The 71,610-nt window shown below is 41.2% G+C and overlaps 3 protein-coding genes and 2 long non-coding RNA genes across 13 annotated transcripts in view; 3 read left to right on the forward strand and 2 right to left on the reverse strand.

The window, feature by feature from the left end:
- Window positions 1-5,055: 5,055 nt before the first annotated feature.
- LOC101012144 (zinc finger and BTB domain-containing protein 25) lies at window positions 5,056-27,709 on the reverse strand. 7 transcript variants are annotated; one of them, XM_009211725.4, is made up of 3 exons: window positions 27,612-27,709; window positions 12,176-12,355; window positions 5,056-6,714 (listed from the first exon to the last, which is right to left on the reverse strand). In XM_009211725.4, the coding sequence occupies exons 2-3, from the start codon at window positions 12,346-12,348 to the stop codon at window positions 5,580-5,582; spliced, it is 1,308 nt and encodes a 435-aa protein (XP_009209989.2). In that variant the 5' UTR covers window positions 12,349-12,355; window positions 27,612-27,709; the 3' UTR covers window positions 5,056-5,579. The 7 variants fall into 7 exon arrangements, with proteins under 7 accessions (XP_009209989.2, XP_003901970.2, XP_017816729.2 ...); XM_003901921.3 differs by lacking the exon at window positions 27,612-27,709 and adding an exon at window positions 26,794-26,973; XM_017961240.3 differs by lacking the exon at window positions 27,612-27,709 and adding an exon at window positions 26,613-26,784.
- LOC101012723 (zinc finger and BTB domain-containing protein 1) lies at window positions 27,701-54,296 on the forward strand. 3 transcript variants are annotated; one of them, XM_017961239.3, is made up of 3 exons: window positions 27,701-28,073; window positions 43,230-45,145; window positions 53,946-54,296. In XM_017961239.3, the coding sequence occupies exons 2-3, from the start codon at window positions 43,248-43,250 to the stop codon at window positions 53,980-53,982; spliced, it is 1,935 nt and encodes a 644-aa protein (XP_017816728.1). In that variant the 5' UTR covers window positions 27,701-28,073; window positions 43,230-43,247; the 3' UTR covers window positions 53,983-54,296. The 3 variants fall into 3 exon arrangements, with proteins under 3 accessions (XP_017816728.1, XP_021796993.1, XP_021796994.1); XM_021941302.2 differs by lacking the exon at window positions 53,946-54,296 and adding an exon at window positions 38,858-38,913 and having other exon boundaries at window positions 27,802-28,073; window positions 43,230-46,702; XM_021941301.2 differs by lacking the exon at window positions 53,946-54,296 and having other exon boundaries at window positions 43,230-46,702.
- Window positions 37,104-40,390, reverse strand: LOC116272907. The gene is made up of 2 exons (XR_004181435.1): window positions 40,129-40,390; window positions 37,104-37,499 (listed from the first exon to the last, which is right to left on the reverse strand). It is a non-coding gene; the product is annotated as an uncharacterized LOC116272907 (long non-coding RNA).
- An 8,500-nt stretch (window positions 54,297-62,796) lies between the features above and the next one.
- Window positions 62,797-65,581, forward strand: LOC116272903 (heat shock-related 70 kDa protein 2). Its single transcript, XM_031661797.1, has one exon. The coding sequence runs from the start codon at window positions 63,178-63,180 to the stop codon at window positions 65,095-65,097; it is 1,920 nt and encodes a 639-aa protein (XP_031517657.1). The 5' UTR covers window positions 62,797-63,177; the 3' UTR covers window positions 65,098-65,581.
- Window positions 65,582-70,051: 4,470 nt separating this feature from the next.
- Window positions 70,052-71,610, forward strand: part of LOC116272908 — a 4,767-nt gene continuing 3,208 nt past the window's right edge. Inside the window, exon 1 of the long non-coding RNA XR_004181436.1 lies at window positions 70,052-71,610. This exon is cut by the window's right edge and continues 298 nt beyond it. This is a non-coding gene — a long non-coding RNA (uncharacterized LOC116272908).

Consider the following 71,610-nt stretch of genomic DNA (forward strand, 5'->3'; position numbering starts at 1 on the left):
TGAGCCACCATGCCCGGCTGATACACAACTTTCTAAAAGTATGTTTCTAAAGCAAATTCACAGTATATTAGGTGGATGAGTTTAGCCACACAATGTATTGTTGATTTTGGTCTCCTGTATTTGCTATGTTACATGTACTTTGAAGATTTTTTCAGTGGGTCTTTTCTATTGAACAAGTTTTTATAATCTAAGTTTATTTTAAAGTTTATATTTGATCCATTCTGACTAAATGACTTTATTTAGCACAAAATAGAGGAGCTGATGCCAGTTAATATCAATTGCACCAGAGCAATACTTACTAATTAATCAAGTGCAGTACAAATACATACTGAAGCACAATGAATTCTTCCACGTCTTCAAGACAAAAATCACAGTTTGTAATTCCTTGTATTTAAGACATCCAGGTTTGGGATTGTGTAATCTCACCAGTTTTCAAAATGTCTAACCATACAAACACAGAAGTACAGCAGAGAATAATCATTTACAGACTTCACTCTTAAGAAATTAAAAATTAACAATTTAAGTGCCACAGATCTATATGTAGTTCAAAACATATAAAGACACAAATTACATTATGAAAATTCTTCGCATGGCCCATTTTTACATCAATTACTACAAAAAATGGACATTTATCAAGTATCTGACTCACAACATCAAGAATGTGCCTGCACAAACAAACGTTAATGAAATTACACATTTTTCACACTATCTTTTTCCATGATTAATATGTATTTCCTTCAGTTTTCAGTGAAGACTTTTCTAATAATACTATGTTATTACCTTCAACCCATTTCCTGTCCTCATCTACTATTTAGATCACCTACATTAAAGAAATAAAAATGGGCTGGGCCTGGTGGCTCACACCTGCAATCCCAGCACTTTGGGAGGCTGAGGTGGGTGGATCACAAGGTCAGGAGTTCAAAACTAGCCTGGCCAACATGGTGAAACCCCGTCTCCATTAAAACTACAAAAATTAGCTGGGTGTGGTGGCGTGCGCCTATAGTCCCAGCTAATCGGGACGCTGAGGCAGAAGAATCGCTTAAACTTGGGAGGTGGAGGTTGCAGAGAACCAAGATCGTGCCACTGCATTCCAGCCTGGGCAACAGAGCGAGACTCCATCTCAAAAAAAAATAAAATAAATAAACATATTTCTTTATTGTTTTTGTTCCTTTTCCTTTGTGTAAACAATATATTTGGGAGAACTTTCAATAAAGCTGAAATTGACAAAGTTTTATTCCCAATAATGCCAAAGAACTAATATCCTCCTTACTGAAGGCTAAAAAGAAACAGTGATGATTAAATTACAGTAGAATAGGAATTCTAGCAACAGTATTGTTTCTAGAGTTATTTGTAAAAAATAACAATAAGAGTTCTGTCAATTAGTCATTGAATATTAGATAGTACATTACTGCTTTTAAGAACGTTCTAGAATTTATAGGCTGAAATACTAAAGTTAATACGTCTATCTAAAGAATAAATGTCGTTTATATGGTTGGTTTTAATCAATAATACTGAGAGAACTTAACACATTTAATATAAATCCTCACAACACCCCTGTGAGGTAGGTATTGCTTACACTCACTTTACAGATGAGAAATCAGGAAGAGCAAGAATTAACAATCTCAAGAGTTATAAATAAAAAAAATTCTTATTTTCTTATAAGGCAGACTGTGCTGAGTTCTGATGATATGCTAATAAGAACAAATACTAAAACAGTCTCTATTTTTCTCCAGAAAACAACTGTGTAAGATTTTGAAAGAAGGAAAAATTTTAAGCTGACTCACAGGGAAAATGTTTGTTTAGTATCTGCCTGATACACAGATGAAAGTGCATACGATATTTCCAGTTTCAAGCTTGGTAATCGTTATGCAAACTGCACCATATTATTAGGATACTGGCTAACCATATAGCTCCATTTTGTGGAGATGTAGTCAAAAATAAAGGTTTTAGCTGGAAGAACTTTTTTTTTTTTTTTTTTTTTGAGATGGAGTCTCGGCTCTGTCACCCAGGCTGGAGTGCAGTGGTGCAATCTCAGCTCACTGCAACCTCCGCCTCCTGGGTTCAAGCTATTCCCCTGCCTCAGCCTCCCGAGTAGCTGGGATTACAGGTGCCCACCACCACGTCCGGCTAATTTTTTGTATTTACTAGGGTTTCACTGTGTTAGCCAGGATGGTCTTGATCTCCTGACCTCATGATCCACCCGCCTCGGCCTCCCAAAAGTGCTGGGATTACAGGCGTGAGCCACCACGCCTGGCCTAGGTGGAAGAACTTCTAAAATACAAAGCAAATTTTCTCAGTGAGCAATCACATCTTTAAAAAATAATACTCAGGGCACAGTGTTAGGCATATGACAGTTACTTTAAAAGATGCCTGCAGAGACAGGCGACAGTGGCTCATGCCTGTAATCTGAGGCCAAGGTGGGCGGATCACGAGGTCAGGAGCTCAAGACCATCCTGGCCAACATGGCGAAACCCTGTCTCTACTAAAAATATAAAAATTAGCTGGGCGTGGTGGCATGTGCTCAGGATGCTGAGGCAAAAGAATTGCTTGGATCCAGGAGGCGGAGGTTGCAGTGAGCCGAGATAGCACCACTGCACTCCAACCTGGCGACATAGTGAGACTCCATCTCAAAAAAAAAAAAAAAAAAAAACAACCCTGCAGCATAAATGAAAACAACAACAACAAAAACTGGGGGTCAGTCCCACACCATTTACTACATCTCTGGAATTCAGCTTTTGGGACTTTTTTTCTATAAAATGAAGTTGATATTTTCCCACTTCTTAAACAGAATGAATGTTATAAGGAACAAGGAAAGAGCATTTGCTTTGAATTCCTAATATTAAAAGGAACTGTAAGAATAGAAATAGTTAACAACTATTTTCTTAACTCTCAACAAACAGATATATTTCTGCTTTAAATCAGTGTCGTCTATCACGGCCAATCAGCTGCTAACAAACTCTTACCATTTCTCCACACTCTGCCCTGACATGCTTGCTGTCTTATCCCATCATCCATATACAACTCTACCTCCACCCTTTAGCTATATACAAGGATTTCCTGCGTCAAAGAATAACGAGTGGGCTGGGCACGGTGGCTCACACCCGTAATCCCAGCACTTTGGGAGGCCGAGGCTGGTGGATCACCTGAGGTCAGGAGTTCCAGACCAGCCTGATCAAGATGGTGAAACCCCATCTCTGCTAAAAATACAAAATTAGCTGGGTGTGGTGGTGCATGTCTGTAATCCCAGCTACTTGGGAGGCTAAGACAGGAGAATCGCTTGAACCCAGGTGGCAGTGGTTGCAGTGAGACGAGATTGCACCATTGCACTCCAGCCTGGGCAACAAGGGCGAAACTCCTTAAAAAAAATAATAATAATAAATAATAATAATGAGTGGGCAAATGGGGAAGAATACAGAGAAGAAAAATTAAGGCTAGGAAATATATCCTAACTAGCCTAAAATACAAAAAATAAATGTTAATACTTGTGTTCTTCCAATGAGATGAAATCTTTGAGGGCAGTACAAATTTGAATAGTTGCCTAAGTGAATTGGTAGGAAAAAGTTTAAGATTAGATGAAGTTCTGAGTTCTGACCCCAAAGAGCAATACATTTGTTTTAATTACTCCCAATACAATTGATCTTATAAATAGTTAGATTTGTTCTCAACACACATCAATCTTGACCATAGGAGCCTTTACTCACTTGTCTAAGGCAGAAACTCAATTGCCTGACACAATATCCAGTAGTTTTTTCTTCATTCAATCCTCAAGAAAAACTTACCACTTTGTAATTTACCTAAACTGTTTATCTAGAGAAAACCTTTGTGTCCTTAGAATTAGGTGGATTACTCTTTGAGCTCCCTCCTGACTGAACGCTGATGCTGTTGAATGTGTCAGGAAATATCCTCGGAAGTGGAGGGAGCTCAAGAGTTTTGTAAGTGGTTAAATTCTAAGGCTCACAAACCAAATTTTTTAGATGTATTCAAATGCCTATGAAGCTTAGAATTTAACAAGAGGGCAAAAAAATATGTCTGTTTTATTATCCTTGACTATGCGGTGTTTGAAATTTAAACATTTCAGAAACAATTTAGATGTATCCTTTGTGGTGAAGCTTAACCAGCTATTTCCCAGGTATATAGAGCCAGGGAATCTGTAATTTATTCCATCAACTTTAACTCTCCTGGGGTTTTAGCTTTGTAAGTGTCACCATTATAAAAGAGGGTTAAGTTGATTTATAGAGGGAAAGCTAACATCATGGATTTTAAATGCAGTTACAGAACACTGAATGTATCCACTTTGCTGGCTTTATGGATCAGGAAAAAAGTAAAAACTGTGCCACTGAAAAACTACTTTTTCAAGTGGTTTTTAGAAAATTAGTATCAACCCAGGAAGCCCCAAAAATCCTCTGACATTGAGGGTAGAAAGATGATTTATATTTTATCATCTTTCTCTTTCAACTCATGTAAACCTCTGGTCATAAAAATCTCAAATTGCTTTTTAAGCTGTCTAAGAAAACACTATACACCAAGGTAACAACCCTGGGGTTTTTAGTCAATGTAGTTCTAGCTCAGTCTCTGTCTCTGCATGTTTATCTATGTGTGTATATCTTACTGTTTCTTAAAGATTTTTTAATTTCTCTCTGACTCTTCTCCCTTTCTTTTAACTGTTTCTTATTAAAAATGAGGTATACCATGCCTGTAATCCCAGCACTTTGGGAGGCCGAGGCGGGCGGATCACGAGGTCAAGAGATCAAGACCATCCTGGCTAACACGGTGAAACCCCGTCTCTATTAAAAAAATACAAAAAAGTTAGCTGGGCATGGTGGTAGGCGCCTGTAGTCCCAGCTACTCAGGAGGCTGAGGCAGAATGGCGTGCACCCGGAGGTGGAGCTTGCAGTGAGCCGAGATCACGTCACTGCACTCCAGCCTGGGCGTCAGAGGGAGACTGTCTCAAAAAAAAAAAAAAAAAATGAGGTATACTCAATGTTAAAAAGTAAAGAGAAGCCATGTAGGTAAGATGTTGTAGAGCTAGTTGTTAAAAAATAAAACTACTCATGATTTGGTATATCTTAAAATAAATTTTTATACATTATAACATATGTATAACATATAGTTATGCACTAAAATAAGTATTAATTTCCTATATGGAAGAAAATATTTAAAAATAATTCTTGTAGGAGTGAATTCATGTGAAATGTAGGCAGAAGTGATAGTTTAGAATATGCTTTAAAACAGATTTCATTTACTTTATATTCAATCTGATTTTACTGGTTCTGTAACTGGAAAAACTTAGAAATTCTATAAATAACTATTTAAAGTTTCCATATTTCTACATTGATTTCTGATTTCTAAATTGTAATTTCATTTGTGAAAAGTTCACAGTAGTAATTGAATGTTACATTTTAATAGCCACATATTAATATGTCTTATGAGAAGATCTAATATATACAACCTTAAAACCATGGATAAGCTGTGAAGAAAAAAAGTCAACCAAACTTGAGGAGGAAAATAATTTATGAATAAAAAATGCCATGCGAATTTTCTTTTTCAGAATTGGTATAAAAATTCTGAAAGAGAAGCTGCTACTCAACTAGGATAGCATCCACATTTTCTTGTGTAAGCTCTGACTCTAAGGCACAAGGCAAGTCTAAGTGTTCTTGTGACAAGCGAGAACTTTTCAGGGAGACATGAGACCAGTTGTCACAGTATGGCTGAAATCTCTGGGCCAATGCATTACCAAACCTTTGGCATCGGTTATATCTGTAAGATTTACCTTTGTGTGTATACATGTGTTCCAACAATTGGCTCTTTCGAGGGAATTTATGACCACAGATGGTACAGCTCATTTTTCTTTTCCTTGAAAAAGAAAAATTACAGTTTAATTCTACTGGCTCTGCGTCTTTGGAGATCAAAGATACTTGACTGATCTGCAAAGGCTCTGTGGTATCCCGGTTGGTGTGGTCTGGCTGCTGTTCATTCTCCTTAACAATGAAGGAGCTGAGCCTGTGGCATTCAAGGGCCTTGCTGTTTTCATTAAGGGGATGCACTTCACCAAGGTCATTGCTTTCCAGAATGGAAGCAGGAACACCGAATGGCAGGGATCCAGACACATGTGTATGGAGATGTTGCCTTAGCTTACCACGGGAATCAAAACGTTCCCCACAGTAATGGCATAAGTGTATTTTGATACTGTTTTCAGTAGAAGTGGGGCCTGTCACCTCTGATGAGGGTGAGGGGTGGCTCTGGGAGATCACAGATTCTGGGTCACATCTCTCCTGCTTGATGGAAACTGGGGGCTTCTGGTGCTCCTCCAGCGCCTGGGTGACAGGATGGGCCCTCTGCTGGTCTGCAGTGCCATCATCCAGACCAATAGCAAGAGACAGCTGTAACTGGGGGTGGTCACCCTGGACAGCAGCTCTGTTTCCACTGTTACTAGAAGGAGCTTCTTTGACCTCCAGTCCTTGTTTCACAACTGTTTTTTGGGTTGTTGAGATCTGAATGCCATATAAATTTGAGGACTGCACAGTCTCCAGTGAGAACACTTGATTCATTTCAGTTGCAATGTGAGAAAGGTAGTCGGCGTGAAGAAATCGAATCCCTTCCTCCAAACGACTATGATCCACAATCTGCTTTGGCCCTTTCCCCGTGTACATAATATGCAACAAATAGCTGAATATGTCAGGTTGGATGTCAGTTGGCTGTATTTTTATGCATTCACTGTTAAAAACAAAAACAGACCCACAAGAAATGAAACACAACCTAGTTGGCCTTTCAGCTAACAGCATAGTCTGAGACTAAAGCAATTTCTTCCTAAGAAGTTCAAACTTAGCAATCTGCCTTATAAAACATGGCAACACTTAAACTTTCATTTTATACCAACTTTATGGCCTACCAAAAAGTCTTCCTGTATTCAATCTACTGCCTAAAGTTAGGAAACATAGACACATTCCGATTAGTTCAACGTTAATCGAATGACTCCTAAGTGATATGCACTATACTAGATGCCAGGGGTAGAAAATTGATGAATAAAATAGGTACCCTGCTCTTAAGGAATTTAACAGTCTGTCGAGTAAACAATCAAAAGAACTAAAAACAGGGACTCAAAACAGATACCTGTATGCCAATGTTCACTGCAACATTACTACAGTAGCCAAAAGGTAGAAAGAAGCTGAGTGTCCACCAAAAGATGAGTGGATAAACACAAGATGGCTTACACATACAATGGAATATTATTCAACCATAAAAGAAGGAAGTTCTGATACCTGCTACAACGTAGAGAACCCCGAAAATATCATGCTAAGTAAAATAAGACAGACACAAAAGGATGAGTATTGTATAAAATATCTAGAATAGGGAAAGTCATAGAGATAGAAAGTAAATTAGCGGTTTCCAGGGGTTGAGAGGGTGAGATGGGGCATTATTGCTTAACGGGTACAAAGTTTCTGTTTGGGGTGATAAAAAAGTTTTGGAAATAGATAGTAATAATGGTTGTACAACATTGTGAATGTGATTATCACCACTGCATTGTATAATTAAAAATAGTTAAAATGGCAAATTTTACATGTTTATAGCCACAACAAAAATATCTTAAAACTGTTGAAAGAATCTATTGAAATCGGCCAGGTGCAGTGGCTCACGCCTGTAATTCCAGCACTTTGGGAGGCCAAGGCAGGTGGATCATCTGAGTTCAAGACAAGCCTGACCAACATGGTGAAACCCCGTCTCTACTAAAATTACAAAAAACTAGCCGGGTATGGTGGCACACGCCTGTGGTCCTAGCTACTAGGGAGGCTGAAGCAGGAAAATTGCTTGAACCTGGGAGGCAGAGGTTGCAGTGAGCTGAGATCACACCACCACACTTCAGCCTGGGCAACAGAAAGAGACTCTGTCTCAAAAAAAAAAAAAAAAAAAAAAAAAAGAATCCATTGAAATTGATAATATTTAAAATCCAAATGCTAATCTTATTTTGGCTTCCCAAATATATTCATATATGTGTTCTTTAAACCACAAATGAGAGGCCAGGCATGGTGGTTTATGCCTGTAATCCCAGCACTTTGGGAGGCTGAGGCAGGTGGATCACTTGAGCTCAGGAGTTCAAGATCAACCTGGGCAACACAGCAAAATCCTGTCTCTACAAAAATACAAAACAAACAAACAAAAAATTAGCCAGTCGTGGTGGCATGCACCTATAGTCCAAGCTACTCGGGAGGCTGACATGGCAGGAACACTTGAGTCCGGGAAGCAGAAGTTGCAGTGACCTAGGATCGTGCCACTGCACTCCAGCCTGCGCAACAGAGCCAGACTCTGTCTCAAATAATTAAAAATAAAAATAAATAAATAAATCACAATGAATACAGGTATAATTTTGAAAAGCTTAAAAATAATCCCAAATTTCAATTTTTACATATGAATCTAGAATTCAAGTAATAGATGGAAATAAGTATGTAAGAAATCAGACATATCCCTGCAAAATTAGAATAGAGACAACCTGAAGGAAATGTTGCTATCAAGGAACAATGAAATCAGTGAATGGACTTACCTTCCCTGAAGCATAAGTTTATATCAGTGCATCAGATTGCTCTGGGTGGCAGTATGCTGACAATCCATTGCTTTAGTCTTGATACCTTAGGACTTCCCTCTTCCTCTACTGGGTTCCACTCTTAGCTCTAACCCACCCACTAACATGGTTTGTGGCAGGGCTTTTAAAAATATCAGTTCAGGGTTCTAATAACATGATTTTTAGTTGCTCAATACAGAGATACCACATAGCAGGCCTACCTTTGTATCACCTGGGTTCAGTTTAGCAAGCACATAACAGGTGCACTGAGAGCTGAACCAGCTCACAGCTCTCAAGAGACTGCTCTGAAGGTGGCGTTTCCAATATAGTGAGAGTAATCTACACTGACACTTAGGTCAGATAAGAAACTCCTTCATTTGCCAGAAAAAGTTGCCCATTACTTGTCCCCACTCCAATCTCCTCTCCACTTTGTGCCGTATGTTTCAACCATTCCGATCTATTCTGTGGTCTGAATGAGCTGGCCTGGTTCATATATCTGTATATGTTTTCATGCCATTTTTTCCCTCTGCCTATGATGCACATTCTTGAGTCCTTCTACAACATCTGAAAAACTCCTTCTGATTCTTCATGATCCAGGATCTCTGTAAAGCCCGTTCCAACCTTCTCAAAATAGGGCCACTGAAACCTTACTCTATCTTGTATACACTTCTATGACAGACTTAAGGCATTATTATTAACAGTAACAGTAGCTAACAGTGCAAAACTTTATTCTAAGCATTTCAATACTATTAATCCATTTAATCTTCTCAGTACCCATGGGGTGAGTATACTATTCAAACATTTTATAGATAAGGAAATGGAGGCACAGAAGGGTCAATTACAGCACAACTATTTGCTTTATACACATTACTTATTAGACTATGAATTGCTCAAAGACAGAGATTATAACTTACCTGTTATTGGGTGATATGGTTTGACCCATATCACCCAACTCTCATCTTCAATCGTAATTCCCATAATTCCCATAATTCCCATGTGTGGTGGGAGGGACCTGATAGGAGGTAACTGAATCATGGGGTGGTGCCTCCATGCTATTCTCATGATAGTAAGTTCTCACGAGATCTGATGGTTTTATAAGGGGCTTCCCCCTTCACCTGGCTCTCATTCTTCCTCTTCCTGACACCATGTGAAGAAGGAAGTGTTTGCTTCCTCTCCTGCCATGATTGTAAGTTTCCTGAGGCCTATCAAGCCCTGAGGAATTGTGAGTCAATTAAATCACTTTCCTTTTTAAACTACCTAGTCTCGGGCCAGGTGCAATGGCTCATGCCTGTAATCCCAGCACTTTGGGAGGCTGAAGCAGGTGGATCACCTGAGGTCAGTAGTTCAAGACCAGCCTGGGCAATGTGATGAAACCCTGTCTCTACAAAAAATACAAAAATTAGTTGGGTGTGGTGGTACACACCTGTAATCCCAGCTATTTGGAGGCTCACAAGAATCACCTGAACCTAGGAGTTGGAGCTTGTAGTGAGCCGAAATCACACCATTACACTCCAGCCTGGGGGACAGAGTGAGACTCTGTATCAAAAAAAAAATTTAAAAAAACCCCCCAGTTTCAGGTACGTCCTTACAGCAGCATGAGAACGGATTAATACACTGAGGTATAGCACAGAGCCTTACATATTGAATACTTATTCAATAAATATTTGAATGAATAAACAATTAAGGCCGGGCATGGTGACTCACGTCTATAATCCCAGCACTTTGGGAGGCCGAGGCGGGTGGATCACCTGAGGTCGGGAGTTCTAGATCAGCCTGACCAACATGGAGAAACCCCGTCTCTACTAAAACCACAAAATTATCAGGGCGTGGTGGTGCATGCCTGTAATCCCAGTTAACTCAGGAGGCTGAGGCAGGAGAATCACTTGAACCCAGGAGGTGGAGGTTACAGTGAGCCGAGATTGCACCATTGTACTCCAGCCTGGGCAACAAGAGTGAAACTCTGTCTTCAAAAAAAACAAAAACAAAAACAATTACAATGTATAATTGAGGCTGAACTCCTATTTCAAGTAAGGTTATTTAAAAAAACATAGAGTGTTCCGTCACTTTCAATCTAGGATGGAATAAAACTACTCTACCAAAAGGTTAGAATCTGAATACCACTTTCCTTCCCCCTCCCTATATACCTAATATGTTGGATTAACCCAAATTTGAAAAAGCAAAGTAATTTTGAAAAAATATTTGAAACAAGTGACCCTTAAACTATAATACAGACCATATGGCAGGTAGAATTAGGATACTGAAACTTTGCTATGAAAGTGTTATATGAGCCCGGGTGCAGTGGCTCACGCCTGTAATCCCAGCAATTTGGAAGACCAATGCGGGCAGATCACCTGATGTCAAGAGTTCGAGTTCAGCCTGGCCAACATAGTGAAACCCCATCCTTACTAAAAAATACAAAAATTAGCCAGGCGTGGCGGCACACACCTATAGTCCCAGCTACTTGGAAGGCTAAGGCAAGAGAACTGCTTGAACCTGGGTGGTGGAGGTTGCAGTGTACTGAGATCGCACCACTGCACTCCAGCCTGGGCAACAGAGCTAGACTCCATCTCAAAAAAAATAAAAAATAATAAAACAAAAGTGTTACATGAAATAAAAATTAACAGCTTAGTGACTAAAAGCATAGACATAGCTTCAGACAAATCTGTATCAAACTTATTGGCTATATAATCCTGCATGGGCAAGTTACTTAACTCAGTCTCAGTTTTCCTTTCCCTAAAATAGGGAGGGCAGTAGAATTTACACTACAGGGCAAATACTTAGTGCTTTGGTATGGGATAAGCCTTCAGTAAATTTTAGCTATTTTTTTTTTTTTGAGACAGAGTCTTGCTCCGTCACCCAGGCTGGAATGCAGTGGCATGATCTCGGCTCACTGCAACCTCCACCTCCCAGGTACAAGTGATTCTCCTGCCTTAGCCTCCCGAGTAGCTGGGACTACAGCTGTCCACCATGCCTGGCTAATTTTTGTATTTTTAGTAGAGACGGGGTTTCACCATATTGGCCAGGCTGGTCTCGAACTCCTGACCTTGTGATCCGCCTACCTTGGCCTCCCAAAGTGCTGGGATTACAGATGTGAGCCACGGCAACTGGCCAATTTTAGCTATTCTTAGTTTCATTCTTATTTTCCACTATGGAGCCTACCCACTGAGTATAATTACTAATGTATAAAAAATTATTATAATTTAGCCAGGCACAGTGGCTCACGCCTGCAATCCCAACACTTTGGGAGGCTGAGGCAGGCAAATCACCTGAGGTCAGGAGTTCGAGATCAGCCTGACCAACATGGTGAAACCCTACCTCTACTAAAAATACAAAAATTAGCCAGGCGTGGTGGCACGCGCCCATAATCCCAGGTACTCAGGAGGCTGAGGCATGAAAATCGCTTGAACCTGGGCAGTGGAAGTTACAGTGAGCCGACATTGCGCCATTGCACTTCAGCCTGGGTGACAGAGCAAGACTCCATCTCCAAAAAAAAAAAAAGAAAAAATTATAACTTTACTTCTTAGGGTGACTCTGTAACAAAGAATTTCCAAAATGATATTATAATAAGGCTTATATAAATCACAATATTAAAAATTCTTATTTACAAAAACACATCCTTACCTTGTTTGGTGAATAAATATCATCTTGAAATAGTTAGAAAAAGCAGCAAGCACCGCTCTGTGGGCTTTGAAGTAAACATCTCCAATTGCAACTGTGCAATCACACAGAAAACCAAATTCTCGCTGCATGTTCAGTTGTTGGAGAAGAACAAGGCTATGGCTGGCAGTGTCCATTGTGGTTCTGAAAAAACGACAAGATAAATATATATAGGTGTGTATTTATATACGCATTACTTTTTATTAACATAAAATTGTCTACAGTTCACACAAACCTACAAAGTAACAAGGAAACCTAAATTTAAATGAAATTATTCAAGTTTTCCATCCTATTACTTTCACTGCAAACACGGCTAACACTAAATTCCTCCATTATGCCAACTGATATAAACTCTGCTGAACCATAAAATATGACCCTTTTTCCTCTGATAAGAAGATAGCTTGGTATGAGTGACACACGAAGACAGACCTGTCCTTTTCCATCTATGTGAACACAATGTTTCTAATCTTGTTTCCTCATTAGAAAAATGAAAATGAGATACTGATTCCTGCCTCAGAGTTAAATGAGATAACTTATGTGAAAACCATGTTGTAATGGAAACTGCTACTTGATGTCAGCTATATGTTAATAACATAACAGGGTATCCTGGCTGAGCTAGAGATGTCACTCCTCCTCACGGATCCTCTGGTACTCAGGGGATACTGGCCTCCCACCTCTCATCAAATGTTTAGGGGACTTATCAGTCACAGTAGCTCAGGAACCCTTAAAATAGATGTCAAGCCACATCCCCAATTTAATTGTGGCCCAAGAGCCTCATGAGAAAGAACTTAAGCCGGTGCAGTGGCTCATGCCTGTAATCCCAGCACCTTGGGAAGATGAGGCTTGAGCCCAGGTATTCGAGACCAGCCTGAGCAATATAGTGAAACCTCATCTCCACAAAAAATAAAACAATTAGCTGGGTATGGTGGCATGCACCTGTACTCCCAGCTACTTGGGGGGCTGAGGCAGGAGGATCACTTAAGCCTGGGAGGTCAAGGCTGCAGTGAGCTGTGATCACACAACTGCACTCCAGCCTGGGCAACAGTGAAACTGTCTCAAAAAAACAAAACAAAACAAAAAACCAAAAAAAAAAAACCACAAACAAAAAAGAAAGAACTTAAACCCTGATCTCATCTGGATTCAGATGCACATTAGAATGTAGGTTCCCAAAGGAAGTAGAAGGCAAGGTGGAACAACTGTCGGGGGAGCCTATATGAGGAAGAATATGCAGAATTCTGGCCGAGAAGCCGAGTATAAGCAGCAAAGACATTCAGAAGTGCCCTGGTTTCAGGCAGGTGCGAGACTATCTCATCTTCTCTACCCTACTGTGGAGAGAGCCCTGGTAGCTGTAGTATAAAGGGCATCACTGGGTGGCCAGGAGAACATCCTTTGAAAGAGCAGACACTGAAAAAAAGAATGAGGTTTCCACACCAGCCAGTTAGACCAAGGTCTAAGGAGGTCAGTGATGGAATGCGGGGTTAGCCGTCTGGAGACAGGCAGTGGCTTGGGCAGCAGACAGCTAAGTGATCAGTAATATAATAAATATAGCTAACATTTTATAGTGCTTCCTATGTGTCAAAAATTAGCCAGGCATGGTGGTGCATGCCTTAGTCCCAGCTACTTGGGTGGCTGAGTCAGGAGGACATCTTGAGCCAGGAAGATCGAGGCTACAGCGAGCCATGATCATGCCACTGCACTTCAGCCTGGGTGGCAGAGCGAGACCCTGTCTCAAAAAAAAAAAAAAAAGCCGGGTACGGTGGCTCACGCCTGTAATCCCAGCACTTTGGGAGCCCGAGGCGGGCGGATCACGAGGTCAGGAGATCGAGATCATTCTGGCTAACACAGTGAAACCCCATCTCTACTAAAAATGCAAAAAATTAGCTGGGCATGGTGGCGGGTGCCTGTAGTCCCAGCTACTTGGGAGGCTGAGGCAGGAGAATGGCGTGAACCCAGGAGGCAGAGCTTGCAGTGAGCCAAGATCGCGCCACTGTACTCTAGCCTGGATGATAGAGCGTGACTCCGTCTCAAAAAGAAAAAAAAAAGGTAGAATCTATTAAAACTACATATTTAATGTACTGATGTGGAATAATCCCCAAATTTTATTATTATTATTATTATTAGAGATGAAGTTTTGATCTTGTTGACCAGGCTGGAGTGCAATGGCTCCATCTCAGCTCACTGCAACCTCCGCCTCCCAGGTTTAAGTGAGTCTCCTGCCTAGCCTCCCAAGTAGCTGGCATTACAGGTGCCCGCCACCATGTCCAGCTAATTTTTGTATTTTTAATAGAGATGTGATTTCACCATGTTGGCCACGCTGGTCTCAAACTCCTGACCTCAGGTGATCTGCCCACCTCGGCCTCCTAAAGTGCTAGCATTACAGGCATGAGCCACTGTGCTGAGCCTAACAAAATAAAAATCTATATTGACAATTTCAGCATGTGAAAAACGTGTCTTAGAATCAATGAAATGATTATTTTTTGAATAATAATCAATTTTTTGAAAAAACTGAAGTATCTTAAATTAGCCTGATAAATTGTCTCAAAAAACAAAAACAAAAACAAAAAAACACCAAACCCTCAGATCATAAACATTTTCACCAGTTCTTCCCATTATGTAGTACAATGAACTACTGAACCACAGGGAAATGAGACATAGCACACTAATAAGCCACCCATATGGGAATCTTATGGTTAATGGTCTATGGGTAATAGTTAAATTCTTCACTTATTCAACAGATTTTTTGAAGAGCAATTTAATAAAGAAAAAATATGTAAAAGCGTGCATTGTACAAGGCATGGAGACAGAAAAAAATGACAGATGTTACACTCAAGATTACAGGCTCACAGGAAAGATAAAACATCAAACCATAATTATAATATGAAATAAATGCATTTAGTAGCATAGAGCAGTTAGAGAACATGCTATCAGAGGGAGACAAACACAGGCAACTCAATGGGAAAGAAGGCCAGGCAGAAAAAAAATAAAATGAATAAAATTACTGGGAAGAATATGAATATTTAGGTAACAGAAGGATTCAGTCTGGCATAGAAAAAAAACCAAAGTAACAGAAATAATGAGATGTGGTCAGCTCACAAAGGATACTGAATATAAGACTGAAAAGTAGTATAGTGTTTGAAATCAACTATCTAAGACGTTTGAGTAAGAACAGCATGATCAGTTACCTTACTCTGTGGGAGGGAGAACAGAGTGTGGTAGTTAAAGCTTGAACTAAAATCAGACAGCTTAAAATTTTAGCTCTGCCATTTACTAGCTGCATGGTCTTGGCAAGATACTTAACTCTCTGGGCCTCCATTTCACTTATAAAATATGGATAATGACAGTATCTAACTTAAAAGTTATTTGAATTTAATGATATAATGCACTTAGAAATAGTGGGCCCATAGTAAGTGCTTAATAAATACGAGGCATTATCATCATCACCATCATTAGGCATGAATCAAGACTGCTCTAATAGCAACATATAAAAAATATTAGCAAGGGAAAAGGCATGGAGAAAGAAAAGACTGGCTAGAAGCCTACTATGATATCAAAGTAATTGTGGTGGGAATGGAGGAAGGAATACAAGAGATACATTAGACACAAAACTGACATGACTTGGCAACAGATTGGATGTGGTCACCACAGAGATCAAATCAAAGGTGAGTCTCAGAATTCCAGCTTGGGTAAATAGAAGAATTCATCCATTCCTTCAGATCACATTTTCAGAGTAACTGCCACGTGCTAGGTGTTGATATAAAGGCAGAGTCCCAGAACATTAGAGAAGTAGTACAGAAACTGGCTTGATAAGAGGCTCCCACCTCAAAAAAAAAAAAAAAAAAAAAAAAAAAAGGCCAGGTGCGGTGGCTCACACCTGTAATCCCAGCACTTTGGGAGGCCGAGGCGGGCGGATCACCTGAGGTCAGGAGTTCGAGACCACCCATGGTCAACATGGTGAAACCCCGTCTCTACTAAAAATACAAAAAATTAGCCAGACGTGATGGCGGGTGCCTGTAATCCCAGCTACTCAGGAGGCTGAGGCAGGAGAACCGCTTGAGCCCGAGAAGCAGAGGTTGCAGTGAGCCAAGATCACGCCATTGCACTCCAGCCTGGGCAACAAGAGCGAGTTCCGCCTCAAAAAAAAAAAAAAAAAAAGAAGAAGAAGAAGAATAGAGGTTTCACCTCAGACACCCTGAGCTCCAAATGTCTACCAGATACCTAAGTAGAAATGTTATGTTTAGTGATCAGCAGAGACAAGAAGCAGGACTGGGCTCTAGAGAGAGCAGAGCCGGGGAGGGAGAAGAGGCCTCTAAAATGACAAGGCTGAAGTAACCAAGTATGAAAATAATAAAGTAGACTAAAAAGTAGAATGAAATAAGAGGGAAAAAAGCTAAGAATGAATCTTTGGAAAACAGAAAAGACACAATAAGACAGAGAAGGAGAAATAAGAAAACATCGTCATTGAGGAAAAGCAATGACCTTGCAGAAAGGAGGTGGCAATGGTGCAAAATAACTGACGAGAAACATGGGGGTGAGGCCCATTACAAACATGTCGAGTGTAATGACCAAAAGATTCCTGGTGACCTCTGACAATAGCACAGGAAAGCAGCAAGGGCCAAATATTTGACTGCAGGGGATATTAGAAACCAGAGGCTAGGCCAAGCGCAGTGGCCCACGCCTGTAATCCCAGCACTTTAGGAGGACAAGGTGAGTGGACTACTTGAGGCCAGGAGTTTGAGACCAGCCTGGACAACATGGTGAGACCCCGCCTCTACTCAAAATACAAAAATTAGCCGGGTGTGGGAGCATATGCCTGTAATCCCAGCTACTTGGGACGTTGAGGCCGAAGAATCACTTGAACCCAGGAGGCAGAGGTTGCAGTGAGCTGAGATCCATTGCACTCCAGCCTAGGCAACACAGCGAGATTCTGTCTCAAAAAAATAAAAATAAAAATAAAGAAACCAGAGGGCATAAAGCCTAGACACAGACATGACAGGACAAGACAATAAGGGAGCTTCAGATCAGAAGAAGACCCAAATGCACCTCTTCCCTTTACATATGAAAGAAACCTGGAGTAATAAACTCTGAAACTTACATAGAGCACTGAAGTTTACACAGAACTTTCATATACAATAATTTATCTACTTCAGATTAGATAATTTCTATTAATCTATCCTCAAATTAAATGACTTATCTCTTCTATCTGCTCTGTTAAATCTATTCAAGATTTTTGTTTCAAATACTGTATTTTCAGATATAAAATTTTCATTTCGTTCTTTTTTAAAGTTTCTAGTTCTCTGCTGAGATTTCCTATTTGTTCACATATACAACATTATTTTGCTTTACATCCTTGAGCATAGTTATAATAGCTGCTTTAAATCTTCTCTGCTAAATCCAACCTTTGGCTCATTGTGGGGTCAGTCTCCACTGATTAGGGTGATGGTTTCTGGATTATAGCCTAGATATTGTGATTAATACAAATGACTCTAGATTCTGTAATATTCTTCCAAAGAGTGTTTATGTTTTTGTTTTTGTAGACAATTACCTCAGCTAGACTTAAACTCCAAGTTCTGCCTCCCCTGTGGTGGACAGTAGCTAAAATCTCTGCTCCTCTAGCCTTAAGTGTGCTGTTTGGAGGCTGCTCCACACATGTACAGTTCAGGGGTTTGCAAGAAATTCAAGCAGAGTTTATAAACAGTGTTTGGGGTTCTGCCACTCCAACATTCTTTCTAGGATTTTCTCCTGCACTTTCCAGCTGCGTGATCACTGTGAGCTCTGTCCCCATTTCTTCTAGAGAGATTACAGGTTGTTATTACAGTTGTAGCCACCTCTTCATATCACCAGCTGGGACCTATGCCAGTCTAAAAGCCATAAAAACAGAAGCTTATTCACTGCTGTTCTCCTCTTCCAATTGCAGACCTCAATCTAGTTTCTGTAATTCTCAAATGTCACCTAGTCATTTTTAAAACTTTCATCAGCTGGGCACAGTGGCTCACGCCTGTAATCCCAGCACTTTGGGAGGCAGAGGTGGGCAGATCACCTGAGGTCGGGAGTTCGAGACCAGCCTGATCAACATGGAGAAACTCCGTCTCTACTAAAAATACAAAATTAGCCGGGTGTGGTGGCACATGCCTGTAATACCAGCTACTCCAGAGGCTGAGGCAGCTGAGTTGCTTGAACCCGGGAGGCGGAGGTTGCGGTAAGCCGAGATCGTGCCACTGCACTCCAGCCTGGGCAACAAGAGCGAAACTCCATCTCAAAAGGGGAAAAAAAAAATTTATCAAGTTTATATTTATCTGCAGGAAATTGTCCTGATAGGAACTATTCAACCATTGCCCCCTCCTCCAACATTTTGTGTTTTTTTTTTTTTAAATGAAAGCAATTTATTAGAAAATAAATAAAAGAATGGCTACTCCATAGGCAGAGCAGCCCTACTCAACCATTACTGTTTATCAGCAGTTCTAAAAACCTGTGGTCTCATGATCCATTTACACTTTTTAAAAAAAGTATTACAGGCTGGGTGCGGTGGCTCACACCTGTAATCCCAGCACTTTGGGAGACCAAGGTGGGCAGATCACAAGGTCAGGAGTTCAAGACCTGCCTGGCAACTTGGTGAAACCCACCTCTACTAAAAATAAAAATAAAAATAAAAATAAAAAAATAGCTGGGCATGGTGGCATGTGCCTGTAATCCCAGCTACTTGGGAGGCTGAGGCAGGAAAACTGCTTGAACCGGGACCTGGGAGGAGGAAGATGCAGTGAGCCGAGATCACACCACTGCATTCCAGCCTGGGCTACAGAGCGAGACTCTGTCTCAAAAAACAAGTATTACAGATTATGAAGAGCTGCTGTTTATATAGATTATATTTATCAATATTTACTATATTCAAAATTAAAAGACTTTAAAATATTTATTTAAAATAGCAATAAACCCATTACATACTAACATATTTTTTCCTTAAAAAACTTTCAAAAACAAGTGAGAGGAGTGGTATTAATTTACATTTTGCAATCCTCTTTAATACCTGGCTTTAACAGATGCAGCTGGACTCTCTTATCTGATTCTGCATTCAATCTGTTGTCATATGTTGTTTTGGTTCGAGTATATTGAGAATCTGTTCTTACATAAGGGAGATCCTTATTGACCCATGAAACCTTCAGTGGCTCCTTGGACCACACTGAGAACCACTGCCCTACACTATCTTTTTTTCTTTCTTTTTTTTTTTCTTTTAAATCTTGTGAGGTAGTAGAGCAGGTACTATCAGTTCCATTTTATGGCTGGGAACCACAGGCTCAGAGAAGGCAGGAAACATACCTGAAGTCAAACAACTAGCAATTAAATGGTGCTGGTAATACCTCAAGACTGACTTTAAACCCAGGGCCCTTTCTTTAAAACCCCATCTAGAACTTTCAACATTTATACTGTTGGCAGATTTTGCAAATATGTTGAATCAAATAAGGGAGTAAACTTTTCAAGTGTATAAAATGAAACAAAATCTATTAAAAAAAAAACACCAAGTACACATGAGATGCGTTCAAACTTGTTTTGCATAATAGACCTTTGATGTTGTAATATATCAGATTACTTCAAATCAATAGCCCCATTCCAGTGCAAAGTTATTAGAACATTTTCTAATACAACCTACTTTGCAAACTATTAGCTAGACTTTTTGTATAGCCTTTGCTCATCATTCTTTGACTGTCTATTTTATTTTCTCTAGTATGTGAAAAAGCTAAAGTTTCCCATGAATACAGAAAGAGCTTAGAAGTTACATTTGAGACTTTCTGATGAGAATTTTAAGATGTGAGAGAAATTACGGAAAAATAATGTATCATTTTATTATACTTATAAATACTAGAATCAAAATGTAAGAGTGCTACCTTTTTAGAAGTTTTATCTGTCATCAAAGTGATACATTATCATAATATGTTTAGCATTGATATTTAAGAGATTACAAAAACCTTCTTTACCTTCTAGATTGTAGTAACTCTGGATTACTTCAAATTAAGATGGAACAACTTTATACTAGTATCTATGTTTGTTTAAAGCTGGCTTGATAATCAATATATATCTTTGATTCTTATGTATTTAGAAAAATCTACTGTACTAGACTGGACTCTCAGATCTATGGTAGCCAGACTGATATCCTGGACTACACAGCTCTTCATTCTCTCAGGCTGTAAGAATCTTTAATAAAAAAGGAACAAAAAGAGCAAGATGACTGTTTCTGTAGGAAAACAGTCTTAGATATTTTCTCTGTCAATGCTTACCACTGAGACTTTATGATGAATTATCATTCAGACAAGGAGACAGGAAAGTTGGCAGAGGAATATGTACAGCTTTTTTGAGCTACTTACTCACGGCTATAAATACAAAGGCAAAAGCAAAATATTTCAAGTGCCATATGATAAAAGACTTTATATAGCGACTAACTTTTTTAATGGAACTTTCACATGACTGTAGAGGTGTGACATTTTATTACCTAGAGAATGAAAAAATGTTTGTAGAAATCATTTTATCCTGAAACAGAGGTTCTTATTGCTGACTATACTGTAAAACCTTCTATGAAGAGCTGTATTGATGTCTGAGTCCCAACCCAGGCTTAGCCCAAACAGAACTGAATTCCTAGGGGTGAGGCACAGACTGTTTTTTTTTTCTTTTTTAATACAGAGTGTCGCTCTGTCACCCAGGCTGGAGTGCAGTGGCGTGACCTCAGCTCAATGTAACTTCCGCCTCCTGGATTCAAGTGCTTCTCTCTGCCTCAGCCTCCGGAGTAGCTGGGACTACAGGCGCCCACCACCACATCTGGCTAATTTTTGTATTTTTGTGGAGACAGGGTTTTGCCACGTTGGCCAGGCTGGTCTCGAACTCCTGACCTCAGGTGATCCACCTGCCTTGGTCTCCCAAAGTGCTGGGATTACAGGCGTGGGCCACTGTTCTCGGCCAGATTCTTTTTTTAAAAAGCTTCCCAGGTGATTCTAACATGACACCTCAGTTAAGAACCACTGCTGGCCGGGTGCAGTGGCTCACGCTTGTAATCCCAGCACTTTGGGAGGCCGAGGTGGACGGATCACGAGGTCAGGAGATCGAGACCACAGTGAAACCCTGTCTCTACTAAAAATACAAAAAATTAGCCGGGCATGGTGGTGGGCGCCTGTAGTCCCAGCTACTCAGGAGGCTGAGGCAAGAGAACGGCGTGAACCCGGGAGGCAGAGCTTGCAGTGAGCCGAGGTCCAGATCGCGCCACTGCACTCCAGCCTGGGCTACAGAGCGAGACTCTGTCTCAAAAAAAAAAAAAAAAAAAAAAAAAAACCACTGCCTCAGAGGAACAGGGGACCAAGGAAACCCAAGAAATTATTTCACACTCTACAATTACAGTGATATTTAAGAGACTATAAAAAAAAACCTTCTTTACTTTCTAGATTGTAGTAACTCTGGATTAGTTCCAACTAAGTAAGATAGAACAACTTTATACTAGTCTCTATAAATAAACAATTCCTTAAGAGCATTCAAAGTGTGGAAATTATGTTGACTACATTAAATGAACAAATATCAACAACTGTAATTCTAATTGTAACCTTAAAATATTGGCCAGATTGGCCGGGCGCGGTGGCTCATGTCTGTAATCCCAGCACTTTGGGAGGCCGAGGCGGGCAGATAACGAGGTCATGACCATCCTGGCTAACGCAGTGAAATCCCAATTCTACCAAAAATATTTTAAAAAGTAGCCGGGCATGGTGGCGGGCACCTGTAGTCCCAGCTACTTGGGAGGCTGAGGCAGGAGAATGGCATGAACCCAGGAGGCGGAGCTTGCAGTGAGCCGAGATCACACCACTGCACTCCAGCCTGGGCGACAGAGCGAGACTCTGCCTCCACTGGCCAGATTAAGAAACAAAAGTGCTCCATGGCCGGGCACAGTGCCTCACTCCCAGCACTTTGGGAGGCTGAGGCAGGTGGATTATCTGAGGTCGGGAGTTCGAGACCAGCCTGACCAACATGAAGAAACCCTGTCTCTACTAAAAATACAAAATTAGTCAGGTGTGGTGGCACATGCCTGTAATCCCACTGCTTGGGAGGCTGAGGCGGGAGAATCGCTTGAACCCAGGAGGCGGAGGTTGCGGTGAGCCGAGATCACACCACTGCACTCCACTCTGGGCAACAAAAGTGAAACTCTGTCTCAAAAAAAAAAAAAAGAAAGAAAAAAAAGAAACAAAAGTGCTCCTAAACTGGCAACCCGGCATGGGTGGGGAGGCAGAGGAACACACTATTTTCAGCCTTCTTTTCAAATAGTACTTAGGAAAAAGAAATATTTACTCTCTTACTCCATTACACCTAGATTGGAATTCATAACATCTAAAAGTGATATAGAAATTCCAAATCTGAAAATACTGTTTGAGGTAAAATCTGCTATAATTCCAGACATCTGCTTATTAAGATATACTGAGAATGTTAGCAAAGAGGGTACGAGGTGGAGGTGGTAGATGATACAGGAAGAGTAGTTATGCTCTAGAAACCTTAAATGGAACTGGGAAACATTAGTTTGGGGCCTCCTGCCTGTTGGCAGACATAGGCAACCTCCAAGCACTTCTAACTCCCATCTAACCAACATGACATTGTAGGATGCCTGATAAAGCCAAGCACACAAGAAAACTAACAACAGTGAGCACAAATTGTTAACAGACCTTTAAAAAAAAATCAGAACCCGGAGAAAGAAAGGAAAAGATTCTTCTTAGTCCATTAAAGACAGACCAAATTTCTAAAAGAAAAAATAAGGTACTCGAAGGACAGGAGAAAGCTGGAAAATTACAATGCTAGTACAGACCTAGACAGTACAGACAAGAGTAACTAAAACTTCTGGATACAGGTAAACTAATATTTCTTTCGCAATGGAACGGTACTCCCATGAACCCATTACTCAAGTGGGCTAATAAAACCCTTTGCTTAAAGTGCCTGGAGATTTCAGGAAAAACAAAACATCCATGCATGACTGATTTGTAACCAGAGAAGAAATGAATTAGAAAAATATCAAAAATAACTGAAAACTCTTAAGTACTTTTTCTCCCAATAAAGCGCACACACACACACAAAAGAGAAAAAATTCCTGTTAGCAAAGGGAAAGTAGAAGTGTAAATAAAAGCCTGTAATCCCAGCACTTTAGGAGGCCAAGGAGGGCGGATCACCTGAGGTCAGAGTTCAAGACCAGCCTGACCAATATGGTGAAACCCTGTCTCTACTAAACATACAAAAATTAGTTGGGCATGGCGGCAGACACCTGTAATCCCAGCTACTTGGGAGGCTGAGGCAGAAGAGCTGCCAATAAGGGGGAAAAACTCAAATGTCCACGGATAATCAAATGGATAAAGAAAATATGGGACAGGCACAGTGGCTCACACCTGTAATCCCAGCACTTTGGAAGGCCAAGGTGGGCGGATCACTTGAGGTCAGGAGTTCAAGACCAGCCTGGCCAACATGGCTAAACCCCGTCTCTACTAAAAATACAAAAATTAGCCAGGTGTGGTGGCAGGCGCCTGTAATCCCAGCTACTTGGGAGGCTGAGGCCAGAGAATCACTTGAACGCAGGAAGCGGAGGCAGCAGTGAGCCGAAATTACGCCGCTGCACTCCAGCCTGGGTGACAGAGGTAGACTCTGTCTAAAATAAATAAACCAGAAGTATAAATAAATTTAATAAATAATCCTGAAACTGGTGTTTCTTCTTCCTCCTCTATCCCTAAGCAGGTTCAAATAGCAGTATCTTTCCTTTCTTAAGGAGAATACTACTATTCTGGTTATTTTCAAAACCTATTATTATAATAAATACTATATGCAAGGCCTTGTGCTAAGTGCTGTATATACATTATCTCTTAAAATCCTCACTGTGATGACTAATGTATTATTTTCATTTCCATTTTACAAATGAGGAAAAATCCTATGCTTAGGACACACAATCAACAAATGGTATAAAGCGGAGATAAAAAGCCAGGTCTGTCTCCATAGCCTGTGCTAATAAACTGGAGCAGTATTTTCTTAGCTTTCTCTCCTTAAAAGACTGAAGTTCACATGCTATTTGGAATAAATATGCAGAAAAGGGGCACAGGAAGTGGTGTAGAAAGAAGCACTTTATAACTTATCAAGATAAGAGCACCTGCACTGCTTGTTTAAAACAAGGAAAAACCCTGCAATAACATAAAACCCCCAACTCTTTTCTGGCCCTGTTATTGCTAAAACCGACAAGTTGGTCAGGCACCACCTACGAACCATAGTAAATAAATCACTTTGGTTCAGTAGTGGGGAGGGCATTATGCAACACTTCCCAGCACAGTCCTGGCCAGGATATTTTACGGCCAAGGCACTTGGGCCCCTCCTCCCCAGCTAGACAGCCTGGCTCCTTCACATTCCCCTCAGGAGATAGGGTGGAAGCTCACAGCTCCATTTTGTAAGGCATAGAGGGCAGCTGAAAGTCCTGCTTGGCCTCTCTGGGCAACCACAGGCGCCAATAAATCAGCCACAGGCGATTCTCTCATTCCCTTCCTGGCTGAAGCAGGAGCAAGACATAATGCAAAAGAGCACTGATTGGACTTGAGAGATAAGCAATCTAGGCTTAAATTCTACTGCAAATGACTATATCACCACAGCCCAGGTAATGGCCTGTTTCCTCAGGCTTGTAACATGAAGACAGTACCATCTCCTTTTTGGTAAAGATACAAAGTTCATCTATGAAAGCAGCTAGTATGATACTTCCCCCACTGCAAGTATTCAGTAAACAGCGGCCAACTTGAGCAGAATCCATCTCTAATACATGCAAATAAGACATTCAAGGTAGGACTGGACAAAAAAGGTGTAGCAGGTTATGTGGGTTCCTCTCTGCTTTCTTCCTGACCATACCTTGATACTTCATTGATTGCCAGCTCTCAGAACTAATCTATTCCATGTCCTGTCCCATCAGTGTTCTGTTCCCTGTTAAGGAGCTGATGTCCGATAACGGATTCATGATTTGCCCTTAACTAAAATATATGAAGATTGTTAAAGAAGACTTTGATGCCTTAACATAAGCAACCAACCAATGCTGCAAATAATGGTTATTCTTGAAGAGAACAGCAATGAAATTTTCAAGGGTGGCTGAGGGGTGAAGCCTTTTAGTTCCAAAAATACACCATAGCTGGCCTACCTCACCTAGAAATACTATCAAACCCACACAGTGGCCATGCCTGACTTCTCCATAATCTGAATCAAGCCAAGTATAATGACCTCCGCCGGATACATTCTCTACAGGTGAGTGGGGTAAACTGGCACTGCGGTCCTGGCATAGTGGAGAGTGCAATCACCAAGGTGTCTGGAGCCTTGGAGTCTTAGCTATCAAGAGGTGTAGCTAGCTCCAGTTACATCACGCTCTTTAGGCCTGGTGTCTTCTCTGTGATGATCAACAGATTTTCTGTAAGGCACCGCTCAGCTCTAAAATTTGAGATTCCAAAGTGTACTCTACACACTTGATAGTCTTGTGAGAGGATCAACAGCTGTGCCAGACGAACTTGAGTTTCAAGAGAAAGAATGCCAAATTTAATCCCTTGGGGAGACCCGGGCGCTGACTGTTGAAACATGCTAGGTGCTGTCAGGTTCTAGGTACTACGCTGTGCTATGCGCTGCCTCCGCAACTGATAACACCTGATTACTCCAAATAATGAGTGCCAGAGAAGGCGGTGATGGGTCAAGCTTCAAAAAGAAAAACTGGGCCGGGCGCGGTGGCTCAAGCCTGTAATCCCAGCACTTTGGGAGGCCGAGATGGGCGGATCACGAGGTCAGGAGATCGAGACCATGCTGGCTAACACGGTGAAACCCCGTCTCTACTAAAAAATACAAAAAATTAGCCGGGCGAGGTGGCGGGCGCCTGTGGTCCCAGCTACTCGGGAGGCTGAGGCGGGAGAATGGCGTGAACCCGGGAGGCGGAGCTTGCAGTGAGCTGAGATCCGGCCACTGCACTCCAGCCTGGGCGACAGAGCGAGACTCCGTCTCAAAAAAACAAAACAAAACAAAACAAAACAAAACAAAACAAAAAGAAAAACTGGATTTGCTTAGAACAAGATAAACATTTGAAGATAGAAAATAAATTATGAGGGCGCGGGGGAAGTCTTCTTGCCCTAGAAACTAGGTAATCACAAGCTGGGAGTGGAAACACTAGCCGCAGCGTCCTCGCAGCATCTGGAAAGTCGCCCGCTCCTAAGAGCGGTGGGCGCCAAGCGGGGGAGGCCGCAGGCCTATTGGGGTTTCCTGCTAGGGGTCGCACCCGGACCCGCAGTACGGACGGCTCCGCAACCTCGCGGCACCCCGTGTGCCACCCTGAATCAGGCCCCGGCGGCCGCTCCTAGGAGCAGCAAAGGGTGGTTCTGGGTATTGTTGGCCCAGCGCTCACTTGCGGATGTATTTTCCTCCTGTGCCCTGCCTGACATCTCAATGGGACCAAAAACACCCCTCTCCCCAGCTACTTGCATCTCTCCCGTGACCGGTGCAGCTGCAGGCCGCCGCCCTGGGCGGCTCGCGGCGGGAGGGACTGAGACCGGGGCAGCCCACAAGGGCTGGGCCGCGTCGCTTACCCAGATGCCGCCGCGGCGGCAAGCCGACTCCTCCGTGCAGGAGGGGCGGGCTCCCAAGCCGCGCACAGCAAGCGGTGGAGCCGGCTCACGCACCCCGCGGCTGGCTCTCGCGCGGCTTCCCGCGCCGGCAGCCCGCGATGGCCCCACGTGACCGCGTGTCTGGTAGCAGGGGAACGAGGGGCGCCAAGGCCAGGGTGTGCGTGCGTGCGTGCGTGCGTACGTGCGCGCCCTCCCGCCCGCAGCCGGGCGGGGGTCGGCCCGCGCTCTGAGCGCTGCCGCTACAGTTCGCAGTCGTGACTCTGTAGGCGGAAGCACAGGGACGAGCCTGAGCGTCACAGGCTCCCCACAAAAAACCGCGTGACCCGGGGACTTTCCCCAGGGTGTGCAAAAGCACAGGCACCCCCTCAGTTCTGGGGTGAAGGTGGGGGTGGGGAAGGATGCGCCCGCGTGTTCGCTGGGGAAGGGATGAGGGCGCGGGGCCAGGGAGGCCGAGCCGCGGGAGCCTGGGTGGAGAGGCGGACTGGGCGAGGTGGGGCAAGGCGAGGGAAGTGACTCAGGGCCAGAGGCGGACAGGCCCACGGAAGGTGGGGTGGGGGGAGCGCGGGGACTAGGCGACCCTGACCCGACGGGACAGAGCGAGGTTGCTGAAGCACTCGAGGCGGACCGCGAGGGACGGCCCAGCTGCTGGGCCCAACGGGGCAGGGGTCTGACATCTGGACAGAGTGGGAAAACAGCCGCGCATACTGCCCTGGGGAGTCGGGAGGAGCCCAGTCACATCCAGCTGTGCAAACAGGAGGAGGAGGAGGTCCCAAGCCTACCCTTGAGAGAGGGGCGAGAGGGGTGGTCAAGCCGCCGCTGCCGCGACGGCCCCCGCGGTGCGGGTTGCGCCAGCCTCCTCGGAGCCCGACGCAGAAACTTGTTGCAACAAACAGGCGACCGCGGGTGCCCCTAGCAGCCAGCGGCAGAGTGGGTGGGCGGGCGAGAGGGAGGGGAAGGCTGGCGGACGCCGCAGCGAACTGGTGGGCAGACCCGGAGTCGCCGCGTAAGCGGGGCCGGCTCAGTGCGGTGCGGCAGGCGCGGCTGTGCGGCAGCGGAAGTCCTTTGTTGCAGCACAGTCCCTGGCAGAGCCAGAGCCTCTCCGCGCAGCCCAACCCGAGCGCCGAGCGCCGCGCGCCGCCGCCACTGCAGCTCGCGGCCCCTTCGCCTCCGCCCGCCTTTGCCGTGGCTGATTTGCCTTAAACTCCCTAAAATCTCCGCAGCTCTGGTTCCTGCTGCGGCCGGTAAGTATTTGCCAGTTGTGGGGCTATTTGCGCAACTTTCGCCCGGGCCGGAGGGCGACGGGCCGCGGGCCTGGCGGAGTGCGGGGCCGGAGCGGCGCCGACCCGTGCGGGGAGCCGGAGCGCGGCGGACGCGTTGCAAGGACCCGGTGACGGGCGGCTGCCAGGCCGCCTGCTTGTTGCCGGCGCGTCAGGTCCCGGGCGTGCGGCCTCCCTGAGTCGGAGGCAAAGCCCTTACGGAGACTAGTTCCCAAATTAGTTACCTTCTTTTCTTTCTTTCTCTGCCTTTATTTTTTTCGAGGGGGGAGGGGAGGTGTAGACGGGAGGCGGGAGAACCCGGTTGATTGACGTGCCTGGAGCCCGCTTCTCTCAACTTACAGCTGCGGCTCCGCGGCGGGTGGGAGGGGAAGTGTCCCGGAGCCCGAGGCTGCAGACTTGGGCGCGCTCCGAGGGAGGAGGCGTAAGAGCCGTGCAAATTCTTGCTACGCTGTTTCCCACCCCCTCTCGCCGGCACACACGCTTTTTGTTCAGTAAAAAGTGGAAGGTCTGAGTTTGGGAATTTTAAGTGGAAAAGATCTGTTTCCTGGGAAGGAAGTGCTTTCGCTTGCAGCGGTGGGCGCTTACTTAGAAGTTCGGTAAATATGTTGGATGCAGATCGGGAGTCGTTTACTACTAAAGTATGTAGGCAAGGTCTGAGCTCAGCCACCCCACCCAGTCTCCCTTTCTACCTAAGCAACGCGTGTACATGATCTGAAGGGTTGACATGACATTTTCTAAATTGGGCGCATCAGGAAGAGTTGATGAAAATCCTTGACGTTTTCCGGGGATAGGACATTTGTATGTGTGTGATAATGTTCTTAAATCGAGTTTCAGTGTGGCGGTGCACGCAGATTCTTCATTGGTGTTAGTGTATTTCCATACGGTATGTATCACTACAAGAACAGTGTTCCCTTTGACACTCGAACCCAAGGAATGGTCCGAGGCTTTTTGAGGCAACCTAGGATCAATGTCTTGAGTTGAAGTTGGAGGCACTCTGAAGCAGATTTGGTGAAGGATGCAGTTCTTGTAATTTACAGAGCAATCACAGTCTTCTTTGAAACGGAGAAATTAGATTCCATGAAATTTTATCAGTGCAGATAGATATGATGTGGAGAAACGGGGAAAATTGAGTACAAAAAGATGAGGCTTGAATGATGGCTGGCCATCATTTGCTCAGAACCTCAAAACTTTGCTTTTGAATCACTTGCTGGATATCTAATAAAGTCTCAATAATAACTGGATGACTTTGGGAGCTAGAAAGGGGCTTACTCCTCTTAAAGAAACAGGAAACTGGGCCGGGCGCAGTGGCGCACGCCTGAAATCCCAAATGCCGAGGCGGGTGGATCACCCGAGGTCAGGAGTTCAAGACCAGCCTGGCCAACATGGCGAAACCCCATTTCTTCTAAAAGTACAAAAATTAGCCTGGCGTGGTGGCGGGCACCTGTAATCCCAGCTACTGAGAAGGCGGACGCAGGAGAATCGCTTGAACCCGGGAGGCGGAGGTTGCAGTGAGCCGAGATCGCGCCACTGTACTCCAATCTGGGCAACAAGAGTGACACTCCGTCTCCAAAAAACAAACAACAACAACAAAAACCAGGAAACTGAAGCATAGTGGAGGTGAAATGCTTTTACAAAGGTTAGTAGACACAACGTCTACAGTAGAGCCTTCAGTTAACCTCTTACATTCATTTTATGAGCAGTCTTTCTCCATTAATACCACATTTTCATGGTACTGAATAACTCGGGTAGAGCAGTCTTTCCTGAAGCCTTTCTATTCTTCCCACTCCTAATATGATGGCCTACTTTTTCGAGTTTTTTGTGGGGAAGGGACTGGTGTATCATTGTCAGAGAAAAGAGAAACCATATTTAACCAGGGCCTTAGCAGGGCATGAGCGCAGACACAGCCACTTGCTCTTGACCTTGTGCTTTGATCTCACTTTAACACTTCTAAATTTTTGTACTGCTTCCTCATTCTCCTCTTTTGCCAGGCTCTGGGGAAGATACAGTTCATGGACCTTTTTAAGAGTATCTCGTTTTATTTGTAGCCTCATTTCCCTTTCTAATGTGCAGGAGAAAAGAAGTACCTGCTTTCAGACTTGCCCTCTAGCCAGGAAAAGCACTAAGCCTTTGCTCTTCACCTTCTGGTGCAAAGGAGAGGAAACTGTTGATACAGAAATACAGAAAAATTCCCGTAGATTTTTGTTAATAAGCTGCAATCTGTTGTCTTCCCAAAAAATTGAGATATATTTGAGAAACATCTTCTTGAGAGGTCACTTTGGTCTCTACAGAATGTTTTCTCCTGACATTTTCTTCTGTGCTAGTATCTCATGCTAAAACGGAAATTGTTTTTTCTCATATTCTTATGTGAACCAAATTAAGGGTTATTCATGTCTTTTTCCTCAAAATGTCTAAGTAATTTTTTATTATAAAATCCATGCTCTTTGTAAAAATTCAGCCTGTACTGAAGTATATAAAATACAAAAATGAAAGTCATTTTGACTCCCACTTCCCAGAGATAATCACTGTGTACAGTCAATTCCTTGTTTAAAACCTGGTTACAGCTGTGCTGCTGTGTGTGCCTCACTCTGCCTGGGGATGGCCTGTGGTGATTCATGGACTCATGTTCTCTATTCACGTTACTCAGGTTGGTAAGAATTGCCAAGTAAAGGAAAGGGGAGTGTTTTGCATTGGGCTGATTTAAAATTATTTGATTAAGTAACTGGGCTGCTATTTTAGGTTTGTCCTTATTAAATACTTACCGTATCATGGTGGACTATTTTTCATACTTTGTTTATGTTAATGTTGTTGCCCAGCCTCTGATGGATTGATTTACAGCAGCCAAACACATCAAAACAAAAGCAAACCCTCAGCTTTATAGTTTCATAATTTATAATTAGGAAGGAGTGGGTATACTTGCCATGAAGACCACTGCCAGTATATCCCTATGCTGATATACGATGGGGTTCCTCTTGATCAGCACCAAAGATTGCATGCTGAACATATGGAAAGGAAATTAGGAGAAAGAAGGGTCAATGACTGCTGTTTTCAGATGTGGCATGGAAGAGACTGATATTGGGGAGGAAGCGGCGGGGACTCACTCCTTAGATGTGTATTTAAGAATGAACTGTGAAGAAGTTGATGATGATCTAAAAACAGAGCCCCAAAATAGTACATAGAAAGTTAATTAGAACATTGGTTATTTGAGGCTGTTGGGGACATGGGTGGTTTTTATACTACTCTCTTTGAATTTAAAATTGTTTTCAAAATAAAATTTGAAGATTAAAGAATTATTAACCAGATTTTCTTTTGTCTATATGAGATGCATGCAGTCCTTTTCAGAGATAACTGAAGAGCTCCATCCCCACTTTGAAGTATTAGAAGAGGCATGCTCTGGTGGACAGTGGGGAGTTAGCAGATGGAAGGGGATTTAGGGAAGGGACAGGACCTTCCTGCAAGATGGGGCAGTGAGAGAATGATGAGAGCTTTTAGATTCGTAAAAAAGGTGACTCAGGGAGGCTTAGAATGTTCCAAAGGGGCACTTCAGCTAATAGTCATATTTAGAAGAGTGTTGTCTGGTTTACACAAACTGAAACTTAGGGCTTTGAATCAAGAGTCTCAGCTTCTACTTAGAAGATAAGCAGTTTCAGGGAAGTCAACCACTGAACCTGTTTCATTTACAAAATGAGGATAATAAAAATACCTATCTCAGGATGGTTATGAGATCAGTTGTATTAATATACGGGAAATGCTTTGTAAATTTTCAACTACTATGTAAAAGTTGCCGTGATTGAAATAAACAAAAAATTGATAAGCAAAATAAAACTTCCGTGTTTAAACATGTATTCATTCAAAAACTCATCAAATATCAACTAAATGTCAGACATTTAGTAATGAATGAGATACTGCCCTGGTGTCAAGGAGCTTACAGTAAAGCAGGGGAGCCAAATAATTGCAATACCTGCCTTAAGTGTGTAATAGAGCATCATAGTTTGGATGATGCATTATTGGTACCATATAGTTGTATGTATAGGCTGTTTTGGCAGCACGGAAGAGAGGCATCTGCCTCACCCTAAGATCAGAAAAAACTTCCCAAAGAGGCCAGGCACAATGACTCTCCCCTGTAATCCCAGCACCTTGGGAAGCCTAGGCAGGCGGATTGTTTGATCTCAGGAGTTTGAGACCAGCGTGGCCAACATGGCGAAACACTGTCTCTACAAACAATACAAAAGTTAGCTGGGCGTGGTGCCGCATGCCTGTAGTCCCAGCTATTCGAGAGACTGAGGTGGGAGGAACGCTTGAGCCTGGGAGGCGGAAGTTGCAGTGAGCCGAAATTGCCCCATTGCACTCCAGCCTGGATGACAGAGCCAGACCCTGTCTCAAAAAAAAAAAGAAAAGAAAAAATACTTCCCAAACAGGGTGAGCTAGACATTGAAAAGGTTTGAAGCAAAGGAACAGCATGTGTGAAATGGCAAGACTTTTGGGGTGTTAGGTTATTTGGGATGAGGGGGAATCTTAAGGCTTAAAAATGGAGTTAAGTTTCTTAGAATGAACATACATTTTATGATACTTTTTATTGGTTTCATTTTGTTGAAGTTTAATTATATGATTGTGATGTTTTCAGGATTTTGGTTTGAATTAAAACTGGTGCCACAAAATTGGAAACAATACAATTTTTTAAAAAATGTGTAGGATCTGGCTGGGTGTGGTGGCTCACGCCTGTAATCCCAGCACTTTGGGAGGCTGAGACAGGCGGATCACAAGGTCAGGAGATGGAGACCAACCTGGCCAGCATGGTGAAACCCCCGTCTCTACTAAAAATACAGAAAAAAATTAGCCAGGTGTGGTCATAGTGGTGGGTGCCTGTAGTCCCAGCTGCTCGGGAGGCTGAGGCAAGAGAATGGTGTGAACCCGGGAGGCGGAGCTTGCAGTGAACTGAGATTGCACCACTGCACTCCAGCCTAGGTGACAGAGCGAGACTTTGTCTCAAGAAAAAAAAATGTATAGAATCTGCTCAAAGAAGGAAACTGGGTAATCCCTCCCATCATCATAGAGCTGCCTCACCAGTTATTCGTTTAGTAACATTTACTGAATACTTAATATTCCAGAGAAATGAAAAAGCCAAAGTCCTTGTCTCAGAGTTGTTCACAATCTCATGGGGGAGACCAACACATAATTATAACCAATTCTTATTTAGCATTTACTCCCTGAGAGATACTACTTAACAATAACTCCTAAGAGGTAGAAAGGATTACCATCCCTTCTTAGATGACAGAAGTGAAGCACAAATTGACTAAGCAGCCTACTCAAGGTCACACAATAAGTGGCAGAGCCAGAATTTGAACCCAGGCAGTCTGGTTAGTTTGTGCTTTAATGCTTACTTTATGTAGCTGTTCTGATTATTAAAATACAGTGTAAAAAGTGCAAAATAGAGAAATAATACACAATGAGATCAAAACCTAAAATAGTGGGAGAGGAAGGTGTTACAAAGGCTTTCTGCAGGAGGTGATAAACTGATTTTTAAATGATACGTGGGAGGTTCAGACCTAAAGAACCTATTGGTATGAGTAAAACGGGAGGGGAGGTAAGAAATTCATGAAGCATGCTGGGTGTGTGTGGAGGAGGGTGAAGGTGGTGACGAGCAGTTTTATGTTGCTTGAACATGAAGTTTGGAAGCAGGCACTAGCTAAACATGTAAGACTAGATGAGTGGGCATGGGGGGCTTTGTATGCCTCAATAATGATTTTATACTTTAGCCTGAGGATATGTGAGGGGAACCATGGTAGAATAGTGTGATATGATTTTTCTTCTTCATGAATCATCTTCAAAACGGCATTGCTCTTGGAAGGAAAAAAATTACCTGAGAGTGAAGGATTTGAGGGACTGGTTGAGAAGCCTATTTTAATAACTCAGGAGTGGTAATAGAGGCCTTATGAGAACAGGAAAGGTAGGGATGGAGTAGATGGGCAGATTTGTGAAATATTTAATGGGAAAATTGGCAACACTTAATGGTTGATTATGAGGGAGAGGTTCTAGGCAGCTCCCAGGGAGTCTAGGTGATTGGTACATAGTGGTGGCAGCTGAGACAGAATATGGGGGAGGGGCATTTTTAAGTGGGTTCCAGACAAAATCAGATTCCACAGAATTAGTACTTTCAAATAGAAGTCCTACAAAACGGACCCTAAGAATACTAATGCTATGGGCAATAAGAGATTTCCTGGTGAAGCACATTTGGCTGAAAGAGCCTACTGTTTACACAGTGCCCTCTGGTGGTCAGAAGATGCTGTGCTGCCTCTTTAGCATGAATGGATTAAAATGTACTTTTCCTCCTCTACTTCTGGAGGGAGAGGGGAATATTCCAGAAGCCACTGTGTTCCTTCTGCTTTCTGTGTGGATAAGTTCATTTCTTAGAACTATAATGCAACTGAACTACAGGAACATCTCAGTTATTTGTAAGTTATATGGTTGGCAACCTCAGCTATCCAGTGCTTTGGCCTGATGCAAAAGAGGAAGGAAATTTGATCGCCTGTCAACAAAATTCAGGAATTAAAACTTTACATCTTATGAGCATTTCCCTAGGTCTTCAGAAGATGCTGTGCTCCCTCTTGAGGATGAATGGATATGTAGATTCAATTTTCAATGAGTTTTTGTCTAATTTCACAGCCAAGAAGAGATTGAAATGGTGGGCCACAGAAGATCAGCACACCTTTAGGAAGTGACAGTTGTTGGCTTGCAAGTAAAGAGACAGAAAAATACTAACCAGCCAACAAAGCACAATCTCCAAAAGCATAACAGTCTGATCTGAGGCCATTTTGTGTAGATGCAAACAACCCTTGCAAATTTGAACAACTACTGTATTTCAGCAAAACATAATTGTTTCAAAGGAGAAAACAGCCAGCCAGGTGATGCTATATGTGTAGGCTGCAGTTAGAGTAGTATGAAGAGCCCTAGACCAGGATTGAGGAGACCAAGGTCTTATCCTGACAGCCACTAAAACTAAATGTGACTTTGAACATACCACTTAATCTCTTAGGGCCTCAGTTTGCTTTTTGATCTGTAAAGCAGTGGGTTGAACTTGATCATTTCATAAAATTCTATAAACTATAATTATGACATTAATTTTTTAAAAATTGTACTGTGCTTGGATTGAAAAGGCAAAGGAACATTTGTCATCTCTAATTTATGTAAGAGTCCTGTGAGAAGTATGATTATCCCAATTTTATAGATGAGAAAATGGGCTTAAAGAAGTAAAGAAGTTCCCGCATAGCTAAACCTAGTGGTAGAGTTTGTATTCAAACAAACAGTATATGCTCTCTGGGTTCTTTTTTATTTCCTTCACTTGACAAGCACGTATTAAGTGTCAACTATGTGGGAAGAGTGTGCTAGGCACAAGGAACACAAAGGCCATTAAGCCTTGTCCCTGTCTTTGAGGCTTCAGTACAGTAGGCATTGCTATGTCACACTGCTCCTTGGATCTCTTGTCAGTGCTAATGATACAAGTAATACTACTGCACTGTTAGGCTTAATATACAGCTCCATTATGTCTTTAAGATGTGGGTATAAAACTAAGCCACCATTTATATTATTGTTTCTATGGGAATATGTGTTTCAAGTTCCAAATAAATTAAAAATAAAGTTTTAGGATATAACCCAGTTATAATTGCAGAACTTCCCGTACTAAGTACTGAATTTGGAGTCTAATGCACAGCCACTAGTGCAGATAGTGAATAAAATTTTCTAAACTTGATCATATTTGTCACTTAAGTGCATTGAAATAAAATCTCTTATCTTTGGGAGCCTCTACAACTGGTTATTCTTGGAAGTTTCAAGGAGAAACCAAGAGAATGTAATAGAGATTGGACCCTATACCCTGCAAGATGGTATTCTAGGAAAGAATTTTACCAATGTGACGTTATTTTTATAGATGGCAAAATCTTTAAGGTCATGATCTTGGGCTCTAGAGTCATTGCCTGTGTTCTAATCCCACGAAGTCCTCTCTTTGTGATATTACAAAGGTTATATAACACTGTATGCCTCTGTTGTTTAATCTTGAAAATGTGTCTTATAGCAGCATCTACTTTGTGGGGTTTGTTATGAAGATTAAATGCTAAAATGATTCTTACATATGCATACATATACAAAATGATACCTATATATGCATATATACACATATATGCACATATACACACATACATGTATATATATCCATACGTGTGTATATGCAATATATGTGTGTGAGATATGCACACATATATATTGCATATATCCATATGTATATATGTAATATATGTGTGAGAGATATATACATCTCCCTATACATCTGCCTGGAATAGAGCCTGGCATATAGTAAGAAATAACAAATGTTAGCTATTCACATTATTATTGTATTACAGTTGTCATTTACTCTACTTTGATAACCTTCATCTACCAGTCCAGTAAAGCAAATATACCTTCCCTCCCATTACATTTCCAGCCAAGCTGCTGTGTACCCTTGTCAACTATTTACATACACATCTATATAAATACTTGAAATGCCTCACCCTTGCTTTCTGTTTATCCTACTCATTCATCAAGGCTTTACTCAAATCCTGCATCCTTCCTAAAGCCTACTATTTTGGTATAATTAATGCTTTTCTTCTAAACCTTTGCTGAACTTTATTCAGTATAGTTATTTTTATTTTTATTTTTGAGATGGAGTCTTGCTCTGTTGCCCAGGCTGGAGTGCAGTGGCTCAATCTCAGCTCACTGCAACCTCTGCCTCCCAGGTTCAAGTGATTCTCCTGCCTCGCACCCCCCGAGTAGCTGAGATTCCAGGCATCCGCTATCATGCCCAGCTGATTTTTGTATTTTTGTAAAGACGGGGTTTCACCATGTTGGCCAGGCTGGTCTTGAACTCCTGACCTCAGGTGGTCCACCCACCTCAGCCTCCTGAAGTGCTGGGATTACAGGTACGAGCCACTGCACCCGGCCTCAATATAGTTTATTAAACTCCTCAAATTGTTTCTTGGTTTCAAATTTAATTCCTCATATACAGTTATCTCTATTGTACACCATCCTTCTCCACCCTCCATTTCAATGCTTTATCCAGTGTTAGGAACATTATGAGTATTCAATACATTCTGATATTCTGATGTTAAAATGTAAGAATCCTTTCATTACATTTTAGACTTTTAAAATACTCTGTAATCCTCAAATCCATATGCGTACATACGTTCGACCTATAAGACATAGAAATAGGTAAAAGGAAACATACATAAATCTTCCTTGAGATCCAGAGGTAATTGTAAGTCAGTCAGAGATTGGGGTGCTGAATTGGGACTGTGATGCTAGGCTCTCTAGACTTTCACTGAGACTAAGCAAATCTTCTTCAAATGCCTCATTGGTGCTGCAAGTCTATGACACAATTTAAAGGGTGATTATTTGCCTCACAGAAACACTTTAAAATTCCTTTAAGTTACTTCTTTATTCATCGAATATGCTTGTTTATAGACCCTCAAATTATCATTTACCAAGGCTGGAGCAAGAGAAACTTCCAGCAAAACTGTTATTTCCAATTTAACAGATCTAGCAATGAGGAAACATATTTCTGAAATCTTACTATGTCAGTGAGAAATTTACTGAAATAGCTTACACAGTGTAACTTAGGGAACACATTTATCAAATAAGACTAGATTGACAAGCTCCGCCTCCTGGGTTCCTGCCATTCTCCTGCCTCAGCCTCCTGAGTAGCTGGGACTACAGGCACCCGCCACCACGCCTGACTAATTTTTTGTGCCTTTAGTAGAGATGAGGTTTCACTGTGTTAGCCAGGATGGTCTCGATTTCCTGACCTCGTGATCCACCCGCCTTGACCTCCCAAAGGGATTACAGGTGTGAGCCACTGTGCCTGGCCTCAAAAAATTTTAATGAAAAAATTATCTTCAAGAGATAAGCTAAAAGTCTCACAGGAATTTAGATCCCTCCTCCCCTGCCCCATACGCCTCTACCTCTTTTTGGTGTATTAATCCTTCTTAAAGCCTTTCTGGGCTGGGCACAGTGGCTTATACCTGTAATCCCAGCACTTTGGGAGACTGAGGTGGGAGGATTGCTTGAGCCCAGGAATTCGAGACCAGCCTGGGCAACATAGCAAGACCTCATCTCTACAAAAAATATACAAAAATTAGCCAGTCATGGTGGCGTATGCCTGTAGTGCTAGCTATTCAGAAGGTGCGAGGTGGGAGGATTGCTTGAGCCCAGTGAGCTGTGATGGCATGCCAACCTGGGTAACAGAGTGAGACCCTGTCTCAAAAAAATAATAATAATAATTAAAATTTAAGAAAAAAGAAAAAAGCCTTTCTGAATGAGGTGTAACAAGGACAAAGTTGCTGGTGCTAATGTGTGAATGATTGCTATCATAAGTTACTCTGCCTAAAATCAGTTTTACTCAGAACTTGGACATTTGCATAATAATGTTACTTAAACTACAATTCTAGGTCAGCCTAAAAACTGTTGTGTTAGAATTAAAAATTAGACACAGCATTTGTTCAGCTTTCATTTGTTCAGCTTCCAGCTCTATAGGGGGAACATAGGAGTATAAACATGGAGGCAATGGGATTCACACTGTGATGCCTCTGACCCAGAGCACTTGTTCTTTCTACTACAGCATGATGCCTTCTTCTGTAGAGTGGGCACTTTACAGAATACATGTTGAATGGAATCACTGATTTAGGAAAAGTAAAACTTCCTCAAATGATGTTTCCTTGATATTACAGAAAATTTGTGCTACTGCTGATGATCAATACTTTATACAGTTCCTGGTATGCCAAAGGTACTCAATAAATGTTTGTTGAATGAATAAATGTGCATTAAAATGCTATAAGTGCTCTTATTTGTTTTAGTGCTTTATGTTAATAAAAGAATATGTATTTTTACTCAATTGAATTGTGACTATAGCTATAGATGTGCCTATCATATTGATCTTCTATGTAGTTGTATTAATTTTGGTTGCTGATAATAAAACTGCTGTTCATCTAGATAAGAAAGGGTCCTTGGAACTTCTACGCTCTTTATATCATTATTTCAAGCCTGGACTATTTAATACTTGAAAGTTTTTATAGATTAACTACTGGCTTTCTAATGGACTCTTATTTGGAAGGAAATTTTAAGGTTATCAAGTCAAACTTACCCTGATGCTTAAATAAGCATCGCCACCATTACAACATCCACTGTTACTTTCATTATTACATGCCAAGCACCATACATTTTACACATTGCCTCTGTGAATCCTCATATATGATATTGTATTTGAGGTATTGTTATTCCTATCTTCACAGTTCAGGAAACTTAGGGTCAATGAGGATAAGCAAGTTCCCAAAAGTGGGAAAGCTAGATAAGAAGCCAGGTCTGTCTGATCCCAGGCCCATGCTCTTTTCACTACTCTACTGTCCTCAGTAGCATCCTGTTCCTGCTTTAATATGGGTACTCATTCTCCAAACAAGTTTGTTTCATTCTTGAACTACTCTTATTAATAGAAAGTTTTGGTTTTTTGGAAATAATACCTATCCCTCTGGCTCTTACTCTATGGTTGATTATTAAATGTCTCTCTGAATCCTACAAAAATGACTATAGACATAGAAATTTCATCCTACTTAAAACGGGCTTGGGTCAACATTTTTGTGTATTTTTTTCATCTTTTTCCCCCCACCTTTTGAATAAGGTTGTGGCGTGGATTTGTTTTATATAATTCTAACATAATTTTGTATCTTGTGTTTATTTATTTGGCTCTCCATCTTGAACATTTTCCCACTTTGGTAGTTTCCATTCAGAAATATAATTTTTAATTCACTGCCATGTGACAGTGAATTCTGGGGCATAGATTTACCTTAACAACTCCTTTTTTTACTAGGCATTCAAATTAGAAGTAACGCATTAATGAGTATATTTGTGCATACATTGCTTTTTGTATCTAGATACATGCTGAACATGATTCCTCACAGCTTTTTACAGATACCTGAGTTACAGAGGTTTGAAATATTGTACCTACTTGAAACTTGATCTGGCTTCCAGAAAAGGTGCAGTGGTTGCAATTTTAAGAAGGTAGCAGGTCTCATCATAAGCCATCTTCATTTCACCAGTCCCATATCTCTGGCTATGGAACTTTATGTCTTAGAGGTGGCAGGATGGGCATATAGGTAGTAAAAGGGGTGTGTGACCTATATATGATCTGTGAGGAATGGATAAAAAGCAAGTAGAAGTACGTAAACTTAGATACCCTTAAATTACTACTACAGAGCTTGAAGAGTGAACATTTCTCTGAACAGCTTGTTACGTGTTCTTTTTAAGTTCAGTCAAATTGCATAGGAACTTATTTTTAAGTAGAAGATAGATTCTGAAGCTTTATGTATATGGATTAAAAATTGAGGCTAAAATTTGATCTTATTTTAACTTTATAGTTTGATAGGATTTTGAGTGCTTTTAATATTTCCTCTCCTTTCTTCCTTATCCAAAGCTCCCTACACTAAAAATACTTAAATGCCCACTCATATTAAGTCTAATGTTAAGTGAAGAAAAATAGTTGCAGAGAGGTATATATAGTATGATACCATTTAGGTTAAAAAACACAACAAAAGCAAAACTATTTGCCTGGCATCTCATAGGTACTGTATATGCTAACTATGTACATGTGCATCTCAACAGATCTGAAGGTATATAATCCAGAGTGTTTGAAAGGGTTACCTCTGAAAAGAGGTATGTGACCTGAGGTATGTTTTTAGTCTATATGCTTCTATGTTTGAATTTTTTGCTACTTTTTTTTTTTTTTTTTTTTGAGATGGAGTCTGGTTCTTGTCGCCCAGGCTGGAGTGCAGTGGCATAATCTCTGCTCCCTGCAACCTCCACCTCCTGGGTTCAAGCGATTCTCCCACCTCATTCTCTCAAGTAGCTGAGATTACAGGCACCCACTATCATGCCTGGCTAACTTTTTTTATTTTTAGTAGAGACAGATTTTCACCATGTTGACCTGGCTGGTCTCGAACTCCTGACCTCAGGTGATCTGCCCACCTCAGCCTCCCAAAGTGCTGGGATTACAGGCATGAGCCACCGCACCCAGCCTTACTTTTTTCTTTTAACAATTAAAATATATATATATATATAGAAGAGGTCAGGTGCAGTGGCTTACACCCACAATCCCAGCACTTTGGAAGCCCGAGGCAGGAGGATCGCTTGAACTCAGGAGTTCAAGACCAGCCTGGACAACATAGCAAGACCTTGTCTTTACTAAAAAAATTAAAAAAAAAAAACAAAAACCTGGATGTGGCGGCATGCGCCTATAGTCCCAGCTACTCTGGATGCGGGAGGATTGCTTGAGCATGGGAGATTGAGGCTGCAGTTAGCTATGATCATGCCACTGCACTCCAGCCTAGGTAACAGGGTGAGACCCTGCTTAAAAAAAAAAAGGAAGAAAACTTTACACTCTCAGGATAAATAAAATACCTTCTCAAATAAACCCACGCTTCCTTATACCATGAAAAGCATGTTGAGCAACACGAGACACATTCTAACTCTATAGACCTATTGCTTCTCCGATAATTCAAGAAAAGACAAAGGCACTAATCCAACTTATTTGTTTGGTGCCATTTCTGTATAATCTAATAAGGTTTTTCTGTTTTGTTTTGTTTTTGAGATGGAGTCTCGCTCTGTCTCCCAGGATGGAATGCAGTGGCATGATCTTGGCTCACTGCAAGCTCCACCTCCTGGGTTTACACCATTCTCCCACCTCAGCCTTCTAAGTAGCTGGGAATACAGGTGCCCGCCACCACGCCTGGCTAATTTTTTTTGTATTTTTAGTAGAGACGGGGTTTCACTGTGTTAGCCAGGATGGTCTTGATCTCCTGACCTCGTGATCCACCTGCCTCGGCCTCCCAAAGTGCTGGGATTACAGGTGTGAGCCACCGTGCCTGGCCCTAATAAGGTTTTTTGAATTTTTATTTTTGGGACAGAGTCCTGCTCTGTCACCCAAGCTGGAGTACAGTGGCGTGCAATCATGGCTCACGGCAACCTCAAAATCCTGGGCTCAAGACATCCTCCTGCATCAGTCTCCCCAGTAGTTGGGACTACAGGCGCATCATCAGGCCGGGCAATTTTTTTTTTTTTTTAAGGCGAGGTCTTGCTATGTTGCCCAGGCTTAATAGGGTTTTAAAAATAGATTATTTTAGCAACACATGGCCAATCTTGTATCATCTATTGCTGCCCACACCCACCCCATTTATTTTTAAGCATATATCAGATATATAATTTCATCTGTAAATACTAAAGTATGTATATCCAAAAGATAAGGATTCTTTTTAACACAATGAAAATACCTTTCTCACACTTAAAAAATGAGCAATAGTTCCTTAGTATTAATCATCTAGTAAGTTTTTAATACTTTACAATCTAATTGTTAACTTTCAGTTTAAGTTGCTGTTTTATTTACTTTAATTACTCATATCCTTAAAGAGTTTTTTTTCTTTTCTTCTTTTTTTTTTTTTTGAGACAGAGTCTTGCTCTGTCATCCAGACTGGAGTGCAGTGGCGCGACACAGCTCACTACAGCCTCTACCTGTCAGGCTTAAGTGATCCTCCCACTTTAGCCTCCCAAGTAACTGGGACTACAGGTGATGCCACCACACCTGGTTAATTTTTTAAACTTTTTTGTAGAGATGAGGTCTCACACTATTGCCCAGGCTGGTCTCAAACTCCTGAGCTCAAGCAGTCCTCCTGCCTCAGCCTCCCAAAGTGTTGGGATTACAGGTGTGAGCCACAAACTTGGCCTCCTTCAAGTATTTTTAAATTAATGTCTTTTTTTTTCTGTTCAAATTTAGTGTACATGTTCCCCCCAAGAGTTGTAATGAAACTAAAACTGTCTTTTGCTTTTGATGCCTTTGTTCAATTTGAAAAACCTGAATAAATGGCTGGATGTCTTCATCTTCAGATTTAAATAATGATTCAAGTATATATTGTTGAGTTTTACTATATAAAGAATGGAAAGCTCTTAATTTCTTGATTGTAATAGCAAAGTCATGCAAGTCACAAATCATGATAACAATTACTTTTTTCAAGTGCTTTTCTATATCTTGTCTGACTTTAATATTTTTGTTTTACATAGGTGTCTAATTAATAGAAGATGGCAAAGCCCAGCCACAGCAGCTACGTCCTTCAGCAGCTAAACAACCAAAGAGAATGGGGTTTTCTCTGTGACTGTTGTATTGCAATTGATGACATTTACTTTCAAGCACACAAGGCAGTTCTAGCTGCCTGTAGCTCCTATTTTAGAATGTTTTTCATGAACCATCAACATAGTACTGCACAACTGAATCTCAGCAACATGAAAATTAGTGCAGAATGTTTTGATCTCATTTTGCAATTTATGTATTTAGGAAAAATTATGACAGCTCCCTCCAGTTTTGAGCAGTTTAAAGTGGCAATGAACTACCTACAGCTGTACAATGTTCCTGATTGTTTAGAAGACATCCAAGATGCAGATTGTTCTAGTTCAAAATGTTCCTCTTCTGCTTCCAGCAAACAGAACAGCAAAATGATATTTGGTGTAAGAATGTATGAAGATACTGTGGCTCGAAATGGCAATGAAGCCAACAGGTGGTGTGCAGAGCCAAGTTCAACAGTAAATACACCACATAATAGAGAGCCTGATGAAGAGTCTTTACAATTAGGTAATTTTCCTGAGCCACTATTTGATGTATGTAAAAAAAGTTCCGTGTCCAAATTATCTACTCCAAAAGAACGTGTGTCAAGACGCTTTGGGCGGAGTTTTACCTGTGATAGCTGTGGATTTGGTTTTAGCTGTGAAAAATTATTAGATGAGCATGTGCTGACCTGTACTAACAGACATTTATACCAAAACACAAGATCTTACCATAGAATAGTAGATATTAGAGATGGAAAAGACAGTAACATCAAAGCTGAATTCAGTGAAAAAGATTCTTCTAAAACATTTTCTGTACAGACGGACAAATACAGAGGAGACACAAGCCAGGCTGCTGATGATTCAACTTCAACCACTGGAAGCAGAAAAAGTAGTGCAGTGGAGTCTGAAATAGCCAGCGAAGAGAAAAGCAGAGCTGCTGAGAGGAAAAGGATTATTATTAAGATGGAGCCAGAAGATATTCCTACAGATGAACTGAAAGACTTTAACATTATTAAAGTTACTGATAAAGACTGTAATGAATCCACTGACAATGATGAATTAGAAGATGAACCTGAAGAGCCATTTTATAGATACTATGTTGAAGAAGATGTCAGCATTAAAAAAAGTGGCAGGAAAACTCTAAAACCTCGAATGTCAGTAAGTGCTGATGAAAGAGGTGGTTTAGAGAATATGAGGCCCCCTAACAACAGCAGTCCAGTACAAGAGGATACTGAAAATGCATCCTGTGAGCTGTGTGGACTTACAATAACCGAGGAGGACCTGTCATCTCATTACTTAGCCAAACACATTGAAAATATCTGTGCATGTGGTAAATGTGGACAAATACTTGTAAAGGGTAGGCAGCTTCAGGAACATGCTCAGCGATGTGGTGAGCCCCAAGATCTGACCATGAATGGGTTAGGAAATACTGAGGAGAAAATGGACTTGGAAGAGAATCCTGATGAGCAGTCCGAAATAAGAGATATGTTTGTTGAAATGCTAGATGATTTTAGGGACAGTCATTACCAGATAAACAGTATCCAAAAAAAGCAGTTATTTAAACATTCTGCCTGCCCTTTTCGATGTCCTAATTGTGGCCAGCGTTTTGAAACTGAAAATCTAGTGGTTGAACATATGTCTAGCTGCTTAGATCAAGATATGTTTAAGAGTGCCATCATGGAAGAAAATGAAAGAGATCACAGACGAAAGCATTTTTGTAATCTGTGTGGAAAAGGATTTTATCAGCGGTGTCACTTAAGAGAACACTATACTGTTCATACTAAGGAAAAACAGTTTGTTTGTCAAACATGTGGAAAGCAGTTTTTAAGAGAGCGTCAGTTGCGACTGCACAATGATATGCACAAAGGCATGGCCAGGTATGTCTGTTCCATTTGTGATCAAGGAAACTTCAGAAAACATGACCATGTACGGCATATGATTTCTCATTTATCTGCTGGTGAGACTATATGCCAGGTCTGCTTTCAGATATTCCCAAATAATGAACAGTTGGAGCAGCACATGGATGTTCATCTGTATACATGTGGAATATGTGGAGCAAAATTTAATTTGAGGAAAGATATGAGATCACATTATAATGCCAAGCATTTGAAAAGAACCTAAGTGATTTTCTACTGTACTAATGTTTAGGTGATAGCAGGTAAAACACCAAAGCAAAGGATATGAGCTATTTAGGAATTGATTATATAAGATGATTTGTTAGAAACAAATTTCAAGGCCCTTTTAACTTTAATATTTTTGTTAGGATTTTAAGTATCTACATGTAGGTATTAAATGTTTATCATTTTTGTTGTTTCTTAATAGAATTATTTGTTTTTAGTTTTTCTTAGCTATGATTAAAATTACTTTTTAAATGTAGACTACAAATGGTTGTTACCCATTCAATGACTATTAAACTTTAGTTTTTCATCAATAAGGTGATGACTTCACTATTTCTATGTGGGTTTTTTTTTGTTTTTTTTTTTTTTAAGGTTATGTGAAATTTTAAACCCAGAATCATTGGCCATTTCTGTTTAAATTTTTAAAATTCTTTAAGTAATTACTTGAAACTATCCCATTCACTTCTAGTGAGTTAACTACTCTTTATTCCCCCTTATTAATGAAATTCACATTCTTAAATTGACAAGCTTATTAGGCAAGTTAGGTGCACTGAATCTAACCTTTAAGGTTGACATGGGCTCAAACTTGGCCTAAAAAGATTGATGGACCTGAGGAAATTTTTATAAATGAATATTTCCTATAATTGATAAAATATTATCATTTAATTATCACATTTAAAACTTATATTAAGTGTAAATTCCAATGGCTTTACCTCACTTGAAAAATTAGTGAGGATAAGTCATTTTGTTTTGTGATATTAAATTTAACTATGATAGTTAATTAAAAAGACATATCTTGTATTCATTAAAAATATTTTAATTTAAAATATTCTGATTTCTAAAGTGTGTTAGTTTATCAATTATTTTTGTTTATAAATAGACTTTAATAGCTCTCTAAGAATATGACATCTAAAGGAAAAAATGATTTTTTACAATTACATACTTTTGGAATTTTGAGATTTGAGAAAGCTTCCATGTATATTGATAAATCTAATAAAATAAAGAGATCAATTATAAACCTGGTTGTTCTATAAAAGTAGAGTGCACAAAAAAATGTCTTGTGTTTTATACTGTCTTAAGGTTTGGAGGAAATGTGGCAAATTGCAGTTTATCGCCATTTATTATCATTTTTTTCTGTAAAAGACTATAAAACGAGGATTATAAAATAATCACAGTTTATCAATGGAAACAGTTTATCGTTTTTTTCAGTTAAAGTAGTATTATTGTTAGTTGTTGCTGACACAGGGTCTACATAATTACATGTGAATTAAAACATTGGCAAAACTGACCCACAATAAACACATCTATTGAATAGAATGCCTTTTAATGTGAGTTACTTGCAATGTAGTACCCTTTTCATAATGAAAGGGATTTTAATTAACTCCTAATTTTAAAAATATAAATTTGTGATTCTGAACACTAATTTGACAGCATTGCTCTTTTTGTTCACATCATATTTAAAGTATGCAAATCATATTTTGTATACAATTTACATAAAAGAACAAGTTGCCAAAAGAACTGAGAGACATACTGGCGAGTACAGATTTAGTTGAAAGCATTAGAGCACAATGTGAGCTCAGAGATTTGTGGGGATATGTTGAAGTGTTAAGTAAGGATAGGAACAGCACAGGAACCAAGTGCAGAATTCAAATAATGGGAAATAGGCAGGGGACGGGTAGAATACACACAAAAATTAAAACTTTAACAGCAAAAGCAGGAAAAGTGATTCATCTTACTCTTACTTAGATACAATAGTTTACCAAGTAATTAAATTTGAAATCCAACTTAAAATGAAATGTGGTATGTATATTACTGATAGGAACCAGATAAAAGTTCTCTAACCCAGAGACCATCAGAGAGTAGTATAAAGAGATCAGATAAACCAAGTTTCCAAACTACAGTGTATAGTATCATAATGGACATAATTTTCTTTGAGATCACTTTTTTTGTGACTTCAACATTTTTCTTGCAGTGGCTTTCCCCATCATTAAAGAATAAGGCTTTTTCTAAATACTACCAGTCTTTGAAGAATAATCTATTCCATTAGGAAGGGGGCTTAATTTAGTGTTTTGACATGTACTAACAGCTGACAATTAGCAAGCAAATATATAAACTTTACTGTCTAATTTTACATGACAGATGTTTATAGTTTTAGAAAGCCATACCTCAATTTATTTTTTATTTTGTTTTTATTTTTTTTGAGACGGAGTCTCACTCTGTTGCTCATACTTCTTGGCTCACTGCAACCTTCACCTCCCAGAATCAAGCAGTTCTGTGCCTCAGCCTCTGAGTAGCTGGGATTACAGGCGCACGCCACCACGCCCGGCTAATTTTTGTATTTTTAGTAGAGATGGGGTTTCACTGTCTTGGCCAGGTTGGTCTTGAACTCCTGACCTTGTGATCCACCCACTTCAGCCTCCCAAAGTGCTGGGATTACAGGTGTGAGCCACCTTAATGTTTTTTTTCTGAGTTTCATGTTTCACAGAACATACTTTTTTTGTTTTGGAACTAGCTACAGGGAAGCACAGGCTTCTCTAAAGTAGAATGTACAGTTCTCCTTATCAAGGCAAAAAGTTAACTTAAAGACTACTTGCTTTTTAAAATTAGGGAGAATGAAAAATATCCAGCACTTTTCTCCAGCCCAGTTCTCCAACCCAGTTCCTTCATATCTCCTTCCTCTCCTGGGGCAGAGCTGCAGAGCTGTCATTCCTTGCTGTTGCTTCTTGCCCTCCCTGGGTGTGAAGATAATGAAAGAAGTTTGTAGAAGCTGCCAGATCTTCTGCCTTTGTAACTTAGGTGTTTAGGTTCCAAATATAAAAATGAAAGGAGAATCTACAGAGATAGATAGTGGAATCAAATTCTCTTTCTGTCTCATGAACACTGTGAGACTCTTTTGCTTTGGCCCTTTTATTCTACACAGCAAGAAAACCCAGAGGAATGGTTCGCAAGTTTGCCATCAATTATAGTACAATACAACTTGCATGTTCTACGATTACTTAGTAAACAGGACTAAGAATCTCAGAAATTAGGCCGGGCGCGGTGGCTCAAGCCTGTAATCCCAGCACTTTGGGAGGCCGAGACGGGCAGATCACGAGGTCAGGAGATCGAGACCATCCTGGCTAACACGGTGAAACCCCGTCTCTATTAAGAAATACAAAAAACTAGCCGGGCGAGGTGGCGGGCGCCTGTAGTCCCAGCTACTTGGGAGGCTGAGGCCGGAGAATGGCGTGAACCCGGGAGGCGGAGCTTGCAGTGAGCTGAGATCCGGCCACTGCACTCCAGCCTGGGTGACAGAGCGAGACTCCGTCTCAAAAAAAAAAAAAAAAAGAATCTCAGAAATTAATAAAGCACAACCAAGGCAGCAGTGGGTTAGGACTCAGAAATGTGTCTTTATCTCCCTCATGTTTTTAAGGTAAAAATATTCAGAGAGGCCAGGTGTGGTGGTTTGCATCTGTAGTTCCGGCTACTTAGGAGGCTGAGGCAGGAGGATCACTTGAGTTCAGGAGTTCCAGACCAGCCTGGGCAACATAATAAGACCCTATCTCTACAAAAAAAAATGTTTTTAATTAGCAGGGCATGGTGGCATGCACCTGTAGTCCCCAGCTACTCAGGAGGCTGAGGTGAGAGGACCAGTAGAGCCCAGGAGTTCAAGGCAGCAGTGAGCTATGATCATGCCATTGCACTCCAGCCTGGGTGACAGAGTGAGACTCCATCTCTGAAAAAAATTAGAAATGACGCACATGGGTTAAATGGTATATGGCAAATGTTTAATGTGTAACTAACAGTTTGAGTATGGACAAAAATTCAATTAGAAGAAAGAATTCCAGAGGGGCTAATTATTTTTTTTTAAAAAAAAAAGTTTGCTAGAGCAGTCAAGACACTAATTAAAAGGAAAAGTAGAGGCTGGGCACCAGCACTTTGGGAGGCCAAGGTGGGTGGATCACCTGAGGTCAAGAGTTTGAGACCAGCCTGGTCAACATGGCGAAACCCCATCTCTACTAAAAATATAAAAATTAAGTGAGGCGCAGTGGCTCAAGCCTGTAATCCCAGCGCTTTGGGAGGATGAGGTGGGTGGGTCACGAGGTCAGGAGTTTGAGACCAGCCTGGCCAACACGGTGAAACCCCATGTCTACTAAAAATACAAAAAAATTAGCCGGGCATGCTGGTGCATGCCTGTAATCCCAGTTACTTAGGAGGCTGAGGCAGGAGAATTGCTTGAACCCAGGAGGTGGAGGTTGCCGTGAGCCAAGATCACACCACCGCACTCCAGCCTGAGTGACAGAGCGAGACTCCGTCTCAAAAAAAAAAAAATTGGCTGGGCATGGTGACATGCACCTGTCATCCCAGCTACTTGGGAGGCCAAGGTAGGAGAAACTCTTGAACTTGGGAAGTGGAGGTTGCAGTGAGATGAGATCACGCCACTGCACTCCAGCCTGGGCAACAGAGCAAGACTCCATCTCAAAAAAAAAAATTAATACACATGAAAAATCATGTTTTACTATAGCTAAAAAATATATGAACAGGATATAAGAATTGAATAAAAATCAAACATTTGAAAATTATAGGTGAAATGAGTAGGGATTAAAAATAATATGATTATAATTATAGAATGCCTAATGGAACAATTTTATGAACATGCCAAGGATATGCCTAAATAATTGAGATTTTTGTAAGTGATGAGAGAGGAAAAAATAATTTAGATACTATCTTTTATATTCTAAAAAAGTAGGAAGAGAAGCTGGTGGTTGTTGACAACTTTTTCCCTGGTTAAACAATACTTATTCCTCTAAGTCAGTAGTTAAGGAACTTCGTATTTAATAAATTTCTGGAAAATCTCACCCAAAACCAGTTTAACCGTTGTAGTATTTAAATTAAACATAAAACTTGTGTCACTGTTGTTAACAAAAAGCCAAATCACTACCAAAAGAAAAAAATCTGAGTGTATGTGCACACATGGTTGAAAATAAAGAAATCTGGTATACCTAATTTTAACTGGGTTTTTATCATGAATTAAAAGTGAAAACTTTTTTTTTTTTGACATTCATCTATTTTGATCAGTTCCTCAACTTTCCTTACTACTCCCATCTCCTTTGTAACATATGCTTCTCAGTGACAAATGGCCTGTGCTCTCCAGGCATCCTAGCATCAACAACTTCTAGGATTGCAGGGTACCAAAAAGCTCTGGGGGAACATATGCTTGTAGAATCCCTCCTACATCCTTGATAACCTGAGGTGCACTAAACTGGGGATGATAGCATGAATGCCAGGAAACTAAAGCAAGTAGGGTTATATTTGGTGTTAAGAACTTGAAATTGCATCCCATATTTGGGAACCCATGATCCATCCATCCTAGGGCTGTCAATAACCTCAGCATCCATTTATTTAGCACTCTCTATACTCCGTGAAGTGCTCTACATACATAATTTTAATTAATCCCTACAGCCTTATGAGGTAAGTATCATACTAATTTTCCAGATGGGGGACTGAGGTTCAGAGAGATTATTTTTCCTAAATCACACAGAAACTATATATATTAGAGCTGGAGTTTGAACCTAGGTTTCTGACTTCTACATTCCTGTACTCCACCTACCAAGAAGTATAAAGAAGGGCCTTTCAGCCTAGGAACACATGTGATAAAGCTCCTATGAGACTGTGCTCCTTGTTCATCTGTCAACTGCTGTGCCTGGTAAGGTGGCTAGTAATAGTGGGTACCCAAGTAACATGCTGAATAATGTGAAAACATGTGAGTGGAAAACAAAACTTTATTTAAATGGTTGATTAAGAATGATGTTTTAGAAATAAATAAAAAATGCTGTTATTTTTTGATTTTCCTTCATTTAAAACAGTTAGTGGTACTGTCAGCCATTTTGAGGGGCCCATAGTAGGTGCTCAATTAAAAATTAATTTGAATTCAACTTCCACATTTCTGTGTCTGTGACCTTTTCATCCCTTATTTTCCCTATTCCTGTCCTTTATGTTTTAATCTCCCACCAATCTCCATTTCCTTTTATTGGTTATGAGACTGTTGAGATGAAGGACTCAAATCATTTGAAAATAAATATTCCCAAGAAAAAGCAGGATAACAGAATAACCAGTTTCCTCTTTTTGCCTTAACAGATGATGTGGATAAGAAATTCATCATTTTAGCCAGGCACGGTGGCTCACACCCATAATCCCAGCACTTTGAGAGGCTGAGTTGGGAGGATTGCTTAAGCCCAGGAGTTTGAGACCAACCCTGGCAACACAGCGAAACCCATCTCTACAAAAATTTAAAAATTAGCTGGGCATGGTGGTGCATGCCTGTAGTCCCAGTTACTTGGGAGTCTGTGGTGAGAGAATTGCTTGAGCCTGGGAGGTCGAGGCCACAGTGAGCTGTGGTTGTGTCACTGCAGTCCAGCCTGGGCAACAGAGCGAGACCCTGTCTTAAAAGATAAATAAATTCATCATATCTTTGACTAATAAGCAGAATAACCCCCTCCCCCAGTTACCATATGTGATTGATTTGATTAAGATTTATAGAGCAATCTAAGTTTGCCTAAAAACAAAAGTTAGTTAATCTAGCCACTTATAATTCAATTTCCCAAAATACCTATGGATTTCTAGGGTAAACTTATAGAGACAGTTTTACTCATAAAACAAATGAAAGATAATTTCAGGAAATGACACATAGCTGCATAACCACCCTAACCTAGCAGCAAATTTTTAAAAAGGTTATTTAATGGTTTAAGTGAAACAATCTCCCTCAATTTAATATTATTTTAACTTTATGCATCTATTACCTGATTTCTATACTACTATGTTAAACCTACTGCTTTAATGATCTGGCTACCATCTGCCAAATGTCACTTTTCAAGTAAGAACAGAAGAATGACATGGTGAAGATTCTGTGGACAATGTCTATATAATCATTTAAGCATTAAATATAAACTAAACGATAATAGCAGCTTGTAAATTAATGCCAATTCTGGCCGGAAGCAGTGTCTCAGGTGGCTCACACCTGTAATCCCAGCACTTTGAGAGGGCGAGGCAGGTGAATCACCTGAGTTTAGGAGTTCGAGACCAGCCTGGCTAACCTGATGAAACCCCTCTACTAAAAACACAAAAAATTAGCCGGGAGTGGTGGTGCATGCCTGTAGTCTCACCTACTCTGGAGCCTGAGGCAGGAGAATCGCTTGAACCTGGGAGATGGAAGTTGTACTGAGCTGATATCGTGCCACTGTACTCCAGCCTGGGAGACAGACAGACTCCATCTCAAACAAACAAACAAAAATTTAATGTTAATTTTGAACAAACAATACCACTCACATTTATATGCACACAATTGGTTGAATTTAGCATTAAGAAGTTCAAATCCTACTTAAATTGTTTCCTTATTCAGGAGAACCAAATCACTGTAGTCAATTAGTAGTGTCAAAATTGCTCATTCTTTCCATCAAAATCCACCACAGATCACTAAGGGACAGAAAGCCATTATAATTTCTCATCATCCGTCTCAATTGTTGACCAAAAAAGATAGTATGAAGATTACAATTAAATAGTTGGCTCTGAACTGAACGTATCAATGTACTAATCATTATTGTATTAAGTGAAAACACAGGAATGTCTAGGGCCAAAGGATGACCAAAATTTAAAAGATTATTTCATATCAGAGTCAGGGATATTAATAATTTTATGTGAGAAAATTTGCAGTTTGTTTTCTCCTTTTTGAGGAAGGAACAGTTATACAGCTTACAAAGCCCCCACTTACTTAAAAAGTTAACGTGTTTTTGTTCTCCTTAAACCAACTTTTCATATCAAACACAATCAGGAGAGCTCATTTTTAGATAATAGAAACATTAATTCTAAGCATCCAGATTATGAACCATCTTTTTTTTTTTTTTCAAAAGCTTATGTTCCCTGATGTGAGCAAAACATCTTAAGACAGAATTTATTTTATTAAAAAAAAATTTTTTTTATTAAGGATCTTATTATGAGGGCAAAGCACTGTTGCCAAAAATACGATTTTACTCAGAATCACTAGGGCAGGTTAGGAGGCTTATAAGCCTAGGAATTTGCAGAAAAACCCCTCCTCTTCTTTTGTGTGTGTATTTGTATGTGTGTGTATGCTTCATTTTCATTTGCAGAGTGGCTGAAGACAGTAAAAAGAATATGAACTTTAAAAAAAATTGTTAGATTTATGTTTCAATCAGAGATTTGTCATTAACAAGTTAAAGTACATTGTAAAATTATTTTATTTGAAGGAAAACACTTCTTAACTGCTTCCTTCCTCCCTACTTTCCTCTACTTGTCTGACCCCTATCTTTTTTTATGTTATATATTTATATGTCCTACTGATAGATTAATAAGAACATCTTATATTTGAACGGTACAAGTTACATTCAGGAAGTAATTAATTTAAATTCTAGGGGCTATGCTTGTGTTTCCATGCTCTGTTCTGTTAACAGTGTGTTGGCCTAGTGCCAAAGCCAAGAAATTCTGATCTAAGAATTATGTTGTATCTTGTAGAGCAGTCAACTTGTAATATTATTTTTCTTGAGTTTTGTCTTTTTCTGTGTGGCAGTGGTGAAATAGGGCCTTCTAAACCTGTGGAGAAGTGAAAGATCTGAATTTGGAGAGGACATGGGGAAGAATCAATCTTCAACAGATAATCTTTAAGTGCAGACCCAGGAATATCAGATCTGAAGTGGCACCATCTTTTCTGTCTTCCTGACAAACTTCATCAGCCCAAAAAGTTCCAGTTGCAAAGATCCAAGAAAACTCAGTAAAGATCACTTTGGAATCACTTTGTTGTAACAAAATTGATTCATGGTGACTCTCTAATATTTGTGTAAATCTGCTAAAGAAAAGTAACTAGAAAATTCATACAACATCAGTGGTTACAGCTATACTAAAATAAAACTTTATATGCTAATTATCTTCAAGGGTCTTTCTAAAATAAAAGGGGTTGTTAGGCTACTGCAAATATAAAGAGACATAATCACAAATCTATTTATATAGATATATATAATTCTAAACTTAAAATCACTAGAATTGTAGCTTAAATATTACGAAATGTACTTAGGCAACTTAAAAAGTTACACCAAAAATCTGTAGTTTAGAGTGTAAGAAGTAATGGGTACAGAGAAAAAAATTTAAGATCAATATTTTAACAGGATAATTTGGTTATTACTCACTATAGTAAAACACTTGCCCTTCTTCCTTTTCCACTGTAAATGCCAGTCACAATCTTGATCATTTATATTAATGAAACTCCTTTTTAAATCTGTTAACTTGAAGGAGAATAGAAGTGGTATTACTTCAATAGTAGTAGATTTCCACAAATCAGACACATTATTTTTTTCTGAACTTGGCAGTATAACCTAATAAGGCAGAATTAGTTTCTGTTAAAGTACTTATTCTCAATATTTATGTATAAACTATGCTTCTCAGCTTTCAAATTTCAAGATAAAATTTAAGTATTCAACGAAACGATGGTTAACAGATTTTTAAAAATCTTTAATGGAGAAGTTAAATATTTGGTGAGATTTTAGCTTGGCTATAAATGCTTTGTTTTATACATATATATGCACATATACACATTACTTAACCATATGCATTTTATTTCCTTATTCTGAATATACTTGTAGTTTTACTTCTTTCTGTTTATGTACCCAATTCCTTATGATTTTTCTTTTTTACTTTCTTCTGCTGAACACTTACTTTTTAAAAATTTATTTATTTTTTATTATACTTTAAGTTCTAGGGTGCATGTGCACAACGTGCAGGTTTGTTATGTATGTATACATGTGCCATGTTGGTGTGCTGCACCCATTAACTCGTCATTTACATTAGGTACATCTCCTAATGCTATCCCTCCCCACTCCCCCCACCAATTCCTTATGATTATTTTGTTTCTTCTGCAATATCAAGATGTTATATATTTTGAGAAATGCTTATTTTTATGACTATTTATTCCAATGTTTTAACAAGAAGCACAGAGATTTGCAGTATTCTTAATAGTATGTACAGAAGTTACATAATTTAAAAAACCCTCACTATAAAGTAGGATAACTTGAATATTCATTCTAATAATTATACTAAGTGAAAATCTAAGAGTTAATTGCAATGTGATAGTGGGTAGAAAGAAGAGAAAAACCCACTGAAGTGTTCAAATACATGTGAATTCAACTGCTTTAAGAGAAATAAAACAAATAAGCCTAGGGAAGTGTTAGAGTCTAAAAAACCCTAGAGTTAATCTCTTTTGGGAACATGAGGAGGTGTACAGAACTGCAGACTTCTAAACATAAGTAGGAAAAAGAAAAATAAAAGAATATTACCAATAATTAAAGGTGCCAGATCAAAGGAGTAATAAATCAACAAATAATTTTTGATTGACTGGTGGAATTAGATTTACTAAATAAAAATGGCTTAAATTTTGACTGTACTAACTATAAATGTAATGAATTATAATAATTATAAATGGTATAAATGCATTCTACAATGTGATTATTTTCTGTATTTTAGTATACAGTATAAAATGGAATTATTGGGTTAAAGTACTTTTGTTACATTTTTTAATCCATTGTTTTTACCTAATAAAATTTCCTCCTCTATATTCCAAAGTTAAATTGTCTGTATATTACTTTTATTTATACTGTATTTTTTTCAATCTGGCCATTGAAAAAAATTACTAGTTTTGAAAATTATTAACTCCTTCCATCCTCTAATACCACAATAATAAGTATCTGATATAGCTAAGATGATGTTCTCAGGTAGCTTAAGATGTGCACAAAGAGAATTAACTAAAATTCTTATTGCCAGATCCTGATTTCTTTCAATATAGAAGAATGATCTGTTACTCAGCCTGGAAAGTAGTGGCAAGATTATAGCTCGCTGTAACCTCAGACTCCTGGGTTCAAGGGATCCTCCCACTTTAGCCATCCTAGTAGCTAGGACTATAGATTCCCACCACGATGACTGCTAATTTTTAAAATTTTTTGTCGAGATGGGGTCTCCCTGTGTTGCCCAAGTTGGTCTTGAACTCCTGGGTTCAAGTCATCCTCCTGCCTTGGTCTCCCAAGTGCTGGGATTACAGGTATGAGCCACTGCATCTGGCCTGGGTTTCCTTCTTAATACACAAAGAAATAATTATTTATAAATATCCACTGATAAAGTGTTCAGCTCTTTCGGAGGCTTAATTCATTTTTCAAATAACAAACACAATGTACTGTTCAGAGAAATAACTTATTTGCCAGTATAATTCATTTTTTTTCAGTTTAAGAATTAAATAAGTATTAACAATAATTGCATATTGAATCTGATTCTCCAAGTATAGGACAGCCTCACTTTTTCCAGATTATTTCAGTCTCTTCCACAAGGGTCTATAAGGTTAGCACTAAAAGCTGAAGTAGGTACAATTTGTCTGCTATTGTCATAGATTAACTTCTCTTCTGGAAAAAGCCTTCCAGGTTCAGGTCTCTTACCCTTCCATACCAGGCATAGAAGTGTCTTACCCCAGCCTACTGTGTATCTACAGCTTAACTGTAACTCCAAGACTGAATTTTTTAAGACTTTAAAGAAACAAATGGCAAGTTTTTTCCTGTAGTGATAGGTGAAGAAATATTTTGGGACACAGCACTTTGTAAGAATTATAAAATGGCAGTATTTATAGAGATCTTTAAGATAATCATTAGTTGAACTGCAGTTTGCTCAAGGGCCCTCAAATGAGAGGCTGTTATTCCATCTTTTCTTCAGGCCAACATTATCTCCTCAAGAAAATCTACAACCCTTGTGAAGGTTGTGCCTGTGTAGAGATTGAGAGGATTTTAGGAAAATTCACAAGTTTGGCATTTTTTTCCCTAGTAATTCTGCAAAAATTTATTATTGCTCAGTCTCCTTAGGGCAGGTCTAATACTCAGGCACATAGTTTTAGGCCATATCTTATTCACCTTTGTATCTCTAGTACAAATATTTTCAGATATGACTTTATTTCAACTTTTGGTCTCTGCAGTGTCATTTAGTACAGAAATATAAGAGGTAGGCAGAGTATCTTCCTACTATAAAGAAAAAAATGAAGTTATTATTTTCAGTTTTTTTGTTAAATAATGTGTCTCAGGTCACTTTTAATAGTAAAATACTAAGCTAGTGATTTACTACTGCTTTCCAAGCACTCTTCTGGGTGCTAGGAATTAATTACAGAGGATTTGACATATGTTAAAGCTCTTGTTTTTCCCACCATTTAATCTTGTGGTACCTTAGTCTTTGGATTTAAAAAATACTTTAAAACACCCTAGTATTTATAATCTGCCAAAGAGTGAGTTCACTTGTTGAAAATCAGTAATAATTTCTATGTAAGACTAATAAACTTTGTTTCAACTGTTGATATGGTTTGGCTGTGTCCCCACCCAAATCTCACCTTGAATTGTAGCTCCCATAATTCCCATGTGTTGTGGGAGGGACCTGGTGAAAGATAATTGAATCATGGGGGTGGTTTCTCCCATATTATTCTTGTGGTAGTAAGAGCTGATGGTTTTTATAGGGGAAACCCCTTTCGCTTGGTTCTCATTCTCTCTTGCCTGCTACCATGTAACTGGTGGTAGTGAGTAAGATCTGATTTTTTCTTTTTTTTCAGCATCCAAAATCTTTTTAATAAGAGAGTAGGATCCAAGGTTAGTTTTTGTAGCCTCGGCTGGCCTGTCGGCCTCTGGTGCACTAGAACTTTCACCCCTTGGAGCAGACGTAGGGTTTGGTGTGGCTGTGTGGGGTTCCTGGGCCTTGCTGAAATACTGGTACACCTTTCAGCCCTTGCAAGGACTGGAAAGCAGGACGGTACCACAGCCCTTGGGGGTGTCCAGGGGCAAGATCTGATGGTTTTATAAGGGGAAACCCTTTTGCTTGGTTCTCATTCTCTCTTGCCTGCTGCCATGTAAGATGTGACTTTTGCCTTCTGCCATGATTGTGAGGCCTCCCTAGCCATATGGAACTGTGAGTCCACTAAACCTCTTTTTCCTTTATAAATTACCCAGTCTTGGGTGTCTTTATCAGCAGTGTGAAAATGGACTAATATAGCTGTTAATAGTGAAGTTCTCAAAATCAATTGTAAAAGTACAGTAAGGAAACTTAGAAAAATTACTGATAATTCTACCTTCTAGATAACTAATTTTGATGCATTTTAAATCTATATAAGATTATCCTATATATAAGAAGATACAAGTTTCATATATTTTGTTCACTTAATTATACCAAGAAAATTTTCCCATGTCTTTAAAAATCTTGCAGACCATGTTTATGGCTGCGTAAGAATTCATCATATGCATGCACTAAAATTTAGGTAATCTCTTATTTTTGGATATTTAAACCCTTTCCTTTCTATTATCATTAACATAAATAATACTACCTGCATTTTCTATTATTTCCTTAGAATAAATCCCACGATGAGTAATGCTAAATAAAAGGCATGATCATATTTAATGTAAAGAAAAAATATTGGCCAGGTACGATGGCTCACTACTATAATCCCAGCACTTTGGGAGGCTGAGGCTGGTGGATGGTTTGAGCTCAGGAGTTCGAGGCCAGCCTGACCAACATGGCAAAACCCCATCTCTACAAAAATACAAAAATCAGCTGGGCATGGTGGTGCATGCCTGTAGTCCTAACTACTCCAGAGGCTGAGGTAGGAGGATCGCTTGTGCAAGCTGTGAGCCGCCACTGCATTACAGCCTGGGTGACAGAGAAAGTCCCTGTCTCTTAAAACAAACAAACAAATTAAAAAAAAAAAACCCCAAAATACAAATACAGTGTATTTTTTGGGAAAATCTTAGGATGCCACTTAAACTATGGAACATATGAAACATAAATTAGAGCAGAAAAAAGTCTACACGGCTAATGAAAATGCGGGTATAATTGCTACTGTGGTTTCAGAAAGCTGTGTTAAAGATGAATGCGGTGGTCAGATTGCAAGATGTGTTTGTAATAACTGGGCACAGAGGTAGCACAGTTACTGTGCAAAAGAAACTATTCCTCTGAAGCTCTAATTTTAGTGTTTCTATGTGAGAACCCTGGCCTGCTTGCTCTTTTGCAATCTTGGTTTGCTTGAAGCAAGTGTGTGAGGGCTGACTGAATGCAAGAGATCTAAAGAATTTGTGTTTCTCACATTCTTTTTTCAGTTGTAGCTGAGACTGTATCTCTAAGCATATATCATCAGTTGTACAAAGAATATGCATTGCTTCCAGCCCACTAATTCCCTCTTTTCTAAAAAAGAAAAGAAAAGAGAAAAGAAAAACTCAGGCCTGTAATGCCAGCATGTTGGGAGGTCAAGATGGGCAGACAATTTAAAGTCAGGGGTTCAAGACTAGCCTGGCAAACATAGTGAAACCCTGTCTCTACCGAAAATACAAAAATTAGACAGGTGTGCTGGTGCACATAAGTAACCCAGCTATCTGGGAGGGTGAGGCATGAGAATCTCTTGGACCCAGGAGGCAGAGGTTGCAGTGAGCCACTGCACTCCAGCCTGGGAGACAGAACAAGACTCTGTCTCAAAAAACAAACAAACAAATACCCCCCCACCCCGAAACTACACAAAAGAGAAGAATTTCCAAGAATAAAATCAAGAGATCTGTACTCACAATTCATGACAGTTTCAATTAGAAAAGTCTGGGTTTTATCCTTGTTTTCCTAATATTTTCTTTTCTTTTTTTTTTCTTTTTTTTCTGAGACAGTCTTGCTCTGTTGCCCAGGCTGGAGTGCAGTGGTGTGATCTCAGCTCACTGGAACCTCCACCTCCTGGGTTCAAGCAATTCTCTGCCTCAGCCTCCCAAGTAGCTGGGATTACAGGTGCCCACCACCACGCCTGGCTAATTTTTGTATTTTTAGTAGAGACAGGGTTTCACCATCTTGGCCAGGTTGGTCTTGAACTCCTGACCTCGTGATCCACCCACCTCGGCCTCCCAAAGTGCTGGGATTACAGGCATGAGCCACCGTGCCCGGCCTTCGTAGTATTTTCTTTAAAAGGTCTCCTTTTTCGAAATTTTTTCAAATTCATGGAAAAGAGGATAGGAATTATGGTTAAAACTAGTACTAACTGATGACACTAACCGATTAATAGCAAATTATGTTCTTAAAAACTGGAAATGATATACACCACTACATAAAATAATCTTAAATGTTCATTGACTGACTTTATAGAATTCTGTCAACGTTACTTTTTGGTCACAGATAACTTCTGGGTTGACAAAAGCTTTTCTTGAGCGCCATTTCATACAGCTTTTACATGGCTGCACATCACTAGCCTGCTTTAAAGGATGGTGCTCCCAGCCCAAAGCCTCAGGAAAAAGACCATGGCCCAGAAAGCTCTGAGATGTATCCTATCCACCCGAAGAGCCTATTGCTTGCCTGTATCCCTCCCTTCTAGTGACACTAATCTTCTGTACAGAAATCCTAGTTCCCCAGCAAACACTGCTCTCATCTTCGCCCATACGCAATCTATGTAAAGAATGACTTTCCTACTCTTTGCTGGCGAACTTCAGCTCCTGGCTCAGGCATGCCACCTCTTCCAGGTAGCCCTTAGCAACGCACTTTTCCCTCAGCCTGGTTGTGCTCCCTGTGTTCCCATGGCGCTTTGCTTTCAGTGCTTCTCCTAAATTATGTTTACCGCTTTATTAGACTCTCTACCTCTGAAAACCAGGCCATGTCATTTGGTTTTTACTGCCATGTAGTAGGTACCCGTTCAAGCTTGATGGAAGGACATCCCCAGCCTCCCCACACATATTATGTAAAGTGATCGCTGTCTTTGCATCCACCTGGAGACCATTTATTTTATTTTATTTTTTTGAGACGAAGTCTCGTTCTGTAGCCCAGGCTGGAGTGCAGTGGCGCGATCTCAACTCACCGCCTCCCAAGTATCTGGGACTACAGGGCGCGCGCCACCACGCCCAGCTAATTTTTGTATTTTTAGTAGAAACGGGGTTTCGCCATGTTGGCCAGGCTGGCCTCGGAACTCCTGACCTCGTGATCCACCCGCCGCGGCCTTTCAAAGTGCTGAAACTACAGGCATGAGCCTCCGCGCCCGTCCAGGAGCCTATTTATATGGGAGTCTGCTTCTACAGATTATCACCCGGTACCAGGGTATTTTCCAGATCTGTCCTCACATTCGTGTTAAACAGGAGGAAGTGGATCGCGCTCCTTTTCATCTATCTTCTCGGAGGGTTTATGCCTTCAATAGTAACCTCAGCACAGCCAAAGAAAATCATTCCATTCCATTGAGCGGAGTCAGAAACATGACTAGGTCACGATCACAACCGCGTGTGTGCCAGGGTGACCGAGACTGACTGACTTTATGGTGTTTCAACGTGTGGGTTTTGACTGATTATATTACAGGTTTTCCAGTCAAGAACTCAAAGCAGTGGATAAAGCACTTGCGACCTAAAATAAGCAATGGAATGAACAGGAAGGCGAAACCAGAGTTTAAAGCGGCAGGACAAACAGGAAAAAGAAAGAGTGAGGCAGGAAGCGTTTAAATGTAGGCTCCTCGGAGGACGAGTCGCCGCCACACCCGTCTGCCGTCCCTCCAGCCGCCCTCAGGCGGCGCGGGAAAACGGTCGGCCTCGCCCTGGGCTCAGGTTCTCTCCGCCCGCCAGGCAGTGGGTTTTGTTTGTTTGTTTTGTTGTTGTTGTTTTTGAGACGGAGTCTTGCTCAGTCACCCAGGCTGGAGTGTAGTGGCGCGATCTCGACTCACTGCAACCTCCGCCTCCCGGGTTCAAGCGATTCTCCTGCCTCAGCCTCCCGAGTAGCTGAGACTACAGGCACGTGCCACCACGCCCAGCTAATTTTTGTATTTTCAGTAGAGACGGGTTTCACCTTGTTAGCCAGGATGGTCTCGATCTCTTAACCTTGTGATCCGCGTTAAGCCAAAGGCTGGCATTACAGCCGTGAGCCACCGCGCCCGGCCCCAGACAGGCAGTTTTAATTGAGTGCTCACAACCACTGAGACTCAGCGAAGCACGCACCGTAAAATCCCAGGAGGCCGACCGCTGGTTCAAACTTTGTCTTTTATCCGCGTCCAAGAGATCCGCCCTCACCCCCTACCCCAGCCACGCCAACTCCCTATTCCCTCCCCTTGGACGGCGCGGGGGAAAACAAGCTGCTCGAGCGGTAGTTCTTCGGTGCAACCAACTCAGAATGAGTTCCTCCGCCCCTGCGTGCTCAGCGAGTCCGCACCCTAGCACTGAACTGCATTTAAAGCCTCAGGAATTGAGCTAACCCTCCCGGGGGCTTTCCTCACCCGGCTCCCCTTCCACGCCTCCTCCCCGTGCCACGCCTCAGTCCGCGCTGCTCATTGGTCGCGTGCCCTGCCAATCCGATGCCCATCGGCTAGGGCAAACACCGCGAAAAAGCGCGTACACCTGGCTCTGGGAGCGCGCGCCCAACGCCAGCCAGCAGCAGGAGGCGCGCGAGGCGCCGCGGCCCGGCGGCCGAGAGTCAGGGAGGAACCTTATTTACATAACGGCCGCCCCTCTCTCTCCTGGCGGGGGCCGGAGTCCCGCCCCTCGTCCAACTTGAAATCTGTTGGGCCACGGGCCAGTCACTCCGACCCAGGCAAGCCTGTGGTGGAGCTGGAAGAGTTTGTGAGGGCGGTCCCGGGAGCGGATTGGGTCTGGGAGCTCCCAGAGGCGGCTATAAGAACCGGGAACTGGGCGCGGAGTGCTGAGAGTTGCTGGTAGTGCCCGTGGTGTCTGGTGGGAGGTGACCGTTAGTTGACTCCGCGGAGTTCTTCTCCCTGGTTTCCCCATCCTAACGTCGCTCGCCTTTCAGTCAGGATGTCTGCCCGTGGCCCGGCTATCGGCATCGACCTGGGCACCACCTACTCGTGCGTGGGGGTCTTCCAACATGGCAAGGTGGAGATCATCGCCAACGACCAGGGCAACCGCACCACCCCTAGCTACGTGGCCTTCACGGACACCGAGCGCCTCATCGGCGACGCCGCCAAGAACCAGGTGGCCATGAACCCCACCAACACCATCTTCGACGCCAAGAGGCTTATTGGACGGAAGTTCGAGGATGCCACAGTGCAGTCGGACATGAAACACTGGCCATTCCGGGTGGTGAGTGAGGGAGGCAAGCCCAAAGTGCAAGTGGAGTACAAGGGGGAGACCAAGACCTTCTTCCCGGAGGAGATATCCTCCATGGTCCTCACGAAGATGAAGGAGATCGCAGAAGCCTACCTGGGGGGCAAGGTGCACAGCGCCGTCATAACGGTCCCTGCCTATTTCAACGACTCCCAGCGCCAGGCCACCAAGGACGCTGGCACCATCACGGGGCTCAATGTGCTGCGCATCATCAACGAGCCCACAGCGGCGGCCATCGCCTACGGCCTGGACAAGAAGGGCTGTGCGGGCGGCGAGAAGAACGTGCTCATCTTTGACCTGGGCGGTGGCACCTTCGACGTGTCCATCCTGACCATCGAGGACGGCATCTTCGAGGTGAAGTCCACGGCCGGCGACACTCACCTGGGCGGTGAGGACTTCGACAACCGCATGGTGAGCCACCTGGCGGAGGAGTTCAAGCGCAAGCACAAGAAGGACATTGGGCCTAACAAGCGCGCCGTGAGGCGGCTGCGCACCGCCTGCGAGCGCGCCAAGCGCACCCTGAGCTCGTCCACGCAGGCGAGCATCGAGATCGACTCGCTGTATGAGGGCGTGGACTTCTATACGTCCATCACCCGCGCCCGCTTCGAGGAGCTCAATGCCGACCTCTTTCGCGGGACCCTGGAGCCGGTGGAGAAGGCGCTGCGCGACGCCAAGCTGGACAAGGGCCAGATCCAGGAGATCGTGCTGGTGGGCGGCTCCACTCGTATCCCCAAGATCCAGAAGCTGCTGCAGGATTTCTTCAACGGCAAGGAGCTGAACAAGAGCATCAACCCCGACGAGGCAGTGGCCTATGGCGCCGCGGTGCAGGCGGCCATCCTCATCGGCGACAAATCGGAGAATGTGCAGGACCTGCTGCTACTTGACGTGACCCCGTTGTCGCTGGGCATCGAGACAGCTGGCGGTGTCATGACCCCACTCATCAAGAGGAACACCACGATCCCCACCAAGCAGACGCAGACCTTCACCACCTACTCGGACAATCAGAGCAGCGTGCTGGTGCAGGTATACGAGGGCGAACGGGCCATGACCAAGGACAATAACCTGCTGGGCAAGTTCGACCTGACCGGGATTCCCCCTGCGCCTCGCGGGGTCCCCCAGATCGAGGTCACCTTCGACATTGACGCCAATGGCATCCTTAACGTTACCGCCGCCGACAAGAGCACCGGTAAGGAAAACAAAATCACCATCACCAACGACAAAGGTCGTCTGAGCAAGGACGACATTGACCGAATGGTGCAGGAGGCGGAGCGGTACAAATCGGAAGATGAGGCGAATCGTGACCGAGTCGCGGCCAAAAATGCCCTGGAGTCCTATACCTACAACATCAAGCAGACGGTGGAAGACGAGAAACTGAGGGGCAAGATTAGCGAGCAGGACAAAAACAAGATCCTCGACAAGTGTCAGGAGGTGATCAACTGGCTCGACCGAAACCAGATGGCAGAGAAAGATGAGTATGAACACAAGCAGAAAGAGCTCGAAAGAGTTTGCAACCCCATCATCAGCAAACTTTACCAAGGTGGTCCTGGCGGCGGCAGCGGCGGCGGCGGTTCAGGAGCCTCCGGGGGACCAACTATCGAAGAAGTGGACTAAGCTTGAACTCAAGTCAGCGTAAACCTCTTTGCCTTTCTCTCTCTCTCTCTCTCTCTTTTTTTTTTTTTTTTGGTTTTGTTTCTTTGAAATGTCCTTGTGCCAAGTAGGAGATCTATTGTTGGAAGTCTTTGGTATATGCAAATGAAAGGAGAGGTGCAACAACTTAGTTTAATTATAAAAGGTTAGTTCCAAAGTTTGTTTTTTAAAAACATTATTTGAGGTTTCTCTTTAATGCATTTTGCGTGTTTGCTGACTTGAGCATTTTTGATTAGTTTATGCATGGAGATTCGTTTGAGATGAGAAACCTGAAGTTTGCACACCTGTTCTATAGAAGCTTGGAAACAATAAAATATATAGGAGCTTAAATTGTTTATTTTTATGTACTACTTTAAACTGAACACTGCAGTACTGTTAAGGACAGGTATACTTTTTGCAAACAAATGCATAAATGCAAATGTAAAGTAAAGCTGAAATTGATCTCAAAGTTACTGTCTTGGAGTTTTCAATTTTCCTTCCTTTATATTTTACGCATATTAGTCTTTTAAGATATTAGTATGATGTGAAATTTATCTGACCAATCTTGTTTAATTCCCAGATGAGGGTGCTGCCTTGAATTCCAACAACTTAAGGGGAGAAGAATCTGGGTAAACTTCACCCACCCTTAAATACAGAAACCTGACTGGGGGTCTTCCTAGTGTACCCAAACTCCTACAACTTAAGTGTCCAAATGAAAATTCACCTGAATATTCCAGGAAAATATGAGCTATATTCTGGGGTTAAGTATAAAATGAGCCTTTAACAAAAACTGGGCAGAAGTTGTCTTATAATTGCCAAAGAAAGTATGGAAACAAGTTAATTTTGTGACATACAGGAGCCTGAAACAAGAGACAGCAGGCAAGCTTTCAAGTGATTTAATAGTGAGTATAAATTTAGTCAAACTTGTTTAATTTTCTAGTAAAACAGCTCAACTTCTAAGCTTATGGCAAATTCTAATAACATGTTTCCTGCAGTTAGAATTACTTGGGTAGGGAAACACAGATTATTATTTTTTTTTTCTGGTTTGGGGATCGTAATGCTTTTGCAATATTTGCCTTAAATCACTACAATAGATTTCTTTTTTAAAAGGCAAACTGTACTAGATAGTCTTGTATTTTGTTAATATACAACTTGTCCATTTTCCTCCATATCCAATTTGAGATTGTTATAGATAGGAATATTGCAACCCTTTGGTGATCCACTATCCTGGACTTAATCTTTAAAATTCACATCCTTCAGAGAAAGGAATTCATTTTTATTTTTTAGTGAAATGACATGACTACTCTTTTCTTACTTTCTTTAAGGAGAACTTGGGAGAAATTCAGTAAAACCAATAGGAAAATGCATAGTTAACCTAATGTTTTTACTGCACATAGACATTTTGATATCTTTCCAAATGATATAGGTTTGCTTCATGTTGCTCATAAGACAAGTTATGAAAGCTTTATCTTCAATTTAGTAGTGGACCCATCTATGTCATTCAGAGAGATTAATTTTATGAATAATGGAATGAGTAATAATTTTAAAACTAGGTAAGAAGTTAGCCTAAGAATACTGGCCTTTGGTAATGACCCTTTCATACAAGAGTTGACTCTTAAGTACAGATAAGGTTTTTTTTGTTTTTTTTTTTTTCCTTTTTAGCAAGCTTCATTTGGGTAGAGGGGAGGAATATAAATAGCCAACAGTGAAATTGCTTCAAAATAAACTTAAAAACTTTTTTTTTTTTTTTTTTTTTTAAAAGGAAACTGCTTTTTATACTGTGAAAAGCTAAAGGTAACTCCAATTTATCAGTGCTGGTGTCACATTGGTGGAAATTTTTCAGCAACAAGCATTTAATGGTGTTTCATGGACTATAGGCATAAATATGTGACAAACTACTATGGTACTACAAAATCAGGTTAATTGTAGCTTTAGAGTGACGTTTACTGTGAGTTTTACCAAGTACCCATTCTGTTACCCTTTTATTAGTCCTTTATTTGTTGAAAGTGTTCATTCCTTGCTCTAACTTCAAAATATAATGAAGTCCTTCTGTAAATGTAGTTTGGTATGACTCATTTTAGACCTCACTTAAGAGATTAGTTTCTAAAGTATCAGAAAATGACCATTGGTAGTTTTTGATCCTGCGGCCTGGCCTCCGGTAACTTGCTATAATACTAACATCAATCTGGGCAGATACTTCATTTTCTATTTTGAAAAGTAATTTGTAAAACTCCTAGCATTCTTGAGAGTGTTTCTTATTTAATTCTCTCTTTTCAAATTTACCTAGATTTGCATATTACTAAGATAAAGCCACCTAAGTAGCCATTCACTTTCCAGGGGTCAGTTGAAACTGGTAACCTGATAACTCCTGGGAACTCCTTTGCAGATGTTAGATCAGCCATAGTCAAATAACAGTGGAAAAGTACTTGATGTTAGGATGGGGCTAAATTACAGTTTAAGGAATAACTAGTATCATTTGAACTAAGTAGTGGGTTATGTTGGGGACTAGAGGTCATGACTGAAGCAAATTCAATATATATATATAGAGAGAGAGTGCGAGTGAGAGTGTGTGTTAAGGGACGGAAGAAGTACATTTCTCTGACAGGCACTTATCTAAAATTCTTTTTTTTTCTTTGAGACGGAGTTTTGCTCTTGTTGCCCAGGCTAGAGTGCAATGACTTGATCTCGGCTCACTGCAACCTTCGCCTCCTGGGTTCAAGCAATTCTCCTGCCTCAGCCTACCAAGTAGCTGGGATTACAGGCATGCACCACCACGCGCGGCTAATTTTGTATCTTTAGTAGAGATGGAGTTTCTCCATGTTTGTCAGGCTGGTCTTGAACTCCCAACCTCAGGTGATCTGCCCGCCTTGGCCTCCCCGAGTGTTGGGATTACAGGCATGAGCCACTGCACCTGGCAAAAGCCCAGTATTTATTCTTTTTTTTTTTGAGACAGAGTCTTGCTCTGTTGCCTAGGCTGGAGTGCAATGGTGCGATGACTCACTGCAACCTCTGCCTCCCGGGTTCAAGTGATTCTCCCACCTCAGCCTCCCGAATAGCTGGGACTATGTAGTAGAGACAGGGTTTCACCATGTTGACCAGGCTGGTCTGGAGCTCCTGACCTGAAGTGATCTGCTCGCCTTGGCTTCCCAAAGTACTGGGATTACAGGCCTGACTCACCATGCCTGGCCCCAGTGTTTATTCTCGATATAGCCATTTTTTTTTTTTTTTTTTTTTTTTTTTTTGAGTCAGAGTCTTTTTCTGTCACCCAGACTGGAGTGCAGTGGAACAATCTCGGCTTACTGCAACCTCCGCCTCCTGGGTTCAAGCAATTCGAAGCAGTTCAAACTTAGCCTCTGGAGTTGCTGGGATTACAGGCACCCGCCACCACGCCTGGCTAATTTTTGTATTTTTAGTAGAGACGGGCTTTCACCATGTTGGCCAGGCTGGTCTTGAACTCCTGACGTCAGGTCATCTGCCCGCCTCAGCCTCCCAAAGTGCTGGGATTACAGGCCTGAGCCACTGCACCCAGCCTTGATATAGCTTGATATAGCTTTTGAAATAGAAATATTTTAGGGTATATGCATTTCTGAAATTTAATAGGGTGATGCTTAATGTTTAAATGTCTTTCCCTTAGAACATACCAAGATGTCATAGGCCCTTTCTTCCCGTGTCTTTCAGTGTAGATTAGGTTGTCTTTTAATTGAAGGCTTAGTAAATAAACACTCAAAAATGGAGCTGCTCGCCCGGCGTGGTGGCTCACGCCTATAATCCCAGCACTTTGGGAGGCCAAAGTGGGCGGATCACTTGAAGTCAGGAGTTCGAGACCAGGCTGGCCAACATGGTGAAACCTTGTCTCTACTAAAAATACAAAAATCAGCCAGGCATGGTGGCGTGCCCCTGAAGTCCCAGCTACTCGAGAGGCTGAGGCAGGAGAATCGCTTGAGCCTGGGAGGCAGAGGTTGCAGTGAGCGGAGATCAGACTACCGTACCCCAGCCTGGGCGACAGAGTGAGACCCTGTCTCAAAACAAAACAAACGAACAAACAAAAAAACAGGAGCTGCCATCTCTAGATGTATAGTGTCAGAAAAAAAAAAAAAAATTTTTTTAAAGGAGTTGCTGATTCAAAATTTTGCATTGCTGTTTTCTTCTGTGGAAAGTTAATTTTTTAAGGTAGAATTATAAAACCCTGTCCATTGGCTGGGCTTGGTGGCTCACGTCTGTAATCCCAGCACTTTGGGAGGCCGAGGCAGGCGAATCACGAGATCAGGAGATCGAGACCATCCTGGCTAACATGATGAAACCCCGTCTCTACTAAAAGATACAAAAAATTAGCTGGGCATGTTGGACGTGCCTGTAGTTCCAGCTACTCAGGAGACTGAGGCAGGAGAATGGCGTGAACCCGGGAGGTAGAGCTTGCAGTGAGCTGAGATCGTGCCACCTCTCTTCAACCTGGGCGACAGAACAAGACTGTCTCAAAAATAATAATAATAATAATTCTGTCCATTATCTTTTTTATAGAATTAGCACGCATTATATTCAGTTAATGTCTTGGACCTAAAATCTGGGACCAGCAATTTAGTTATATATTATATGCTCTTAGATAGTTATATGACCTTAAGGTTCTCTTAATTAGGCAAAAGAAAATTCCCCCAGCACTTTGCGAGGCCGAGGCGGGCGGATCACGAGGTCAGGAGATCGAGACCATCCTGGCTAACATGGTGAAACCCCGTCTCTACTAAAAATGCAAAAAATTAGCCGGGCGAGGCGGCGGGCGCCTGTAGTCCCAGCTACTCGGGAGGCTGAGGCAGGAGAATGGCGTGAACCCGGGAGGCGGAGCTTGCAGTGAGCCGAGATCGCGCCACTGCACTCCAGCCTGGGCGACTAAGCGAGACTCTGTCTCAAAAAAAAAAAAAAAAAAAAAAAAGAAAATTCCCTCACAGGACACTTGGAGTTATCAAATATTTAGAAAGTACTTTCATCCCTACTTTAAATATCATCAATTGTGTTTTTTTTTATTTAAAGGGAAAATCATATTTCCAGTTTTAGTTGTGAGTTTCTAATGTCATTTAAAAAGAAACCTAATTGGTGAAAAATGTACCTTAGGAAATAGGTAGGTCACTTTTTAAAATAAGTACTGTAATGATTTAGAGATGTAAAAACAATCTTTTCTTCCTGCTTTTGTTTGGGGTAAAGTGATAGAGAAGTATAAGATTGTCCCTTCGGAGTTACTGAAACTTTCCTTTAAATATTATGTCCCTCTATCATATGCGAAATAAATGCTCCTTTAATTTTTAAGTAGATATTGTTTTGGACTCTCAACTTTTATTTTTACCTAAGTTTTGTACATTAGACATCCTAAGTTTATTCTGTGATAAGATATATAGATCTTAAGTTTTCTGTCAGCACTTCTCCACATATTATTGGGATGAACTGAAGAGGTTTACTGACCACTAGTTTGTTCTTCCCGGTAATGATTGTGTAGTGATTGGATGCCATCCAGATTCCTTGGTCTTTCTTCATCTTTTCTGGAGCTTTACCTCATTATTTCCCTGTCCTGTGACCCCAAGTTATGTTCGCTACTTGGTGAAAAGCTCTCGGCATATGGGATATTCTCCTTTTCAAGCGTGTCATCATGTAGTAAGAAAGCCTTGTCTGCAGCCAGTATATAGGTGGGTTTCCATATATCTGGACCAAATGAACAGCTGCCAAAATGGACTCAAGTGAGCAGAACATGAGCCTAGATGATTACTATTTAATTGCTGTAGCCAGAAATTGTGTATTACCAAGCAGTGAGACTGGGAGGGTGGGAACAGAAGAAGCAGTGGGATGCCTACTGACATAATTTAAAAGTTTATGGGAGTATATACCCACTACTTATGAGCCTCTCATGCCAATTACACTGTGGTGATACAAAAGAATATACTAGGCATTCCCAATCATGTTGCATCATCTAGCATTGCTCACTCAGAGCTGGAAGGAAAAAAAAAAAAATCAACCAGAATCAGCATTATCAACTCAGTTGCAAGAAGGAATTACAAGACATATGATTTGAAAAGTGTAAATGTAAAAACATCAATTGAATACCCATTGACACTAAGGAAGGTTCTTTGTTTTTGAGCAACACTAATTTTGAGTACTTAAGACTGGTGCTTTACACACACCACTCCTTAAAAATCCACATAACCCCTGATTTGGTGTTTTCAGAAGCAGGATCAGAGTAGTCTTGTCCTAGGTTCCACAGCTCGTTAAGCAGCACAACTGTTCTTTTTTCCGTACCCAGGTTCTCTTCCACGAGGCTACCCTGCTTCCCCACCTCAACCCTGCTCTCCTCATCAACCTAGGTCCATCCTGGATTTGAACTTAATAATAGTGGTAATCATGAAAGTTTGGAAGAGATGGATCTTTCTTCCCTTAGGACTGAATGTAGTTACTCCAATTAAAACAGTAAAGTGAATAACTCATGAAGTTTACGGTTGGAATGCCATGAAGCATGATGCC

This window comes from Papio anubis, unplaced genomic scaffold (assembly GCF_008728515.1).
Source record: "Papio anubis isolate 15944 unplaced genomic scaffold, Panubis1.0 scaffold251, whole genome shotgun sequence".
NCBI lineage: Eukaryota > Metazoa > Chordata > Mammalia > Primates > Cercopithecidae > Papio > Papio anubis.

Bases quoted from the DNA above. Each gene is read 5' to 3' on its own strand.
- LOC101012144 (XM_009211721.2), bottom strand. From the start codon at position 25,512: ATGCCAGGACCGCAGTGCCAGTTTACCCCACTCACCTGTAGAGAATGT. The intron at 12,356-25,453 runs GTCATTATACTT...TCGTTTTTTCAG, and splicing joins AGAGAATGTATCCGGCGGAG to AACCACAATGGACACTGCCA. The intron at 6,715-12,175 runs GTAAGGATGTGT...TGTTTTTAACAG, and splicing joins ATATTTATTCACCAAACAAG to TGAATGCATAAAAATACAGC.
- LOC101012723 (XM_021941301.2), top strand. From the start codon at position 43,248: ATGGCAAAGCCCAGCCACAGCAGCTACGTCCTTCAGCAGCTAAACAAC.
- LOC116272903 (XM_031661797.1), top strand. From the start codon at position 63,178: ATGTCTGCCCGTGGCCCGGCTATCGGCATCGACCTGGGCACCACCTAC.